The sequence below is a fragment of the Ipomoea nil genome, unplaced genomic scaffold (genome assembly GCF_001879475.1).
Source record: "Ipomoea nil cultivar Tokyo-kokei standard unplaced genomic scaffold, Asagao_1.1 scaffold1298, whole genome shotgun sequence".
Lineage (NCBI taxonomy): Eukaryota > Viridiplantae > Streptophyta > Magnoliopsida > Solanales > Convolvulaceae > Ipomoea > Ipomoea nil.
The window spans coordinates 24,600-96,688 of NW_017617726.1; the positions used below are offsets into that span (position 1 = coordinate 24,600).

The 72,089-nt window shown below is 38.4% G+C and overlaps 1 protein-coding gene and 1 non-coding gene across 2 annotated transcripts; both read left to right on the plus strand.

Moving 5' to 3' along the window:
• The first annotated feature begins 13,732 nt into the window (after positions 1-13,732).
• On the plus strand, positions 13,733-19,172 carry LOC109184953 (ARF guanine-nucleotide exchange factor GNL2-like). Its single transcript, XM_019334948.1, has 2 exons — positions 13,733-16,023; positions 19,118-19,172. The coding sequence occupies exons 1-2, from the start codon at positions 13,733-13,735 to the stop codon at positions 19,170-19,172; spliced, it is 2,346 nt and encodes a 781-aa protein (XP_019190493.1).
• A 4,790-nt stretch (positions 19,173-23,962) lies between these two features.
• On the plus strand, positions 23,963-24,036 carry TRNAP-UGG. Its single transcript has one exon. It is a non-coding gene; the product is annotated as a tRNA-Pro (tRNA).
• Positions 24,037-72,089: the final 48,053 nt, after the last annotated feature.

The window sequence follows — 72,089 nt, forward strand, 5'->3', positions numbered from 1 at the left end:
TATTATTATTATACACATGTCATCGCAATCAACGCAAACATGTTGTTAACCTGCTGAAAATATTATTTGTTCTTTTTTTTTTTTTTCCGCATTCATGGATGAATTTGGAGCTCATTCGAGTTTGGTAGCTTAATTGCTATCTTCCAAATAGTTTAATGACCTATTTGTACCTTTTCTCATTTATTTTTCACCAACCAAACAATGTGATTAATCTTCCCGGTAATTTCTTTTCCATGAAATTTCAATTCCATTTCCCCTCAAATATTTTTGGTGAACCAAACGGGGATGTTAAATCAGAAGGAAAAATGTATAGTACCATTACTACTATCTTTTATATATTCATTAGTATCGTATAAATTGATCAACAATGTGTTAATCACATAAAAGTACATCAGTAATTAGATGGTAGTATTAGGATTCTTGTATTTGAATCATAGTATGACTCTTTATTCTTATTTTTTTTGAAAGTAAACTGCTGCATATATTAATTGATCAAAGCCAAAAGAAAGGTAGGGGGATCATCCTCCCACACCATAGATTTCGCCTGTAACGAGGCTGACTGAGCTAACGAATGAGCTAGAATATTCAAAGTACGAGGAATATAAATAACTGAACAGGAAATTAAAGAGTTCATCAAGTCTCGACATGCTGAAACAGCTAAACCATCATACGTGCGATACTCCGTCGCTGATTTTCCAAGTGCATGACACAGGTTCGAACAATCTGACCGTAACACCACCTCCGTAACTCCGCGATCCCTGAGCCAGGACAGGGCCTCCTTGCAAGCATAAGCCTCCGCCATGAATGGTCCCTGACATAACAGTAATGGGCCATTTTTGGCTGCGATAAAATTCCCATTTGCATCTTGTAGAACAATGCCAAATGTTCCCTCCCTTGTTGACGCCGTATATGCTGCATCAAAGGAGCAAAACTACATTGCCGTAGGCTGCCCAGCAGCAGCGACAGTGGGCTGTCCAGTAGCGGCAGAATGCATGGTGTTCTGCTGCTGCCTTTCCGTGCGTAACGTAGCCGCACGCCACGCGGACAGCGACGCCAACGCCCTCTCATGCACAAGCCGCGGTCTATCCATTTTACGTTACCACACCGCCGTATTCCGTTGTAACCAAATATTGTACATAATGGCCACCATAGAAGCAAATTGGGTTTCATCAATATTTTGTAGTAATAACTCCAACCATACACCAAAGTCATCATCCACCGTACTCTACACAACAAATCCCGAAATATCCCATACACATTTAGAATAATCACATTGAACTCAAGAGTGTAAAATATTTTCAGGACAAAGAGCACACAATGGGCATGCTAGTGGGATTTCTACCCTCCTATTATATAAATTCATGGTTGTGGGTAGCACACCTCTCACCGCTCTCCACAAAAAAACCTTCCACTTAGGAGGTGCCTTAAGGTTTCAAATTCTATTCCAAGATGAGAAACCATTCGGGGGTACAATAACGGTTCCAATTAAATTACGGTAAGCGACTTTTACTGTATAAACTCCCTTTGGGTCCCCATGCCAATACCACATATCATCATAGGCAGGACTAATAGGAATTTTTGAAATACGATCCACATCCTCGGCCGTAAAAAATTCATTGAGCAAAGGGATGTCCCAGGTAGAAGATGCCGGGTCTATCAACCCCGAAACTTTCACCTCGCCAAGGTATGGTGGCTTTTCTGTTATAATTCTTGGATCAGTGTCACTTAGTAACCATGGATCCCCCCAAACCAAAGTGGAGTCACCATTTCCAATTCTCCGCCTAATATTCCGAATAATTAGTCCCTGAGCCGCCATTATACTCCTCCAGGAGAAACTCGGGTTATTTCCAATTGTGGCACTCAAAAAATCTGTATTTGGATAATACCTGGCCTTATACACCCTTGCCACCAAAGATTGGGGATCTGTCAGGAACCTCCACCCCTGCTTGCCTAACATAACTATATTGAAGGCTCTCAAATCCTTAAAACCTAGTCCACCAAATTTCTTTGGTAAACTCATTTTATCCCAGGCAAGCCAATGTATTCCCCCTCCATCTCTCCCATTACGCCACCAGAATCTATTCATCATACTCTCCAGATTCTTGCATAGCGAGTCAGGTAACAGAAACACACTCATTGTAAAAGTAGGCATTGCCTGCGCTACCGATTTCAATAATATTTCCTTACCTGCTCGGGACAAAAGTTTCTTGTTCCAGGAGCCAATTCTCTGCCTCACCTTATCTTCCACATAAGCAAACACCGCACGCTTATTTCTCCCCACAAACGCCGGTAGGCCCAGATACTTTCCAAAGTTTTCTGCCTGGTGGACCCCAAATTCCGCCGCCACCAAATCTCTTTCTGCTTGCAGAGTGTTTCTACTAAAACAAATATTTGACTTATGATAGTTAATGGTCTGGCCAGACAGCTCCTCATAAAGTGTAAGACACCGTTTTACCGCCCGTGCCTCACTCACATTTGCCTTTAGAAACAAAAGACTGTCATCCGCAAAAAAGAGGTGTGAGAGAGCAGGTGCCCCTCTCGCCACCCTTAATCCATGCACATCTCCCTTGTCCTGAGCCTGCTGCAATAACAAAAATAACCCCTCCGCATAGATAATAAACAAATATGGAGATAAAGGATCCCCTTGACGGAGCCCATGAGACGGGGTTATTTGGCCTCCAGACACCCCATTAATCATAACATTATATGAAACTGTAGTGACACATTCCATAATTAAATTCACCCACCCTGCCTGGAAGCCTAAAGCCAACAACATTTTCCTCAGAAACGACCACTCCATCTTATCATAGGCCTTTGCCATATCCAGCTTCAAAGCCCCCCATCCCACCTTACCCAACTGCTTCCTATTCAGAAAATGTCCTACCTCAGCAGCAACCAAAATATTATCAGTAATCAACCTGCCAGGAATAAACGCACTCTGCGAAACAGAAATAACATCTCCCAACAAAGGCTTCATACGATTAGCAATAACCTTTGCAATAATCTTATAGACAACATTACTCAGGGCAATCGGGCGTAGATCAGTTACCGCATCAGGGGACTGCGTTTTCGGAATAAGCACAATATTTGACTCATTCAGGCCAGCAGGCAAAAACCCCGTATTTAAACATTCAAGCACACAACTGGTCACATCTGTGCCAGCAACATCCCAAAACTTCTGATAAAATCCCGGATTCATTCCATCCGGTCCCGGAGCCTTGTCTGGAAACATAGCAAATAAAGCATCTTTCACCTCTCCCGGGTCATACGGCCGATTCAACCAATCATTATGGGACTGGGTAACACGAACAGGGATAGAGGCAAAAAAGTCCGACCCATCATTCACAACCGGACTAGCAGTAAAGATATCATTGAAATAATTCATTACAACTACTTTCATAGCATCACCATCTACCCATCCCCCCAACTCATCTTTAAGGCGTAGAATAGTATTCTTACGTTTTCGAGCAGAAGCATACCTGTGATAGAAACGAGTATTCGCATCCGCCCCACGAAGCCAATGCTGCTTCGCTCTTTGCCTCCAAAATACATCCTCCTGCTTCTCCAACCTTACTAATTCAGTTTCCAGACGGCGAAACTCCGCTAACGCCTGGGGGTTGGAACGACCACGGCAGCTCAACTGTTGCTTCTTGAGATTAGCAATCCGTTCCCCAAACTTGTGGAAACGGTCACCTCCCCACTTCTGAAGCTTCAAACCACATCTCTCCAACTGGCCTGTAAATCCTCCACCCCACTACCCCATGCCTCCTCCACCACCTCCCTACAACCCTCATCTAGCAACCAGGCCATCTCGAAACGAAAATGACGCGGCCCAACCCGGTACCCCCCACCTGGTCGTATATCCAGGAAGAGGGCGGAATGGTCCGATCTCCTTGTCAATATATTATAGACCCGAGCTCCCTCCACCAGTTCACGCCACCCATCAGTCGCCACAACTCTATCCAACTTCTCCTCCACCCAATTCTCCGTGCCTTCCCCTTTTTCCCAGGTAAACTGATACCCAATCATTGGGATCTGCGCCAATCCACAGTCCTCCAGTGTTTCCCCAAAACCCCGCAACAACGACTCAGGGTGCCTGCACCGTCCCCTCTTCTCATACTGGAAAAGCAAGTCATTGAAATCCCCCAAAACCACCCAAGGCAGCGTAGAGCGAGACCTTAAGTGTCTCAAAAGATTCCATGAATCCTGTCTACTACCACGATCCGAGAAACCATAAAAACCAGTCATCCTCCAGGGCTCAAAACCATCAATCCGTACCACTACATCAACATGGTTCCTCGAGTAACTCAGCAAACTCACCGTATCATTCGTTTACCACAATGGAGCCAAACCTCCACTACGTCTCACATTATCTACATAAAACAACCCCTGGTACCCCAATTTCACACGTAAACGCTCAGCATGATCTCTAGGAACTTTTGTTTCCATTAAAAAAATAAAGTCGGGCTTCTTCTTGGACGCCATGTCCACCACCTCCCGAACTGTTCGTGGATCACCCAAGCCACGACAGTTCCAACTCAAAGTACTAATAAGGATGGGCGGGTCTGAGCTCCAGAACCCGCCATGAACAAGTTTTTTGAAATATCTGTCATTGCCACATCCTCACCAACCCTCTCCACGACTTCCTCACCATCCCTCCCCATGAGTCCCTCACTAGCCCCCTCCTCCCTACGCCTTTTTGGACCACACACCACCCCCTCCCCAACCGCCGGCTGCCCTTCCACCAAAACCCCCACCGTAGCCCCCCCATCCGGCACACATGGCCTACCCCCCTTCTCGGCCACCTCCTCCCTCTTCCCCCCAACAGGTACCAGCCACGAGCTGCCCACTGGCCTAGGGCCACGCGCTAACCCCGCCTTCATCTCTACCCCATACGGATACTGATCCAATGTGAGAGTCGAATTTCGTGCCTGTAAACGGAACTTGTATGAATGGCCAAGTAAGCCACAAAAGAAGCAAAAAGTGTGCAATCTTTCATACTTGAAAGTCAACCAACACCAAGACTTATCCCGTTTTGCAAATTTCATTCTCCGACGCAAAGGTTTAGCCACCGGAATACTAACACGGATCCGGTAAAATGCCTTCCACGGACGATCATCAAACCTCTCATCCCCCTTCAGAAAACCGCCCAAAAAATTACCAACCTGCTCCTGTATGACCATAGATGTATAGCCCATCGGGAGACCATAGACCTGGACCCACATATCAACTGTATCAAGCACCACATCGCTCGGCAGCATCCCATCCTCCACCGCCCGACACACCAAAGTATGGTTATCAAAAGACCACGGCCCCTCATCCATCACACGTTGCAAATCCGTCTGATGATAGAAAACAAACATGAAAAGATTCGATTGCAATTCTGAGACCTGCACACCACACACGGGCTGCCACACGGAAGCCAACACCTCTCGCATGAACTCAAGCTTCACCATCTTACGCGTCAGAAACCTACCAACAAGAACCCATGTACGGCCCTCCCCCCCCCCCCCCCCCCCAACGCCGGCGCAGCAACCTCACCCACCGGAACCAACACATCCTCCTCGTCGAGCAAAGAGATGCCCGCATATCCTTCCACCAACTCCTCCTCAACTGCCGCATGCGACTGCCCCTCCATGTATGACTCTTTATTCTAGTCTCTCTATAATTCCTAGTCTCCCTATGATTCCTCTTGTATATATTCCCAAGTCTATACAATTGTGATCCAAATTTATTCAATACAATCCATTCAGTTCTCATCTGGTATCAGTTAGCTAGGGTTCACAATAAATTGTATGAATTCGTGAAAGGTGATGATTCTGGACATTATGCCAATTCTTGCAATTCTATGAATAATATTATTGTCTAAAGTTTCTGCTGCCCACCACCAAGATTGCTTGCAAGATCGAGACGCACCTGTTTCCCCCACGATTCGTGTGACAACCCAAAATTTAATTTTATAAATTCGGTTTTAAGAAAATTCAAAATAGGCAATTTTCACTCCATAAAAACTTTTGCGATGAAATCGGTGTTGAATAAATTATTTTGAGCCGCTTTTAAATAAATTCGACACCAAAACTTGATTTGAAACCAATATCCTAAATTTCCGGGTACATTGCGTACCAAGTTTTGAACTGAGAAATCTATCTGAGTGAAACCGGCAGAATTATGAGAAGCCTTAATAAAGTGTTTATCTAAAAATCATTTTGGAAAATTCCTTTTTCAACCCCAAACTATTTTAATTAACAATTCTAGCATTTAATTCATAGAGCATGGTAGACCACAAGAATCCATCCATGTCTGATACTCTTTGCCTCAACCCATTTAGCAACGCCTCGGGGCTTAAGGTAAATCTCTTAAAGTCCCAAATTACCATATTGCCACCAACCAATCATTTTTGTTTCTCCTAGGGTTTTGAACCCATATAAAAGGAATAGTAGTATCATATTTTCTCCTAATTCCCATCTTTGGCTGCCAAACCATAGCACTGCTAGACCAGGGAGAAGTTCACAGTAAGTTATTCCATCTTCCTCCATTTCAACCTTAGCCTTCCATTTCTTATGAGTTTTTCTCCTTCTTTCTTTGAGAACTTAGTAGTAAGATTGTTGTGGTTTGTTGGAGATGTTTAGGAGGTGAATGAGGTTGTAGCTAGCTAAGGAAGAAGGTGGAATCCAATCTAGAAGAAGAAGAAAGTTTCAAAGGTATAACCCATGGACTCTCAAAGCTATTTTCAAGACTCTGTGAAGTCTTTTGTTGATGTAGAAATGAGTAGAAATGCTAGATATTTGAAGTGTTTGAACTATTAAGTGATTTATTGTTGGTTTATGATGTGTTTTTGATAGTTTGGATGAGTTAGAAATTGCCTGAGATGTTTTGCATATGAGAAGAAGACCTCTGGTGCACAGATAGTGTGCACCAGCAAGTCTAACGGCCCTAGCCAACGGCTCACCAGGGAGACTGTTGGCTAGCACCGTGGTTGACCGGCCCTAGGGGACGGCCCTAGGAGAGGGCCGTTGCCTAGAGCCGCGTTTTAGGCGGTTTGAGGCGGCGGGCCTAGTTGAGCCCCGCCCTAGCCCTGTTGAGTTTTCTTTGTGCAGTGGCCGGGCCCTTGTGGCTCAGCTGCATGTTGTTTCGGACGAGGTATCGCGGGCCCTTGTGGCTCGGTACCTCGGGGCCGTCTTGACGCACATTTTGGCTTTGATTTCGTTGAATTTGGAGAAGATTTGAGCCTTTTATGCTAGATTTTGTAGAGATAAATGTTGCGGAGGTTTTGTTGGAGTAGTTCACAGTGTATGAGATTAAGTGTTTCAGACTTTGAGTACTTATTTGCTGAGCATGTTATTATTCGATTGATAAATAGAGAAGCATGATCTTTAATAGTTGAGCTTAGTTAGCAAAACATGCCTAAAGTGTATACTATGAATTACTAAGTTTATTGCCATGAAGTGTGCAAGTTGCCTATCTTGAAAGTTAATTTGAAGTAAATGATTTCCCTTGAGTATTTTTGAGTTCCATTAGCATGTCACCTAATTGCTAAGTGTTTATAGAGAAGATTAGTCAAATTGTGAATTTCAAGCATGATTTATGAAATTGTTGAGTTTCACAGTGAATGGAAGTTAGAAGCCTGTTTTACAGTAAATGGCATCTTTGAGCATTCCATGTTTTAAAAGTGCATAAGTGGCCAACGCGAGCCTAAGTATTATTTCTAAAATCTCATATCCACTTTGGAGAGTCTTTATCTTGCAATTTGAGATCGAGTTGAGAAGTTATGTGCCTTTTTGCATAAGAAAATTGTTGCATGTTTTGAGTTGCATGAGTGATATCTATCTATATATATATCTATTGTGAGGAAAACAGTATTTTTGGAGGACCCGTTTGGACTATGTCCTTTCGGAGTAAAAGAGAAACCAACGGATATTGCGATCCGATATCATGTAACGCGACGTATTCCCATGTTACGAGGTTGGAAACTGCCCGCCAGGCTTGGAGTCCTGGTCAGGGGGTGTGCACACTAATAGTTCGATACCTGATTCCACAGAGTATGAGTATTGGAACCAAGAGATTGGTTCTCTGAGCGGGATGAGAGATTGGCCGGCTAGACGCCGTGCCCAATGGGTTCATTCATATTATATATGGTGAAGTCCTGCCTCGCCCACGAGTAAAGAGAAAGCGAGTCAAGAGACTCAAGAGAAAGAAAGCGAGTCATTGAGACTCAAAGAAAAGAAGAGCAAAGAAAGTCATTTATGACAACAAGAAACCTCCAAAGAAAAGTATTCTTTTTGAAAGAGTGTTATATATATATATATATATATATATATATATATATATATATATATATATATATATATATATATATATATATATATATATATATATATATATATATATATGTATGTATCTTGCACGAGATTGCATGAGTAGTAGCACGAGATTGCTTATATATATGTACCTTGCACGAGATTGCACGAGTAGTAGCACGAGATTGCTTATATATATGTATCTTGCACGAGATTGCATGAGTAGTAGCACGAGATTTCTTATATATATGTATCTTGCACAAGATTGCATGAGTAGTAGCACGAGATTGCTTATGTATATGTATCTTACACGAGGTTGCATGAGTAGTAGCACGGGTTTGCTTATTATATATGTCTTGCACTAGATTGCATGAGTAGTAGCATGAGTTTGCTTATGATATATGTATCTTGCACGAGGTTGCATGAGTAGTAGCATGAGTAGTAGCATGAGTTTGCTTATGATATATGTCTTGCTCTAGATTGCATGAGTAGTAGCATGAGTTTGCTTATGATATATGTCTTGCACGAGATTGCATGATTAGTAGCACGAGTTATTCATGAGTTATATGACTTGCACGAGATTGCATGATTAGTATATGATAGATTGAGCTTGCTTTATGAGTTGTATGAGAAAGCATGAGATTGTTGAGTACTTGAGGTGGCTTAGTTTTGTTGTAGGCATGCCTATTTATTATTTAGGCTGCAAGCATCTAGAAGCTAACGCCAAAGTATGAATGTGTTTTAAGTGGTTGAATCAAGAATGTGAAACTTCTGTTTTCCAAAGTATATACTGTATTACTTTACAGGGTTGAGTGTCGTTATACTTAGCTTCGTGCTAACGAGTTTTGTTTGCTACATGTTGTTTGTTAACCCCTTTCAGGTGGGCCCTATTCGTAGAAAGAGAGTACGAGTTAGACTAGTTTAGCTTAGATAGCTTGTAGTCTAAACTCTTATGTTAATTTGGGTTTGTAGTGGTTTCCCTTTTGTTTGGTGCTGGACACCGGGGTTTCATCCCCTAGTTATTCGGTTGTAGTTCTTTTGAGGTTGACTCTTTAGATCCCTTTTGTAGCATGTGCAGTCACCGTGGGCGGTGATTGTGGCGGTGACACCTCTCTTGGTTATCTAGTTGTTTTTATTCCGTTGCTTAAGTTTATCTTAATTTGGTTTTAGTTGTTAAGTAAGTTTAAGAAAAATGGGGTGTTACAATCCGATCCAAGATTAGAGGCAGCATCAACATGTTCGCAACATCACAAATGTTTTTGACAATATTGATTCAGACTCAATCACACAAATGCCGCAACGTGGTAGACATAGCTTTGATGATCCGTGTCAAATTTGTAAAGGTTTCGGTCACACCGGAACCAATTGTTTTTGGCGCTATGATGATCCATGTCAAATTTGTAAATGTTTTGTTCACACGGGAGCCAATTGTTATTGACGCTATGATGATCCGTGTCAAATTTGCAAATGTTTTGGTCACACGGGAGCCAATTGTTTTTGGCGCTATGATGATCTGTGTCAAATTTGTAAACGTTTCGGTCACACGGGAGCCAATTGTTTTCAGCGTTATTCAGGGGTTCCGGGTTCTCAGGTTAATTTGGTATTTCAGGATAGTTTGGGAACTAAAACCTCATCAAATTCTCATATTTGGGATCCTCATCTACAAGCAAATTTCGTATATCAGAATACCGAGTCACATCCTAATAATTCACAGACATGGATTCTTGATACAGGGGCTACCAATCATGTGACTCCGGATATTGCAACCCTATCTACATCGGAGGAATACACGGGCAATGACACATTGCATGTGGGTGATGGTAATACACTCTCTATTAGTCGTGTAGGTCATGCTTCTTTTAATACCCTGTCTCGTTCCTTCCAATTGTCTAATATTCTTCATGTTCCCAGTGTCTCTACTTCTTTATTATCTGTTAAGAAATTTGCAATAGATAATAGAGTGTTTTTTGAGTTTCACACCATCCTTTTTTCTTGTGAAAGATATCAACACCAAGGAAATTCTACTTAAAGGCAATAGTCATGGGGGTCTCTACAAGCTCCCAATTGCAACTCCATCCCCTTCAGTTTTCCTTACAGCTCGTACTTCTCCGTCAGTGTGGCATGATCGCTTAGGACATCCACATCATCGTGTTTTACTTCGTATTCTCCAGTCGTGTCCGGTTAGTGGGTCAAATAATTCCATTCGATGAAATTCTAGTTTGTGTAATGCGTGTCAAATGGGTAAATCCTCTCGATTCCCATTGGCACGTATTGAGTCCTCCAGTTCTAGTGTCCTTGATTTAATATACACAGATTTTTGGGGGCCAGTTCCCCTTTTATCAACTGATGGCTATCGTTATTTCATTATTTTTGTGGATGATTATACTCGCTACACTTGGTATTTTCCCATGAAATTAAAATCTGATCTGTATGCTATCTTTGATAAGTTTCGTACTATGGTTGAATGATTTTTTAACACAAAAATTAAATCCGTTTAGTCTGATCTAGGAGCTGAATACAAAAAATTGCATCATTCCTTTACTTAGTTAGGTATATTTCATAGAAAATCCTGTGCCTACACTCATGAACAAAATGGTCGTGTCGAACGGAAACATAGACACATAGTTGAAACAGGTCTGAAACTTCTTTTCTTAGGGTCTTTGGGTGTTTGTGTTATCCATATATCAGGCCATATAATCGTCATAAATTCTCGTTCTGGTCCTCTCCCTGTGATTTGCTAGGTTATCCTTAGTCATTTCGGGGGTATAGATGCATGGACTTACAGACTAACACGATTTATGTGTGCAGGCATGTAAGGTTTGATGACACAGTTTATCCTTTTGCTATTAAAAATACTATGCAACCATCTCTAGCTCTGCAGACTTACCCATGGGCAGAGTCGGTTTTTCATCCCACTGCGAGTTCACCGCCACTTGGTCCTGCCGCCGCCCCACCCAGTCCCGCTGATAGTGATTCAGACTCCTCTCTACCACCACCTACTGCCGCCGCCGGTCCATCTGCCTCGCCGAACCGAGAGCTGCCTGCCGAGGCGGTCCAGCCCGTCAAACGCCCACGTGGGCGTCCTCGCGGTAAAACGATCAGATCCACAGTTCGGACCCATGAGATGCACACTCGGAGTCGGTCTCAAGCTCCACTTTTTATCTTGACGGCTCAGGTTTGTCCTTCGGATCCCACTTGTTACACATAGGCTGTTAAAATCTCAGAATGGCGAGAGGCTATGGATCAAGAATTTAATGCCCTACTACAAAATCAGCCTTGGCAACTCATGCCATATCAGCCAGGCATGAACATTATTGGGTGTAAATGGGGTTTTCATACGAAACGAAAAGCTGATGGTTCCATTGAGAGGCATAAGCCGAGACTTGTAGCAAAAGAGTTTAATCAAGTGCCAGGTCAGAACTTCTTCGATACTCTTAGTCCAGTGGTTAAACCAACCACAGTCAGGTCACTACTTTCTCTTGCTTTATCATCTGGGTGGACCATTAAGCAATTGGATGTTCATAATGCTTTCTTGAACGGTAATCTCTCTGAAACTGTGTATATGAAGCAATCGCCTGGATATATTGATGCTTCCTGTCCAAATCATGCATGTCTGCTAAAAAGGTCTCTTTATGGATTAAAACAAGCTCCCCGAGCTTGGTTTAATCGTTTGCACACCTTTTTACTATCTATTGGTTTTCAGGCATCCAAAACGGATGTGTCCCTTTTTTACTATTCGCAGGGATCTGAGTGTGTATATCTACTTGTTTATGTGGATGATATTCTTATGATGGGAAGTGACACGAATCTAGTTCTTCAACTAGTTTCGAAACTCTCTGCTACATTTAAAAACAGGGATCTTGGTGAACCAGGTTTTTTTCTTGGAATTGAGGCAGTTAAATACAATGATGGGTTTTTACTTTCCCAAAAGAGATACATGCATGATATTTTAAAACGTGCTGGAATGACAGACTGCAAGTCCTTGTCCAGCCCCATTCCCACGGTCAAATCTATTTCCATTGACGCAACTCCACATGATGATCCTACAAAATACATGAGTTTAGCAGGTGCACTACAGTATCTAACTATCACTCGTCCGGATATGTCCTTTGCAGTCAATCAGTTATGTCAACACATGTATGCACCTACAGTTACTCACTGGGAGCAACTAAAGAGAGTATTACGGTATGTTAAAGGAACTATTAATTTCGGCCTACGAGTCAGGAAGTCGTCTTCAAGAGAAATTCATGCCTTCTCTAATTTTGACTGGGCTGGCTGTCCGGAGTATAGAAAATCCACAAGTGGCTTTGCTATTTTTCTTGGATCTAATCTTGTATCATGGGTCTGCAAGAAACAAAGGGTCGCTGCTAGATCTTCTACTGAGGCTAAATATAAAGCTCTAGTAGATGTTTGTGCTGAAGTAATTTGGATCATGTCTCTTCTGCGTGAAATCCGTATAATAGGGATTTCGATTCCCAAGTTATGGTGTGATAATCTTGGAGCTACATATATGTGTGCCAATCCCATCTTCCACGCTCGCACCAAACATGTAGAGATAAACTATCACTTTGTACGAGATAAAGTTGCTACTAGAGAGATTCAAGTAAATTTCATCTCAACAAAAGATCAACTTGCAGATATATTCACCAAAGCATTGCCTGCTCCTAGGTTTTCTTTTCTCAGAGACAAGTTACAAGTTACAAGTATACCATGTGCTTGAGGGGGAGTATTAGGACTAGTACTAGGATTCTTGTATTTGAGTCATAGTATGACTCCCTATTCTAGTCTCCCTATGATTCCTTGTCTCCCTATGATTCATCTTGTATATATTCCTATGTCTGTACAATTGTAATCCAAGTTTATTCAATACAATCCATTCCGTTCTCATCAGTAGAATATTAGATACAAATAATAATAATAATAATAATAATAATAATAATAATAATAATAATAATAATAATAATAATAATAATAATAATAATAATAATAATATTTTTATGTACTCATAAATCTCATTGTCACGAATTAACAATTGCAAACAATATAATAAATAATGATGTTAAGTAAATGATAAAGACAAAACCTAAGTAATTAATATCCATTAAACAATATAATACTAGTATTTGTCTCGTGCAATATGTTATAAAAATATACCCTATATGAGGTTTATTTATATATAAAAATTTTGTTATTTAATAATTATGTGTGAATTTCTATGATAAAATTATGAACATAAATATATTTACAATTAAAATAAGAATTGATATTCAAGGTGTGTGTTTACTACAAATCTTAAACTCTAGAAATCTCAAAGGTCTAAAAATTTTGATCCGCGGTGACTCTGAAAATTGTAATTCAATTACTATTGTAGTTTACTAAGTTCTTAAAAATTTGTAATATTAAATACTGAAGCCTTACGTACGAGGAATTGAAGCATGACGAGACTAAGGAGAAAAGAGCTGGGAATCTCATGCATGCTAAACACGGAGGTGGGCGTGGTTCTGGCCGTGCTCCGGCGATCCTCCGACGGGAACCACTACTTCGCGACGGAGGAATGCTACGACACCCCGATCTCCCAGTCCCTGAAATCCCTCCGAGCCCTCATCTTCAATCCCCAGCAAGAATGGCGCTACCTCGACCCCTCGCTCTACCTCTTGCCGTTTCTTGATGTCATCCAGCACGGCGAGATCCCCGCCGCCGCCACCGGCCTGGCGCTCTCCTCCATCTTCAAGATCCTCAAGCTCCAAATCTTTGACCACAAAACCCCCGGCGCCAGGGAGGCCATAAACGCCTCCGTCGCCGCCATCACCAGCTGCCGCCTCGAAAAGACCGACCCCACCTCCGAAGACGCTGTTATGATGAAGATATTGCAGGTGTTGACGGCGATCATGGCACACCCGGCGTCGATTTGGCTGACGGACCAGGCGGTGTGCACGGTGGTGAACTCGTGCTTCCAGGTGGTGCAGCAATCGGCGAACCGCGGCGATTTGCTGCAACGCAGCGCGAGATTCACAATGCACGAGCTGGTCCACATAGTGTACTCGCGGCTGCCGGAGGTGGAGGTGACGGACTGGGAGAATTCGGAGTCGGACACGGAGGACAGCGGGCTGGACGATTCCGGCTACGGGATCCGGGCGGCGGTTGACATCTTCCATTTCCTGTGCTCGTTGTTGAACGTGGTGGAAGTGGTGGAATCCGAGGGGGTGACGTACCAAACCGCCGATGAGAGCATTCAGCTTTTCTCCCTGGTTTTGATCAACTCCGCCATCGAGTTGAGCGGCGACAGCATCGGCATGCACCCCAAGCTGTTGAGGATGATCCAGGACGACCTCTTCCACCACCTCATTCACTACGGCTCCTGCTCCAGGCCCCTCGTTTTATCCATGATTTGCAGCACTGTCTTGAACATCTATCACTTCCTTCGCAGGTCGGTTCGGCTTCAACTGGAAGCGTTCTTCTCATTTGTGTTATTCAAAGTGGCGGGTGCAACCAACACACTGGCACAGCAAGAAGTGGCGGTGGAAGGGCTGATAAACTTCTGCCGGCAGCCCACATTCGTGGTGGAAGCCTACGTGAACTACGACTGCGATCCCAGTTTCCGGAGTATTTTTGAGGACGCAGGAAAGCTGCTGTGCAGGCACGCATACCCTTCAGGTGGATCTCTCACCAGTTTGCAGCTCCAATCCTTCGAAGGCCTATCAACCATCATCCACAAGGTCGCAGAGAACATCGACAGGGAAGGCGACACCATCCCTTCCGGCCCCTATCCCGTCGAGATTTCTGAGTACAGACCTTTCTGGGAGGAGAGGGTGAGAGAGGATAATGAAGATTTGGATTCTTGGATTGATTTTGTTAGGGTGAGGAAGGCACAGAAAAGGAAGATCTTGATTGCTGGTGACCATTTCAATCGGGACGAGAAGAAGGGGATGGAGTATTTGAAACACTCAGGTTTGGTCTCAACATCTGATCCCAAAGCTTATGCTATGTTCTTTAGATACACACCAAAGCTGGACAAAACCGCCATTGGAGATTACCTTGGAGATCCTGATGATTTCCACCTTAAAGTCCTCAAAGAGTTCACTGACACGTTTGAGTACACTGGAATGGTACTGGACAATGCTCTCAGAACTTACCTGGAATCTTTCAGGCTGCCCGGAGAATCCCAGAAGATTCAGAGGGTTCTTGAAGCATTTGCTGAGAGATTCTACGAGCAACAATCCTCGGAAATATTTTACAGTAAAGATGCGGTTTTTATCCTGTGTTATTCTGTCATCATGCTCAACACTGATCAGCATAATCCCCAGGTGAAGAAGAAGATGACAGAAGATGAGTTCATTAGAAATAACAGAGCAATCAATGCCGGTCAAGATCTCCCCAGGGAGTACCTCTCTGAGCTTTTCCAGTCCATTTCTGCCAATGCAATCCTCTTCGATTCTGCTGCAGCTCCTCAAGAAATGAACCCGAATCAATGGATCCAGCTAATCAACCGATCCAAGCGTATGAATCCCTACATAATGTGCGATTTCGATCGCCGTCTGGGCAGGGATCTGTTCGCTTCCATTGCAGGCCCCTCAGTTGCTACCTTGGCAGCCATTTTCGAACAGGCGGATGAAGAAGAAGTCCTCCATGAATGCATAGAAGCACTGTTCTCCATTGCCAGAATATGTCAGTATGGCCTAGACGACACCCTCGATGAGCTCGTCTGTACTTTCTGCAAATTCACCACGCTCGGGCCTACGGCTCGGCGACGGGGGAAGTTGGAGAGCGGCCGGAACTTGTTGCCACGGGCTCGCCGGAATTCGATGGTGGCTCGCCGGAAGTTGCCGTCGTGGGGTGGTCGCCGGAATCCGATGGAGGGTGGTGGCTCGCCGGAGCTTTGGGGGAGAGGGGTGTGATGTTGGGATGGTAAAAGTGTAGAATGAGAGGGGAGAAGGGGTTTGTATAGAAGAGGGGGAGATAGGAAGAGGGGGAATTTTGAAATTCAGAATGCAAAAAAGGAGGGGGGGGGGGGGGAAAGATGAAAAGAGGGATGTGATTGGTTGACTTGGAGAAGATGACCAAGACCTAAGAGGACTCTACTGTGTATGTGTCCTAACAGATGAAGGAGTCATATTTCGGAGGGAATTTTTTCATCATTATCGCGAGAAGTACACTGGGACGGCAACTATAACGCGGGGACGCGGGCGTCTCGGGGTCGGCATTTTTGGAGGTCGGCCAGAGCGTTTACTCTCCTTCACTGACGATTACTCGCAGCTCGGAGAGTGGGGGACTGATGACGGATATATTAGGAATCGACCCGCACCGACCCGGGGGCGCGAACAAGAACGGGTCCCGGGGCGGCGCCACGTACCCGCCCCGGGCGGGGCCTCGCCACGTGGCCCCCGCACGGGCCACGTCGGAGGCCGGGCCGGCCTCTCCAGGAGGCCGGGCCGACCTCCAAATGGGCTCGGCCCGAGCCCATGCCGGGCTCGGCCTGGCCCCACAGCACGGCCCGGTCGCGAGACCGGGCGCGGTCAACTCGGATCTAACCACCCCCGCTTTAGGGGGTGGCGGTTAGGGGCGGGGGTTGTATAAAAACCCCCCACCTTGTCCAGTTAGGACACGATCTACTTTACAGACACACTTTGTACTGAAGAATCATTGTAATAGCTAATTCCACAGCATTTAATACAAGCTACGGTCTCACGGCCTTCGTTATATCGCTCGTATCATTTATTTATTATTTATATTCTCATTCGGGTTAGTTAAGTCGGATCCCCGGGTTAATTAATTCCATCACTATGTACTAAATTTTTAAGATTAACCTAATTAGTATAATCTCAATTGAAGTTTATTTGTGAGTTTTTAGATGGATTGGATGGGGCAAGAGATGAAAATGAATTATGGTTAATTTGAATTTTTATACACCATGTAATAAATAAATAAATAAATTTTATCTCATCTGATCTTATCTTATCTTATCTTATCTTATAACTATATATAACCATATGGTTTGGTGAGTAATTATTGTTACAATAATTGCTCACCAAATTATATGACTATATTATAGTTAAGAAGATATAACCATATAGTTTGGTGAGCAATTATTGTTACAATAATTGCTCACCAAACCATATGGCTATATTATAGTTATGAAGATATGTGGAGTGTTCTTTGTCGGGAAGGATGAATGACGAAAAACTTGAGGAGTTTTTTTTAGGAGCTTCAAAATAGCTATATTAAGATTCATGCACTCAAAATTGAATTGAAAGTCATGTTGTTTTATCTGAAATATTTTGCAAACCTGATGGCCTAAATAATTCCATTTAATAATGTATGTGGGGTGTTCTTTGTCATATTAATAAAATTTAGAGTACATCCAACTAAAAGTAGTATTTACTACTTAATGCCATGTCAACTATAATAAGTATTTTAGATAATTTTTTTTTTAAAAAAGTATAAATTAAATATTAATTTTAATAGCAACTATAATGAACTTCTCATATAATTTTGTATCGATACATTTTGAATTACTTATTTAAATATAAATATTATTGGACATTAAATTCAGGGCCGGTTTTGAGCATGTCTAACATGTACGACCGCATAGGGTCCCTAATTTTTAGAGGCCCCATATTTAATATAAGGGAATCGATGAATTAATATATATATATATATATATATATATATATATATATATATATATATATATATATATATATATATTAATTCCTTGATTCCCTTCCCTACTTTTGGCATTCCTAATTCCTAAATCTCAATTGACAAGTACCATTGGTAATTAAGAATGACAATTCTCAATTCAAAATCTCAAATAACAATTATGCATCTTTGACTGAGACCCCCTGCTAATTAAAAATTAACATTATTTTTATTTTTTAATTCAATTCCTAAATCTCAATTAGCAGCTCTTAAGAGCAGTGTGGTGATATTGATGGAAATGAATTGTATATTGAGCTAAAATTGCTTAGAGAGATTTTATCGAAAGGAAAGATAGCGGAAATGAGTATATTGAAGTCATTGAGACAGATGAGTTGTTTTCCAAATGCTACTATTGCATATTGAATATTATTGACTATCTAATTTACTGTTGCCTCTGCAGAAAAGAGTTTTTGAAAGTTAAAATTGTTGAAATGTTAAGGAATAAGGGTCAAATAGGCCATTGAACTGCACACAATAATGCAATTAGGCCACTGAACAAAAAAAAAAACAACAATTAGGCCACTAAACTAAGCAATTTCATTCAATTATTCTAATTTACAGGTTTTGTAGGTTACTAACAGGTCACCCAAACAATTTAAAATATTTTTTAAAAAATTATTATTTAAAAATAATTAAAAAAAAAACTCGTCTCTACCGGAGACGAAGAACCCATGGCCGGAGACGAAGAGTTTCTTCGTCTCCGGCCATGGAGACGAAGAGTTTCTTCGTCTCCGGCCATGGAGACGAAGAAACTTTCTTCGTCCATGGCCGGAGACAAGAAACTCGTCTCTGGCGGAGATGGTTAATGTTTTTTTTTTTAATTTTAATTTATTATTTTTAAATAATAATTTTTTAAAAAATATTTTAAATTATTTGGGTGACCTGTTAGTAACCTACAAAATCTGTAAATTAGAATAATTGAATGAAATTGCTTAGTTTAGTGGCCTAATTGTTGTTTTTTTTAGTTCAGTGGCCTAATTGCATTATTGTGTGCAGTTCGATGGCCTATTTGACCCTTATTCCAAATGTTAATTACAATCAGGTGTGTTGTAAGAGAAACTCAATGGAATAGCTTTGATCTCCATTGGAAATGGGTTTTTGGAAGAAGTTGATATCAAAAGTTTGATAAATGATTTTGCGTCTAAATATGCACGACGCATGTCACTTTTTAAATGAAATTTTATATGTATTTTTTATACAATATTTATATTTTGATACAATTTTTTAAACAACTATTATTTATATATACAAATTACTTTAAAAAAGGGTCTCAAATTAAGATATTGTCCAGAGTCTAATTTTTATTGGAACGACCTAATTTAAATGAATTGCACAATGATTGTGTAGAACTAGTAATAATATATGCGGGGTGTTCTTTGTCGGAAAGGATGAATGACGAAAAGCTTGATGTTGTTTTATGTGCAATAATTTATTTGCAAACACATGATCCTTCAATTTTTATTATATTTTTTAAAAATTAAATGACTTAAAATAATATATCCAGTTTTATTGTAGCCCTCCAAATGCCAACTGGCTCATGTTTTTTTGTTTTTTGTTTTTTTAATAAATCCAAATTAACAATGAATATTTTACATTCTTAAATAGAGTTCATACTCTACTAACTTAAATTATATATTGTTCTTGTCTCACTTTGAGTGACTAGGCACTCTTTGTTTATCTCCTTCATTGTTTACACCTTTGATTATGATTCATGTTAAACCTATGATTTATGTTGTGATCATAGGATAATAAATATCAAAATATTAATTATTTTTTATTTGGAAAAAATAAAATTACAATTATTGAATTGTTTAATTACCAGAGTCAAAGCTTTAGGTAAGAAAAAAATGCAAATTATATTATTGCTTTCATATAAATCCCAAAACGCATAGGGAAATAATTATTTATGAAGCGAATCTTGACGCTTGTTACTAAGTTGTCTAAGTGTTCAACGTTCCAACATTATTTTATTCGACATGATTTTTCTTGGGCCATTTCTCTTTGTTTAGTTTAGTTTAGTTTTGTTTTTTTTTTTTTTTGTTTTCTTTTTTTATTTTAAAATAAATTGATGACGGGATTTGAATTAGACTCCTGCCGAGTAAATTTTTATGTGGACCATGGTTCATGTAATTGTGTGTGAATCATTGTTATAATAATAATATTATTATAATTAATTAAATCAAGTCAAATAATGCACTAAATAAACATGGGTGTGTGGTGTCTCATGTATGATTAGTTAATGTGAGGAGTGGCCTAGATTATAGCAGTACATGTAGCATTAGTTCCCTAATTATTAGCTTTCCTTTAGTATAAATATGTGAATTTTGTTCATTTGTTAATCATCCAAGTAATAAACATTATCTGTTTATTCATCTCTCTCTCTCTCTCTTCTCAAATATTATATATATATATATATATTATATTTAATATATATTATATTAAATATATTATATTTAATATATCTAACATTTGGTATCAGAGCCAGTCAACTCTTCAACCCCGAGATATTTCCCGTAGTGAAATATGGCTGCAAATTTCAATATTGTATGGTCGGGTCCCAATTACAATTATTGGCAAATTATGATGTCCACACATTTGAAAGCTCAAAATCTTTGGAGCTTTGTTGATCCCGGTCTACCCGAAGGAGCTGATGCAGCCGCTACAAGGTGAGATCAATTGGCCTTGGGACAGATTCACCAAGGTGTTCATTACTCCATTTTTGGGCAATTAGCTCGTGCTCAAACAGCAAGGCAAGCTTGGGACATCTTAAAGGTGTCAAACAAAGGAGTCGATCGGGCACAGATGTCTAAGTTGCAGTCGTTGAGAATGTTGTACGATAATTATGAGACGACTTCTACAGAAACAGTAGATAGGTATTTCACTCGTCTTATTGATATGGTGAATAAGATGAGGTTATACGGAGATACGATTGAAGATGGTGCAGTGGTTGAAAAATTTCTTCGAACTATGCCGACGAAGTATGACCATGTATGTGGTGGCTTCGATCATAGAGTCACACAAAACTGAGCTCTTATCAATTGCAGAGCTTAAAGGTATGGTAGAAAGTCATATTGACAGAATTGCGTCAAAATCGGAACCACTAGCTGAAGGAGCTTTGAAGAGTCAAGTCACTCTTAATGTGACTGGCACTAATCAAAGAGGTGGAGGATCTGGTAGAGGTCGTGGAAGAGGAAGAGGAGGTTCTAGTGGAAGAGGTCGTGGTAACTTCAACCAAGGAGGAGGACGTGGTAACTCCAACCAAGGAGGAGGACGTGGTAACTCCAACCAAGGAAGAGGTGGAGGTAATACCAAACAAGTTAAATTTCCATTTCATTGCTACAATTATGGCAAGTATGAACACAAGATTGCAGACTGCTGGTATAATGAGGACAATTGTGGAAATCAAGCAAACATTGCTAAAAACACTACTGAAAATTCTGGTGAGAGTTCTAAAACCTTACTTTTGGCCATCGATAGTTTTTCTACAGATAAGAACATATGGTTTTTAGATACAGGGTGTAGTAACCATATGTGTGGGAAGAAAGAATTGTTTTCTGATCTGGATGAATCAGTTCAGTCTGAAGTGACATTTGGAAATAAGTCAAAGGTGCCAATTTTGAGAAAAGGTAAAATCTCTATTCAGTTGAAGGATGGTACTCACAATTTTATATCCGATGTGTTCTATGTTCCTGAACTACATCAAAACTTGTTGAGTATGGGACAATTGTCAGAAAAAGGATATAAGATAAATATTACTCAGGGGTGTTGTACCATTGCAGATGCTAATGGAGTCTTGATTGCAAAGGTAAATATGTCCCAAAATCGACTATTTCCTTTGAAAATTAAGCATACTCTCCTCGCTTGATTTAATTATGAAGTTTGTGATGATAATTGGTTATGGCATATGCGGTTTGGACATTTTCATTTCTCTGGGTTAAAGTATCCTACGAGAAAGGAACTTGTTTCTGATTTACCTGTTGTGAATGTCCCTGATCGTAACTGTGAGATTTGTGTGATTGGGAAGAAGCATAGAGATCCCTTCCCCGTGGGCAAGTCAAGGAGAGCCACAAAACAGTTGGAGATTGTTCACTCAGACCTGTGTTCGTTGGAGGTTCCCTCACATGGAGGTTGTAAGTACTTTATTACTTTCATTGATGATTTCAGTAGGAAAACATGGGTTTACTTTCTGGGGGGTGAATAGACTTTTAAACCATTTTCGCGAATACAACAATTGTTGAGGCGATAGAGATATCAAGACTCTTAACTAGATTGTTAGAGTCTTGTACGCAGCGGAATAAATAAATACGAGTTGTGTGATTGTGTCAAGTATATCCACGTGATAAGAAGTAATTAAATAAAGCAGTAAATGACACAAGGCAATTTATAGTGGTTCAGAGGTGATGTAATCCCCCTACTCCACTTGCTCTTATCGTCCAAGAGCAATTCACTATATCCACCACTTCTTGGTTCCTAGATACAATGAATTTCTGTGATCTAGTGCTTTGATCACTAAGCCCACACTAATCATGCCCAGTGCCTCCAACACTGCTGCTTCGGATTTCACAGCTCCGTGCTACTTTCCAGGATTTCACAGCTCCGTGCTACTTTCCCCCCGTCTTCCACGATCCGGTCGACGTATCCCGTGATCTGGTGCTTTGACACCAAGCCCATAACAATCACGCCCAGTGCCTCCGATACTGCTGCTTCGGATCTCACAGCTCCGTGTGACAATCCAGGATTTCACAACTCCGTGCTACTTTCCCCCTGTCTTCGACGTATCCCGTGATCTAGTGCTTTGATCACAAAGCCCGCACTAATCACGTCCAATGTCTCCGACACTGCTGTTTCACTTGTTTGTAGAAAAACAAGTTTCACTGGCTTCCAACTTTGAGACTTCTTGAATGGATCTTCAATATGCAACAAGTCTCTCAATGATGAAGATTTTAAACACTCTTGAATATTTTCTCTTTGAGCTCTGAGTGTTTTTCTCACTTTTGAGTATAGCATTTGTTCGTATGTACTGCTTGTTGCTTGTGTTGGAAGTGCTTTGATTTGCTTCTTTCTTCATCCTTTTATAGCTGTTTTGAGAAGTTGTCCGTTGGAAAAAGACAATCTCGAATTTGAATTCCAGATCTCAAATTTGAATTCCAAATCTCAGATTTGAATTCTTGTAGCCTTTGCAGAGGATCTGTAGCTTCTTCAGAAGATCTTATTAAAAATAATATCTCTGACATTTTGAGATATTTCAGCCGTTGCTTAGCTCTTTGTCCATGTGAAGAGACTCTTAAAATATTTCTGATGCAGATCGTGTCTTCACGTGAATGTGCTCTTTAAAATAATTCTGATGTAGATCATGCCTTCTGGGACTACTGATGAAGTTGTTGCTCAGTTGATGAAGTTGTTGCTCAGCTCTTACTATATATAGCCTGATGTTGCAAACTGCATCTCTTAGTATCAACTGCATTTCGCTCCTACTTCTCTTTCTCTCAAACTGGCATCTCATAGTATCAACTGAATCTTGTTTCATTTGCACACCGAATTCCTAAATTCCTAATTCAAAATGTACAATGACCAGGTAAACAAGATTTCCCTTTTCATAAAACAGAAAAAAAGACAGTCCCCCTCTTACCGTGCTCATTTTTTTACGACTATGTATTTGTATATTTTGTATCTAATCTATATGAAAACTCTTTTCCTTTGACTATTCTTTTATTTATTTATTAATTTGACTATTCTTTTATTTATTTATTAACTATATATTTATATTTCAATTTCTTATATGTAACATACTATGTTTCTTTATTAACTATTATTTATATTTCAATTTCTTATATGTAACATTATATGGTACATGAGACCAAAAAGACGAAATGATAAGAAAAAGTGTATATGCAAAAATTGTATATATAGAAGGAGAATGGAAAACAAGACAGGAATTCTCTACAATTACACTGTGGAACAATTGAAGGGATGTGGCGCAGCTTGGTAGCGCGTTTGTTTTGGGTACAAAATGTCACGGGTTCGAATCCTGTCATCCCTACCTATTACTGCTCAAAGGAGCAGTAACTGGGGATTAATTGAGATCGCTTCAAATTGGGCATAATCTATCATTTTTATGATAGTATTCTTCTAGTACTAGTTTCAAAATATTAGGATTATTAAAAGAATCTTTTTCTTTAAAGTCTTATCTATTCTATTATGATAAGAAAGCGCTCTTAGTTCAGTTCGGTAGAACATGGGTTGTTGCAAACTACATCTCTTGCATTTCGCTCCTATTTCTCTTTCTCTTACTAGATGTTGCAAACTGCATCTCTTTAGTATTAACCTTCTCTCTTCTCTTGAATTGATTTCGATTCATCCTACTTCATCTCCTTCTTAGTTTCGAATTACTTGATTTAGTTCATCTTCCTTCTCTCTTCTCTTGAATTGATTTCGATTCATCCTACTTCATCTCCTTCTTAGTTTCGAATTACTTGATTTAGTTCATTGATTTCGCTCCTACTTCATCTCCTTCAGACCTTGCGATTTATACATCAAGCTTTCATCCATCTCGACTGTACAGATTATTAGTCATTGTAGCATTCTCCTTGATGTACATCTTTCTTTTCATAGATGCTTGATCTCTAAGATAACTTCATGCAATTTAGTTTGTTTCTCATTTCTTCGTTTGAGATTCATCAGTATGACTTCTTCTTGAGTTGGGGCGTGTGGGCTTATTTTAAGTATACATATCACATGCATACATCTTCTTCTTCGTATTTTTCCATTTCTCTATATTTGTTAATTTTCCTTTCATGGTTTATGACACGCCTAGACTTAACAAATAAAATTGGGGATTCTAAAATATAATTTGGCATATCAAAATCTATTACAATATATTCCTAACAATTTCCCCCCTTTTGATAATGTCAAAATCCTATACTCAGTCATTGGCTTTAAGTCTTTTGAAAAAATGTTTTTGCTCAATTTTATTTGACAAATCCATGATGAGTTTAACAAATATTTTCTAGGAAAAATAAATTGACTCGTGAATTAATTTTAGACAAGTTCCTAATACGCATTTGCATATTTAGTTCTAATCATTTTTCTGTTTTGTTATGCGTTTTACATGCTTGTCTTTTAATTCACATACTAATTACAAGTTAAGATATCAAAAAAGAAAATATAGGCTACTTTAGGAAATTAACTTGTACGATCATAATAAGGGAAAATACTTGATAATTTCGAAATAGTAGTTTTACAAAAGTTTCGAAAATTATAAGATCAAATTACCTCTTTTGCCTCTTATCACTTCTTCCGTTTTTCAAGACATCTTTGATGTGTTCTCTCATCTTGTACACATCATTCTTGATACATTCACAGAAGAATTCCTTGTTGACTTGTCCGGCGAGGTAATTTTCATATACTTCTTTCAGAGTTGTTCCCGGTAGAACTCCAGCTTCAATCCACTCTATGCATTCATTGAAGCTTCTACCGTGGCCTAGAGAATTTTATGTGGTTCCAGTGAGTTTTTGCAATTCAAACCACATATCCATCTTCTTTCTCTTTCTCTGTTCTTCCTTATTCTTTTCATTCACCCAGTGAGCTACTTCAGCTGGGGATTGCTTCTTGATCATGTCAGGTGCGTTTTCTTTGGTCCATACGATAGATGGTATATCAGTTTTGGAGCAATTGAACCAATCATTAGCGTTTCCTTTAGATGAACCTGCACCTAAACCATAGTTAGAAAATTGAGCAAAACCCAAACCACTTGGAGATGTTTGGCGTCCACGGCCTCGGCCTCAGCCTCGGCCACTTGGTGGTGTAACTTGTGGTTGCCCAATAAAATATTCATGTTGTTGAGCTGCCATATGACTGAGATATTCTTCCCCCCTTTTGGCTTTATCAGCAAAGAAATTAAGAACACGGGTATCTCGGTCTTGGTTGGCTTTTACAATCTTAATTCCTTCATTGGCTATGTCAGAAGTACTCCGCAACGTTTCCAACTTCTGAGTCACGGAGGATAGCTCAACTTCAAGTTGATTAATTCTCCGTTCTTGATCTTGTATGGCCTTTAGTTGCCTCATATGTCGTTCATAGTTGATCTTCTCGGCTTCCTCCTTTTCTTTCTTCAAGTTTTTGATCACTTCAACTAAACTGGCAGTGATGTTATTTTTCAAACGTTCTTATGTTCTTTCGATCTTGGACTCCAAAGATATATGTTTTTCAAAGATTTGCGTGAAATTTGACCTTGTGTTGTCAAATTCTTGCATCGCTAAATGTCCTTGATCCTTCAAAGTAGTTCCGATCTTGTGGCAGATTATATCTCCAGATTCGGATACTTTGGCAAACAAAGTTGTCAGAATATCATCTTCATCTTCTTCAGGCCGGTGGTGTGTTGTCCAGTTTAGATTATGTAGGGATCTGAGAAACCTTCTTCTTGAATCTGCTAGAACTGGAGTTTCCACAAGTTGTAAGCTTCTTCCTTCAGATGATTCGGCCATAGTAGTATTTTCTTGACAACTGGCTTCTTTTCCAAGATTTTCTCCTTCTGTATTGACTTCCTCTTCTCCTTGATAATTGTCAATATCTTGAGAGAAACTTGGATTTGAGAGAATAGGCTGCTCAGATAATGGTCTGTCTTCTAGTGGGGGTTGAAAGTTTGCAGTAGTTTTGACAGAGACATTTTGCACTGCAACTTCAATTAATTGTCCCCCCCCCCCCCCCCAATTAGTTCTCTATTCTCATTCAAAACTTCTTCTCTTACTTGTTCTCCAATCTCTTATCTAATTTCATCTCCAGCATCTTCTCTTACTTCTTCTCTGACCACGTCAACATCATCTCTGGCAGAGACATTTACTTCCATTTGTGGACCATCAATATTGCTCAAAATTTGGTCATTATTTGTTTTAATATTTGTCTGTCTTTCGGCTTCAGTGACAGGAATATTGACCAAATTTAAATCACCAATCACAGTAGTAGGTTGATCATCATCAGCAGTATATAACACAGGTGCACACACATGTGAAATATTTTCTCCTTCTTCATTCCTTTCTCTTAATGCATCAAGAAGATCATCAGCAATATTAAGAGAAGGTTCACCTGGATTATGATGAGTGTCCACAATAGATCTTTGCAACGCAATTTATAGCTGAGCTTTATTGATCTTCTCCAATTGAGCCGGTGAAATCTGAGTTACATTCTCTTTGGTCATAGCTGTAACAATTTTTCCTCTTGCATCCTTTTCTTCAAGTTTTGATCTGTAAACTTGATCTAGATTCATTTTGAGTGCCTCAAGTATAGAATCCGTTCTACACCACTCCAAAGCAAATTCTTCACTTTCTATTAATTCCGAAGAGGCTTTATGGATGAGAGAGTAATATTTCTCAATTCGCCAATTTTTCCATTCTTGAACTCTGACCTTCTCGTTCATCAATTCTGGATCATCTTGGATAGTGATGAACACTACCGGTCCGGCACTTGCTTCATGTAACACCCCGTGTTACGCCCCCTAAAACCAATTAAGCATTTAACCAATTATCCAAAGAAAGAATTAAATTACAATAATTAAATTGGAAAAGGCCCACCATAGTCCGTGGGCCCTCTTCTCTAAACCCAACCCCTAGTCCAAAAAGGAATAGAGTTAGCAAGCTTATAGTATTTGGGCCCTAATTAGGAATCTTAGATATATAAATAGGGGACATAGGAGGCACCTAGAACCCCCACCGTAATAATCTCTCAGCACACAAGAAGTTCCAAGAATTCCCTTAGGAGAAATCAAGAAAGAAGAAAGCTTAAAGAAAGACCCTTCATAGCCAAGGAATTAGTTAAGGCTAAGAGGTAACCCATGTCTCAACAAAACCTATTTTCAAAGCTATGATTCCCCTATTAGGATTTCCCCATATTCTTGTGTATTGATGATTCGTTATATTGTTCTTGACGATTGGTGTTATGATTCCATGGGCGATCTTGATAATCTTGTTGATGAAAAGGGATTCTTGATGGAACCTAGTTTCTTGATGACTATGTGCCATTCTTGATTGTTCTTGATGTTTAAAGAGGAATCGTGTTCTTGTTAAATTGGATGTGTCTAGAGCCCTAGGCTGTATCGTGGAATTCGTATGGTGTTGTTCTTGATGTATTGGGTGGGAATTCGCATGTTCGGGTATTAATTATGTTTAGAAAAGCATGATAGGATATGTGCCGTATGTTTCCTGCTTTTGATCCGTTAATTGTCTACGTGTTGTTATTAATTGCGTTTGAAAGTGTCTAAGCATGGTTCCGGGTTCCACTAAGGTTCCCGGGGCGTTTTTGTGATGAAAGAGTCAGTGGGGGGTAGGGGACCCGCCACCTACCCGCGGCCAACTTTGAAGTCGCCGGCAGCGGGCAGCCGGCGGGCAGGCGACTGCCCGCCGGGCACCCGCTGCCCGGAACCACGACGCCGGCGGGCAGCCCGCGGGTGACCCCTCACCCACCGACTACCCGCTGGATTTTACCCCACCTTGGGATTTCGGCTTCCCCGTTTGATGTTCCCCCGACCCCCGTGGTGTCCCAACGGACTCCGTCTATCATGCCTATGTCTAGTTGATGTTCGGGTACCATTCGTAGGTTGAATAAGTCTTATATATCGCATGGTAGTGGAATTGGTATCCCGTTGACCTAGGCGTAAGAAGTATGAACCCCTTAGGACTATTCATAGTATGTGAATGATCACGCATAGGTTTCGTTATACGATTTCTTCCCCTCCCCAATGTGCCTATGTGGGTTGCATGTGTTTGCTATGTGTTATGTGTGCATGATACCCCAATTCGGTTGCGATCGAATTGGTTATTCCTGAGCTGCGGTTCAGAAGCTGGCTGCGGTCATATTTACACTCTCGGGCTGCGGTCCACCGTTTGGTTGCGATCAAACGTTTACATGAGCTGTGGTTCATATTCCTGGCTGCGGTCAGATGACTACTCTTGGGCTGCGGTCCACTGTTTGGTTGCGATCAAACTATGATGAGCTGCGGTTCATCGGTCGGTTGCGATCGACCCCTCCGTGTTGCGATACGGGGCAGGGTGCTGCGGGGCCGTGTCAGAGCTATATGCGCTGACCCTCATGTATGGGCATGAGATTGGTCCTGTGGCGCCAACAAAGTGTGCTATGTGATGAGATATGGGTGATTGGATTGTTATGAAAGCGTGACCATAGGATACATGCTAGTAACTGTATATGCTTGTTTATGACTATTGGCTGTGCTTATCTCTATCTGTCGTATCTGTTCCCTACACCTGTGAATTGTGCATGCTTGGTTATGACTGTTGGTTGTGCTTATCCATATCTGTCGAGTCTATTCCCTGTTTTGAAAGCTAGAGTCTCTTAGGATATATCTTCATGCTTCGAAATGGTTTTCATATATCTATGTATATATCTATATGTATTGTGTTTCAACGCGTTGGAGTGGGTTACCAGCATCTCTCGCTGAACAGATATATTTGGCTTTCAGGCACAGAAGAGTAGACACTGGAGCGCGCTAGAACCGTGGAGCGTAGAAGCAGATAGTTTCCCCTTTCGGCCTGCGTGCCATGCTTATGCTTTTATCTTGCTGAGGATATTAGTTAGTTAGCCTGTGCACCTGAGTTCTCTAGCTTAGGTGTGACATAGCACCCTGTACTATTTATATTATGTTTTGGGATTTAATGAGAACTTACCTTTATTATATAAGTTTCAAAAGTTTAAAAATTTCGGGGTGTTACACTTCACCTGTTTATTGGCTCGAAATTCTTCTTTGCAATTCGTTGGAGACTCGCACTTCAACTCCTGCTAGTTTCATCCGTGTTGTGTCATCAATGGGTTCGGTTGGCAATCCCGGATGACAAACATGCATTCTGAGCTTCATTCTCAATCACTCCTTGAAACGGTATAATCGTCATGGCTGTGCTCGTGGCTTCTTGGTCTCTGATGGTCGGATTACTAGACCCTATAAAATTGCTTGCGGTTGAGGCGGCCCTGTTGCTTCTGATTTGAGATCCTCTTGATTGAGGTGTTTTTGTGCTTGCAGAAGTTCCTCCTTTGGATGTCTTTTTCTTTTGACTTTTCTTCCCATAGTCTGGTGCAAACGTCCTGAATAGATACCTACAGATTCCAACACTTTTGTGTTTTCTCAAAGGTATTTTCTTCTTCCTCAAAATTTCTCCAATGACAAGTCCATAGCCTACACCTTGAAGAAATTGATCTCCTTTGAGTGGGTTTCCAACTGGCTTTGTAGCAAGAATAAAGCCTATAATTTTGGTGAAAATGTAATTCGCCCAATTGAACTTGATTCCACTCATGATTCCATTCATCAAGCAAATATATGGAGCAAAGAATTTATTCAAAGTTCCCAATTTGTTATCTAGGGCTTTGTAAATTATATCAACAGCATCTCATATTCTGGCTTCAAAAGATTTTTCTCATCACATAAATCTGGTATTTCTGGTGCTTTAGGACCTCGGATTTCATCCCAGAAGTTTTGAAGATCATAATGATGAGTATCCATAAGGATTTGAGAATTTGAAACAAGTTTGGATGTCTTCTTCAGAAATTTCAACTTGTGTTCCGCCAACAGTGGATAGAATTTGTCCATTCTTCACGTTTGCATGTAGGTAAAATTCTACCACATCTTCTTCAAAGGCTCCAGAGTACTTGCAGGTGAGAAAATCATAAAGTCCACAGTTCTTCAATGCGTGGATGATCTTCGCTGCTAGTACTTTGTCTTGAGCTCCATTCATGAAATATTCTTCGTTGAGAACCATTCCCACCGTGAGTTGTTTCACAAGCACGGTTAGATCCTTGGGTTGTTCTGTTTGCGCCATTGTGATTGACATGGATAATGATAGGAGAGAGATTTAGGCTTTTTGAGTGATCTGAGATTTTCTTTTGGTAGGGAAGATAAAGAGTTTTGAATGAGAGAGGGTTTTAGAGGATTTTTCTCGGTTGGACGAGAGAGAGAGAGGGTATGGACGATTAAGTCCTTTTGTGTAAGGGTTCCAAATGTGACTCTTTAAGGATAGATGTGTATTTATGAAGGGACACATAAGGTGGAGATTGAGTAGGAGAGGAGGTTTAGGATTTGAGTTGGAGAGAGTTATAAGAGGAGATTTGGTAGGAGGCTAAGTTGGAGAATCGGTTTAGGAGGTGGATTCTCGAACAACAGGTTAGTTCTCTCACAAAATAAATAATATTAGATAAAATATCTCCATCTTTCAGAAATTGAATTTTCTTTAAAAATAATAACAACCACATGATTAAAGAATAAAATTAAACACTTTGGTTGTATTAAAAGTCTTTTGGGATTCAGTTACCAAAAACAATTAGGAAACAATCACATTTATATATATTTATATATATACACGCACACACGGTAATATATATATATATATATATATATATATAGGATTATATTCAAATACAAACATGGCTTAAAATACAAACGTGTGGATTCGTTAGGATCGTTGGATCTTGAGATTGGATGTCCAAGATGTGTTTAATTATTTATGGTGTTTTAAATGATGCGGTCATCTGTTTTATTTTAGGGGGGTATTTTTGGGGTTTTCATTTTGTGTAAACAGATTAATTCCAACACAATTACAATCACTTTTATTATTTCCTATGTTTCCTGGTCTCTCTCTGTCGTTTCCGTCTCTCTGCCAATGCTCTCCTCCAACGCCGTCGATTCATCGTCTTCCTCAGCAGCCGGACGATGGTCGTCGGTGGGGATCGCGGTGGATCCAAGCGACGTGGAGCACCATATTGAGATTTAGGTCATCGAGGTATTTTTTGCCCTCTTTTCTCCTTTGCGATTTTTTTGCTCGTTTTAGCATCAGTGTTTTTGGGGTGTTGCTCGCTTGTGGGGGGGGGGGGGGGGGGGGAGAGAGATGGGATGATTATGCATGTGTGTTTCCAGGCGAGTTCTGTGTTGTTGGTGGAGGGTGGCTTACGGTAGTCGAAGGTGGGTTTGGGGCGGCGGACCTCGCCTTTGGGCGGTGGTCGATGGCGGGTTTTGTGTTTCTTTTTTCTTTTTTTGGATGAGTATTTTAATTCATCTGATTTCATGTTCTAGTGATCTTTAGAATAGGGAAAGGATTTGCATTTTAGGATTGTAGAGAGCCTGTGGTTTTCAACTTAGTTTGAAGTCTGTGCTTCTTCAATATTACATAGATAATCATACTGTATGTTTACGTAGTCCATCTATACAAAAGTAGTGCAATAAAAATCTACAATTTCTACAATCCTCATTTATGTGTTTGCTTTGAATCAGTCCAGCCTTATTATTTTTCCTTAATCTGTTATGTCCCACAATTAGATGAGTGAAAGCTAGATCAGGATCAGTAGGGAATCTATGTACTAACAATGACAAGGTAATTATCATTCTAGTATTTTCATATGGAAAATTAGTATTAAGACTATGTGGTCTAATGGTACCTAGGTTAGACTTTCATTTGGAATGTTGTGAGTTCAAACCTTAATGGAGGTGTTATTGGTTTTTTGTGTTTCAGTAGGTTGAGAAAGTGTATGAATAGATACTACATTGTAATAGAGTCAGTAACATTCAAAAAAATATGGGAAATCAGTACTGAAACTTTTGCTTGCAATTTGATTCATCTACAGATTTCTGAAGTTAAATGCAGTTATTTTACTCAGATGTGTGCACTTCTGGGTGCGAATGTGTGTATATCCTTTAGTTTTGTGTGAATTTTGTTTATCGGTGTGTGCATGCTTGTGAATAGATGGATGCATTTGCTGGGTTGGTAGGGGTGCGTGGTTGGCGGACTTATTGTCACTGGCACTCGAGTCTTTGGTAGAGGTTGTTGTTGTAGATGCGTGGGCATGTCTCTTAAATTGTCGAGAGCGGTTTAAGGAACCGAATGACCCTTCCCAATTTTTTGCCTCCACTCTTTTCACGTTTTATTTGTACATCTTTTCATGTTATGGTAGTTTTACATCTTTATGTTTTTTGATTGTGTTTATTTCACTTCTCTAGAAGCTTCATACTGTCGTGGATACTTCTCTTGATCGGGATAAGCGGATCGCTTTGTTCAAAGATAAACTGCACGAGGAGCTTCAAATGACGTCATACCACTACATTACTGAAGTTGATTTGGTATGTATGCTTTTTTGTGCTTCTCTGATTCCAAGATGCGCATCCCTTAGTAGGACAGTGCACACTGTCTAAGTCTTCTGTGCACACGTGTTCCTTTTTTGCTATGTCTATTACCTAGCAGTCAAGTAGTCAGGTATGTTCAATCAATTTAGTTATTAACAATGGGTGGAATTTGTTTCGCTGGCCATGTGCATAGGTTTACTGCGGGGTGTATGCCATGCGTCACATGGAGTCTTATATGGGGCATGGAGTGGCCAGATGGAGGTGTGACCTTACCAAAGGCAACACTGCTCAGCTCAAGAAGTTGAGGGTACGCTACATGAAGGAGATTGCAACATCAGAATTCAATATACTAAAGTGTGAGATTGCAACATGAGTGATGAATTCACTTTTTAGTTGGCCGTGTTCTATTTGTGCACAATTGATTGTCTATTTGTTAGTAACGAATTTATACTATTAATTACTCCGTGAGTCCGTGTGTATTAAAATGTCGTTGTCTACTTTGTGGTTGGTATCCTGTTTGTTTGTCCGAATGCACTCTATTATAATTGAGTGCACATCCCTAAACTACTAAATAGATTCCTCTCGTGTTAGTAAATGGATATATGTGTGCACTTTGGCCCCAAATTGTGAGCATGTTCACATATGTACATTTTTTAACACTGCCTAGTCCACTATTCCCTAGGACATTGAGTAAAATAAATGCATGTGTGCACGTTGGCGTTAATATATGTGCATTCACAACCAAATAAATTTAAACCACGGCTAATAACTCAATAAATTTTACCCAAGTAACTAGCTCCCATTAGCTTGTGGCGTTAATGAATCGAAGCACATGCGCATACTTGCGTTAAATTGTGTGCTTTGTTAACTAAAGAAATTGCAACCATGGTCATTACCTAAAAAAGGTTCACAGTAGTGGCTGGTTCACTATGAGTGGATAGGCGTAGTAAATGAATTGATGTGCGCACGTTGGGGTTAAACCGTGTGCATGAAAAACAAAATAAATTAAATGCACGGCTAATTACCACATAAATTTCACAAATTTAACTAGGTCGTTGTTGGCGAAAACACTGAGTAAATAACGACAATTGTGTACATTTGCGTTAATCGCTAAAATTTTCTCCCATAGATAATATGTATGTATACTTCGCTCATTTTAGTAAATGGATAGATGTGTGCAATTTGGCCCCAAACTGTGAGCATGATGACATATGTACATTTTTTAACACTACATAGATCATTATTCCCTAGTACGCTGGATAAAATACATACATGTGTCAGGAGTGGGTTGTTCACTTCGGTTCTATGGGATTAGTAACTAAATATATGTGTGCAGAGTATAGAAAGACTGTGTGCATGCATAACAAAATAAATGTCAACTGTTGATAAATGTCATGAGATCAAATAAAGTTATTATTCGTGCTCTTTTAAACCATGAGGAGCTATTCGTCTGATAGGTCTATTTTGTTTGGACAGTTTCGATTGTCATGGCCTGGTCGGTCACAGGTAGCACACGTCCTCACCTTTTTCTTCCCTTTTTCAGCTGCTTTCTCTTTGTTACTCTTTAACCTTTTCCCACTACCTTTATTTTTTAATAGACACTCATATGACTCCACATCTTCTCTCGCAATGAGGCCTGCCCCAAATGTAACGCATCTTTTGTGGTTGTCCACTCCCGTAAATGGTACAAAGACAAGCTTGTATCTGCAGAGTAAATATTGTTTGGAAATTAGCGCACACACATAATAGGAATAAAGGACTCATTTATTTGGCTACCAAACTCATCAGTACTAAGTCAAGGATACTCAGTGATACATGCATGCACACAGTTTAACAAAGGCGTGTACTCACCGTACCGCCGAACATACTATTATGTCATTTGTTCATCAGTACTAAGTCCATGACTGTTACAATTGCATTGCCTAAAGTAATGCATCTGTGAATGAGCCCTTCCTCATCCAAATTTGCATAGTTTGCATCTAGGCTCCAGTGTATGCATGTGAGACTATAAACGTGTGCACTCTTACGAACTGAACGCCACACCCACGTGCCAAACGACATACCTACTCCATAATTGCTAATTTTGCACAATGGTATACAGAATCTTCAAAGAACTTCAGCCATGAGTATGGCACTATTCAAATATGCTCTTTTTTTTACTCGTAAAAAAAATTAAAAACACACGCGTCGCACACTGTGCTTTACCACTGAAACTACATACGATAATACTGATTAGATATACGGTGTAATTACCTGAGTTTGGATCGACGTCCATGGAGTCTGGTATGGTGTCGTAATGAATGGGGTCTGCTCTCACGTCCATGGTTGCACGTTCGAAAGTTTTTTTCCGTTCATACAGAGGTTTCCAATGGCAGGGATGTGATGTCTTTAAATCCTACCCGATTTAAACTTCCTTAATTGTTGCACATTATTCAAATCAATTATATTCCTGTTTAAATCCATATTCTTCCGTTTTTACAGTGTTCATGCATTCCCAATATTGCCCTTCCCTACATTAATTAACAATCCGTGTGAAACTAATAAGCATTCATCTAGTCCATTGACCCAATCACATCTTGTGGCTAGATTATGTCCACACATTTGTATTTTAAGGGGCTTTGCATGTGAATGCAACCCTATATATATATATATATATATATATATATATATATATATATATATATATATATATATATATATATATATATATATATATATATATATCACACAAAAATTTTGGTAAATAAATAAATTTTGTAACTTCTTCCCAAAAACAAATTTTAGAAACCAAAAATAACTTGATACCAATTTTGAAAAGGTTTTCGTATGGCAACAACATAAATAACACAAATAAAACATATATGCCACATGCATTTCACGTAACAAATATTTATTATGCCACAAATAATTTAAATCAGTTTAAGAGCAATTAGGCATGTAAATAAATCATTCATGAAGATTAATACACATATACGAAAATTTACTTGCATTCCAAGTAACACATTATACTATCATGCGATTAATCTCAAAAATTTTTGAAAATTGCATATTTATCAAATTAATTTTGCATGGCACATAAATACACGTAAAATAACACATGCAAATATATAAATAAATAGATAACACATATTGCAAAATTATTCACGTAACATTCAAACAAAAACATGAACAAATAATGCTAAATAAATTAAATTGAGCACATGTATCAATTAAAATACGGAAATTAAGTCCAGTGATACTTAGCTCAGTTCGATCATTCCCAATTCATGCCTTAAGGTAGCATATCTCGTTTCGCATAAAGGCTTTGTGAGAATGTCTGCAACTTGATTCTCCGTAGGGATATACTCGATTTTTAGATCTTTCTTTTCAACATGATCCCTTATGAAGTGATGTCGAATGTCGATATGTTTAGTTCTTGAGTGAAGCACCAGATTGTGAGTAATCGCAATTGCACTAGTATTATCACAATAAATACTAACGTCATCACAATTTTACTCTGTAATCTTTCAATTGTTGCTTCATCCACAATATTTGCGCACAATAACTTCTTGCAGCAATGTATTCGGCCTCGGCGGTACTAGTTGCGATGGAATTTTGCTTTTTGCTAAACCAAGAAACAAGCCTTACCCCCAAGAACTGGCATGTCCCGGAAGTGTTTTTTCTGTCTATTTTACAACCTGCAAAATCCGCATCTGAAAAACCCGTTAGAGTAAAATCTGTACCTTTAGGATACCATAATCCTACATTGATCGTCCCCTTTAGGTATCTTATGATCTTCTTGGTTGCGGTGAGGTGGCTTTCATTTGGATTTGCTTGGAATCTCTCACACACTCCCACAGCATAAGATATGTTTGGCCGACTTGCAGTGAGATATAGAAGTGAACCAATCATTCCTCTATATTTCGTTTGATCAACATCTTTTCCATCTTCGTCTTTGTCTAGCCTTAATGATATACTCATTGGAATCTTGATTGATGATTTTCCATCAAGGCCAAACTTCTTGATCAAGTGGCGGGTGTACTTGGCTTGATTGATGAAAATTCCTTCTTTCATTTGTTTAACTTGTAAGCCCAAGAAGTAATTTAGTTCACCCATCATGCTCATTTCAAATCTTTTCTGCATAAGCTTAGAAAACTTCTGACACAAAGAATTGTTAGTGCTTCCAAATATAATATCATCAACATATATTTGCACTAATAAAATACGATCACCATCTTGAATTCTAAATAAAGTTTTGTCAACTTGGCCTTTAGTGAATCCACATCTTATCAAGAACATTGACAAGGTATCATACCAAGCTCTCGGTGCTTGTTTTAACCCATACAATGTCTTTTTAAGTTTGTAGACTTTGTCACCTTCGCCTTTTACCTCAAAATCTGGGGGTTGTTCGACATATACTTCTTCTTCAAGTAATCCGTTCAAGAATGCGCTCTTGACGTCCATTTGGTAGACGGTGAAGTCCTTGTGTGTGGCATAAGCTAGGAAAATTCTTATTGCTTCAAGTCTTGCTACGGGTGCAAAGGTATCATCAAAATCTATTCCTCCCTCTTGCGAATATCCCTTTGCAATGAGCCTTGCTTTATTCCTAACAATTATGCCGTCTTCGTTTGCTTTGTTCCGGAAGACCCATTTTGTTCCTACAACATTATGATCACTTGGTCTTGGAACGAGTTCCCAAACGTCATTTCTTTTGAATTGATCAAGCTCCTCTTGCATGGCGTCAATCCAACTTGGATCGCTTAAAGCTTCACCCAATTCCTTTGGTTCAATTTGAGATAAATAGCACGTGAACAATGCTTCCATGGTTGAGGATCTTGTCTTCACGCCGTCACGTACATTTCCGATGACTAAATCTGGAGGGTGATTTTTGAGCCATCTCAAATCTGGTTCAAATGGGTGCATGATACTGGATGGGTTCGCTGGTTGAGAGTTGGAGGGATCTGTTCGAATTTCTGCATTAATTCCTTGGTCTCCAACTTGATCTTCAACCTCATCTCTAATTGGTTCTCCAATTGGATCTCCAACCTCATCTCTATTAATATTATAATTAATTGTGCCACATGCAAGTTCTGGATGAGAGATGTGATTTTCTAGAGAATTGGTTTCCAGCTCATCTAACCCCCGCAAAATATTATCTTCACACGTATCATTAGTATCACCAAAATCAATTTGACACCTGTTACCATTTTGCATGTCTTCCACGTCCAGTGCAACATTTTTGACGTGCGATTTTTCATCAAACACCACGTGTATGGACTCTTCAACCACCATTGTTCTTTTGTTTAATATTCTAAATGCTTTGCTGGTAGTCGAATATCCTAGAAAAATTCCACGCTCATCGAAAGCTTTTAGATGAAATTTATCATTAATATGAATAAAACATTTGCATCCAAAAGTATGAAAATAATTAATATTTGGTTTTCTCCCTTTGTATAATTCATATGGCGTCTTCTTGTACTGCTTGTGAATCATGCTTCTATTTTGTGTATAGCAAGTAGTGTTGATAGCTTCCGCCCAATATCTTTTCGGGAGACCGGATGCACTAATCATCACTCGTGCGGCTTCTTTAAGCGTCCGGTTTCTTCTTTCGGCTACGCCATTTTGTTGCGGTGTTCTCGCGGCAGATAATTGATGAGAAATTCCTTGTGCATTGCAAAATGAATGAATCATGCTATTCACGAACTCGGTTCCACGATCGGTTCGGATTTTTGATATTTTCATATCCTTCTCATTTTGTTGTTGCTTCAATAACTTTTGTAGCACTTGCTCAACTTCGCTTTTCTTCTTGATAAACACGGTCCAAGTGTACCTGGAAAAATCATCAACAACAACAAGAGTATATTTCTTACCACTTACACTTATTGGATCAACCGGTCCAAATAAGTCCATGTGTAGTAAGCTTAGCGCTCTTTACGTTGACTCTTGCCTCCAACAAGAGTAATTTGTTTTCCACGTTGGCATGAGTCGCACACTTCGTCCTTCTTGAAGACAATATTTGGTAAACCTTCAACAAGATTTTTCTTTGCAAGTTGATTGATTGTCTTGAAGTTTAGATGGTTGAGCTTCCTATGCCATTCCCAATTTGCTTCATTCGAATTTCTGGCCATTAAGCATACAGACTCTTTGCTTGTGCTCCAATCAACCACTTACATATTTTTCTTCCTTGCTCCAATGAGTACAACTTCATTTGTTGTCTCATTTTTTATTAGGCATTTATCTTTGGAGAATTCCACAAGATAGCCTTTATCACAAAATTGACTAGTACTCAGCAAGTTGAACTTCAAACCTTCCACGTACGATATATCTTCAATTTTTATTCCATTTCTTTCAATCGTACCAACTCCTTTGGTAATTCCATAATTTTGATTTCCTCCAAAAATCACTTTTGGTCCATCGATTTTCTTCAAATTCACTAGATATGATTTATTTCTCGTCATGTGGCGGGAGCAGCCACTATCGATGTACCAAACATCCTACAAAAAAGATTAATTATTTTTAGGTACCCATTCTTGTTTTGTTCCTTTGTTGTTAGTGATTTTTGGTAGCCAAACCCACTTAGATCTTATTGAATTAAGATAAGGTGGTTTGTAACCATTTGAGACTTGATAATCAAAATTAACTCTAGAAAATAGTTTTGGTGCCCGGTTTTGAAAATTATTTTTGTATTTTGGCACCTGGGAAGAGGATTGTTGTTTTGGTCTATAAAAAGCATTAAAACAAGGTTTGTACAACCAATCGTTTTGAGTGGGATAAAATCTCCCAACTTTGTTTCTAGAAAAGCTTCCCTCTTTTCTATGAAATCTCTTTGCACTTAAATCATTGGCATATCTTTTGTACTTAATGAATTTTGAATGCTTAGCCGTGTAATTGACGTGGTTCGACCTAGCAGTATTCATTTTTGCATTTGGTTGATAGCCAAGTCCTCGTTTCATTGTGCTATCCTGACTTTTCACAAATTTGACTACTTGCACTTTATTATTTAAAGTAGCAGTAAGATTAGTCAGTTTTGGAGGGGTTTGAGAACATGTGGAGTCATAACCAAGTCCGGTCTTATCTCTTGATGGCTTTTGCATGTTTACCATTTTATCCATGATCTTGGACGAATTAGTAAACGTAGCAATGGTAGCTCTTAGATTATGTTCTCTAACCTCTCTAGCTTTACACTCTTCTTGAAGGCAAATATTTTTACTCTTCAAGTTACTCACTTCAAGTAAAGCATCTTGCAATTTTTTATTCATCTCTCCTTTTTCAAGAATTAGAATATTATTGCGCTCCTTGAGTTGAGAATGAGTGGCCAAGATCTCTTGTCAATCTCGCATTAGATTGCCAATAATTCACGAGAAAAGGAAGAACTAACTGAAGTGAAAGAATTAGATGTTACCTCTTCTTCCTCTGCTCCAAGAGCCATAAGACAATCTTCACTTGTACTCAACTCATTTAATTTGCATACTAGCACTCTATCATTTTCTGAACTTGAACTTTCATCACTTGATGATGATTCGTTGGACTCATCATCTTCATTTGGCTCATTACTAATTAGCGCCTTTCTTTTGTCACGTTTGAATCTTCGATCTTTGTTGTCGAATTTATGTGGTGTAGATTCAACGTTTTTGCCTTGGTGTTTGCTAACGATCGGATGCGGACAATTTATTTTAAAATGTCTGGGTTTGCGGCAGTTGTAGCATAGATCATTCATTTTTTCAACTTTTTCTTCATTCGGCTTCCATGCGGCATTTTGGTTTCCACGAGAGAAATTTTGATTTCTTCGTGATGAATATTTGTTGTCTCCTTTTCGCATGAATTTCCTGAACGTTTTCACAAAGAGAGCAAACTGTTCATCAATCATAAAATCAATATTATCTACTGACCTGGAGGTTGACGGTTGTTCGGCCAATAGAGTTGGATTTCGAACTTCATAATCTTCATCACTTTTGACCTTCATTTCGAACTCATATGCTTTAAGATCACTAAACAATTTGTCAGTTGACAACGTTCTTAGATATCGGTGATCTCGCATAGCCGTAACCTTCATGTCCCATGCGGATGGCAAGCCTCGTAGGATTTTGAGATTAATTTCTTTTTGGCTAATTTCTTTGCCAAGATCATTAATCTCTCCAAGAATTTTGACCATTCTTGCTTCCATATCAACAATGCTTTCATTTGATAACATTTTGAAATCTTCGAACTTCTTCATGGCTATAGTGAGCTTGTTATCCTTTTCTTGTTCATCGCCTTCACTGATCTTGACCATTCCGGTTTTGGCTTTGGTACATATTGTTGAGCATCGGATGATAGAAGAAATGTCGTGTTGACATTCAATATTTCTATCGGTCCATTAGAAATGACTTCCCACATTTCATCGTGTAAGGTCGATAAATGAACCCGCATACGAACTTTCCAATCATCAAATTTATCAAGTGAGAATAATAAATTTTGTGCTAAATCCTTAATCATTTTCACGTGGGAAAAGAATAATACAATCCAATCACACATTGGTAAAATGGATCTGCCTAGCAGTCAGAAACAAGGTTGACCCAAATAGACAGCTTGCTCTGATACCAATTGTTGGTATCAGTCAAAAACAATCTGACTCAAATAGACTACAGGCTCTGATGCCAATTGTTGGTCCCAAAGGGGGTGTGGTAAAAGTCTAGAGGGGGGGGGGGGGGGGGTGAATAGACTTTTAAACCGTTTTCGCGAATACAACAATTGTTGAGGCGATAGAGATATCAAGACTCTTAACTAGATTGTTAGTCTTGTACGCAGCGAAATAAATAAATACGAGTTGTGTGATTGTGTCAAGTATATCCACGTGATAAGAAGTAATTAAATAAAGCAGTAAATGACACAAGGCAATTTATAGTGGTTCAGAGGTGATGTAATCCCCCTACTCCACTTGCTCTTATCGTCCAAGAGCAATTCACTATATCCACCACTTCTTGGTTCCTAGATACAATGAATTTCCATGATCTAGTGCTTTGATCACTAAGCCCACACTAATCACGCCCAGTGCCTCCAACACTGCTGCTTCGGATTTCACAGCTCCGTGCTACTTTCCAGGATTTCACAGCTCCGTGCTACTTTCCCCCCGTCTTCCACGATCCGGTCGACGTAACCCGTGATCTAGTGCTTTGATCACCAAGCCCACACCAATCACGCCCAGTGCCTCCGACACTGCTGCTTCGGATCTCACAGATCCGTGTGACAATCCAGGATTTCACAACTCCGTGCTACTTTCCCCCTGTCTTCGACGTATCCCGTGATCTAGTGCTTTGATCACAAAGCCCGCACTAATCACGTCCAGTGTCCGGCACTGCTGTTTCACTTGTTTGTAAAAAAACAAGTTTCACTGGCTTCCAACTTTGAGACTTCTTGAATGGATCTTCAATATGCAGCAAGTCTCTCAATGATGAAGAATTTAAACACTCTTGAATATTTTCTCTTTGAGCTCTGAGTGTTTTTATCACTTGAATATTTTCTCACTTTTGAGTATAGCACTTGTTCGTATGTACTGCTTGTTGCTTGTGTTGGAAGTGCTTTGATCTGCTTCTTTTTTCATCCTTTTATAACTGGTTTTGAGAAGTTGTCCGTTGGAAAAAGACAATCTCAAATTTGAATTCCAGATCTCAAATTTGAATTCTTGTAGCCTTTGCAGAGGATCTGTGGCTTCTTCAGAAGATCTTATTAAAAATAATATCTCTGACATTTTGAGATATTTCAGTCGTTGCTTAGCTCTTTGTCCATGTGAAGAGACTCTTAAAATATTTCTGTCTGATGCAAATCGTGTCTTCAGGTGAAGGTGCTCTTTAAAATAATTCATGCAGATCGTGTCTTCACTTGAAGGTGCTCTTTAAAATAATTCATGCAGATCGTGTCTTCACGTGAAGGTGCTCTTTAAAATAATTTTGTTGTAGATCATACCTCTATATGGCATTTTGAAACTTCAGCTTAGAGAGTGAGTTTTGAACCTGAGACCTTGCGGTTTATACATCAAGCTTTCATCCATCTTGTTGTACGAATTATTAGTCATTATAGCATTCTCCTTGATGTACTTCTTTCTTTCCATAGATGCTTGATATCCAAGATAACTTCATGCAATTTAGTTTGCTTCTCGTTTCTTCGTATGAGATTCATCAGTATAACTTATTCATGAGTTGGGGCGTGTGGGCTTATTTTAAGTATACATATCACATGCATACATCTTCTTCTTCGTATTTTTTCCTTTCTCTATATTTGTTAATTTTCCTTTCATGGTTTATGACACGCCTAGACTTAACAAATAAAATTGGGGATTCTAAAATATAATTTGGCATATCAAAATCTATTACAATATATTCCTAACATATTGCTTGTGATGATTTTTTGAAGAAGAAGGGTATTCAACACCAAATGACAGCCAGATACACTCCACAACAAAACGGAGTGGCTGAGAGAAAGAACAGATCTATCATGGATATGGTGAGGTGGATGTTGAAATCCAAGAATCTGCCTAAGCCTTTTTGGGCAGAAGCTATTGCTTGTGCTGTCTATGTGTTGAATAGGTGTCCAACTAAAAGTATCCGTGATAAGACTCCTGAGGAAGCTTGGAGTGAAAAGAAACCCTCTATAAGAAATCTCAAGGTTTTTGGATGTTTAGCATATGCACATGTGCCAAATCCATTGAGAAAGAAGTTGGATGATAAATGTGAGAAGTGCATATTCATTGGTTATATTGACGCTTCAAAGACTTATAAACTATACAATCCTGAAACTAAAAAGGTTGTTATAAGTCGTGATGTCACTTTTGATGAATATGGTGCCTGGGATTGGTTAGCTAAAGATGAAAGTTCAGTTGTTATTCCTTTTGTTGAAAATATTGGTTATGAGCACCCGATTCCAGATAATGTCCAGTCTCCTTCACAGCCGAAGTCGTCAGTTCGACGATCTCAGCGCAAGCGCCACTTACCAGCTCGCTTGCAGGATTATGTTTTGGGTCATGATAATGACCTATCTGATGAAGAGATTGTTCAGTTTGCTATTTTTGCAGATTGTGATCCTTTATCTTTTGAGGAGGCTGCTACAGAAACTCATTGGCTTAAGGCGATGGATGAGGAGATACATGCCATTGAAAAGAATGGTACCTGGATGTTAACAGATTTACCTCCTGGAAAGAAGCCAATTGGAGTAAAGTGGGTTTACAGAATGAAATACAAGTCAAATGGAGAAATTGATTGTTTTAAGGCACGGTTGGTAGCAAAAGGTTACAAGCAGAAACTAGGTATTTATTATTTTGAGGTTTTTGCTCCTGTAATTAGACTTGATACAGTTCGAATGGTTATTTCTCTTGCTGCTCAAAATGATTGGAAATTGCATCAAATGGTTTTCTTGAAGCTGAAATATATGTTGAGCAACCTGCAGGATTTCTGAAGAAAGGGGGGGGGGGGGGGGGGGATAAAGTGTACAGGTTGAGAAAAGCCTTATATGGCTTAAAGCAAGCGCCTAGGGCGTGGTATGGTTGCATTGACTCATATTTTGTTGAAAGTGGTTTTATGAGATGTCCTCATGAGCACACTTTGTATGTCAAATGCACGGATTCTTGTGATATTGTTATAATCTATCTCTATGTTGATGATCTGGTTTTTACTGGAAATAACTTGAAGCTAATCTCAGAGTTCAGGGAGGCACACATTAAGAGTTTGAAATGACTGATATGGGCCTTATGGCTTACTTTCTTGACCTTGAGGTTGTTCAGATGGATGGTGGAATCTTTATTTCACAGAAGAAGTATGCTGCTGATATTTTGAAAAAGTTCAAAATGGAAAACTCCAAACCAGTTTCAACTCCGTTAGCTGAAAAGTTAAAGGTGTCCAAAGATGAGTATGGTAAGAATGTGAATGTTACAGCTTATAAAAGCTTAATTGGAAGTTTGAGGTATCTGGTAGCAACAAGGCCAGATATTTCTTTTGGAGTTGAAATACTTAGCAAATTCATGGAAGAACCAAAAGAATCACATTGGGCTGCAGCAAAGAGAATTCTGAGATATGTCAAAGGTACGAGTAATGATGGAATTTTTTACTCTACTAATGAAGCTGTGGAACTTGTTGGGTACACAGACAGTGATTGGGCTGGAGATGTTAAGACCAGAAAAAGCACATCAGGGTATGCCTTTTATCTTGGTTCGGCCATATTTTCTTGGTCTTCATAGAAGCAGCAGATTGTAGCACTTTCAACCGCAGAAGCAGAATATATTGCAGCAGCAAACTGTACTACTCAAGCAGTTTGGCTGAGGAGAATTTTGGAGTTCTTACAACACAAGCAGGAAGCACCAACAACTATTTTTTGTGACAACAAGTCAGCAATTTCGTTGTCCAAGAATCTTGTCTTTCATGGTCGCAGCAAACATATTGATATCAAGTATCACAAAATCAGAGAGTTGGTTGCTGAAAAGCAAATCAACATTGAGTATTGTTCGAGTGAATGTCAAGTTGCAAATATCTTTACGAAGCCGTTGAAGACAGAGACATTTCTTAAATTGAAGAAACAAATTGGGATGACCAATATATCCAACTTGGTTTAAAGGAGGCAATGTTATAATAATATTATTATTATAATCATCCCAGTAATAAGCATTATCTGTTTATTCATCTCTCTCTCTTCTCAAATTTATTATATATATATATATATATATATATATATATATATATATATATATATATATATTAAATATATTATATTAAATATATTATATTTAATATATCTAACAATTATGAACACAAAGTACATTATTTATGTACTAAATATATATTATTTGACAATATACAAAATAATATATTCAGTATTCAAATTATATACTTTTCATAAATACAAGGTGTATGTTTAATATACTAAAAGTACATTATATGTGTACTGAATGTAGATGATTTGATAGTATACAAAATAATGTTTTTGCAGCACTTAAATAATATATTTTTCATGAATACAAGACACATTTTTAATTTAATATACTAAAAGTACATTATTTGTGTACTGAATATAACCGATTAATATTAAAATAACGACCTGTAAGTTTAATCTAAATAATAAATAACCGATTCTTTCTGTTGGTCCCAAAAGAGGTAAGGTGAAAGTCTAGAGGGGGGGGGGGAGTGAATAGACTTTCAAACTTTTTCGCACAGCACAATAATTGCTAGGCCAGAGATAAACCAAAACTCTTAACTAGATTGTTAGAGTATGGTGCATAGCGGAAATAAATAAAGATAAAGTGTGTGTGAGATTGTGTGTGTGACACCCCAAAAATCCACATTTCAATCCATGGATTAATTGAGTAATTAATCCTATTTCATTTGAGGAATTAATTCCTAAAATCCTGATTTTTAATACTCAAGGACTAGTATTTGACTAGTCAACCTTTAACTTGTGTTGTACCTTGTGCTTTGAGGGGATTTCCCTTGTTCCTTACACTTTCTAAAGATTAGTAAGGGTATTCTTGTCCTTTCACCAAGAGTTAGTATTGTAACCTAACCTAGAAGACTTCTTCATTTTATTCCTTACAATTCCTAGAAATTAGCTCTACCTTTTCTCTAGAAAAGAAGTGTAGCTTATTCTCCAAGCCAAGTTGAGACCCTTGTCAAGATTTCAAGTTTTGCTTCCAAGATTCAACCTTTCACCTATTTGGGCATCTAGGAGGGTAAGATCTAAGTTTATCTTGTCTTTTTGGTTCCATCTTAGTTGTCTTTTTCTTAAAGGTAGGATCTTTATGATATTTTGGTTTGATCTTGAAGTGGGTTTGGATAGTAAGCCTTGTGGGGAGCTTGTTGTGGTGTAAAGTGAAGTCTTTTGGTCTACAAGAGGTAACTCATGCTCTACAAAACCTATTTTGCTTACCTATATGTGATTTCTTGGATTCTACTTATGTTTTGCTATGAAATGTGAGGGTTTATGCATTTGTCTTGTGATATTCCATATCTAGAGCTTGTGTTTAGGGTTCCTTTGTGCCATTGCTTGGCATTTTCCATGGTTCAAGTCATTTTGTTGTATTGGGTGAGATTTGGCATGTTTTGGACTTGAATTTGTGTTTGGAGAAGAAAATCCCCGAAGGGATTTTTTGTGGAACAAGAATGTTCCCGCGGGCAGAACGGCGGGCGGGGCACCGCCCGTCGGCCCACCCACGGGTACAAAGCCCTGTGGGAATGTGTTCCTGCGGGCGGAACCACGGGTGGGGCACTACCTGTGGGTCCACCCGCGGGTACACGGTGGTGTTTGGTTCGGGATTTGTTCCCCGTGATCCGTTTGTCTCGGTATTTGATCTTTTGACTTCCCGTTGTTCTTTTGTGGAACTATTTGAGCGTCTTCTTGATGTTTTGTATGTGTAGAACTATATGGTAGGTATCCATGTAGGACTTTGGTGTCTTGAATCGTGCTAAGTGTTCAACATTGTGTTTCATTGGACCAAGAAGTGTCTTGTGTGTTCCTCGGAACTATCTTGAGTTTCTCCGTTGTTAAGCATGCTAGTTTATTGTCTTAATGCTAGCATGTGTGTGGTTTGTACCTTCCGTTTGGTTGATGATAACTTGCGTTATTCATCGTTGTTGTCGTTGGGTTGTGACCCGTTCCTTGATTGAGTGGTTTCATACCTTCGTTGTAATCCGTTGATTGACTCGTGTGAGTGGTGGTGCGTGTGTGGCTTTACCTGGATTGCACGATTAGTGGTATGGGACGCTAGTCACCAAGGTATTGCAGCGGTCCTCGTGGTGGCCGTGACGTGATTATGGAGATGTGTTCCTTCGAGTAAGGTTCACGTGATTGGGGGATAACATGTGTTATCCGGGCATGTCTTTCGCCGTGTACGGTACCTTGTGTACTATGAATTGGTGGTTTTGTTGGTGGATTGTTGGTGGGGGACGACGGTCCCAGGAGGGAAAAGGTTGGACTAAGAAGTACAGGGGTCCTGGAGGTAATGGTTGGCATGAAGGTACAAGGTCGGGGGTAGCCATAAGGTTGGAACAGGGCATAAGGAAGGCATATCAACTCGTGATGGGTGATGTCACGAGGGTTTATGTAGCCGTTGTTGTGAGTTCTCTTTCTTGTGACGTGTGTAGTAACAAGGGCATGTGTTGCCATGGGTGAGTCTTATTCTTTTGTGTTGTGGTTAATCTTTGTGGTTTGGGATGTGTTCCCGTGTTATCTTTGAGAGTGATGAGTCTTGTGTTGACTGTTGATCTTTGCTTTTGACTTATATACTTATGTATTCCGTTTCGAAAATAGTTTTATAGCTTATATCTATCTATATATGATACTTAACGGTATTGGTGGGTTACCAGCATTATCGCTGACCGGGCGTCGTCCCAATGTTTATCTTTGTATCTTTCAGGTGATGTTTAGACGAGCGCGATGTCTAGTGCCTTGTAGCTTAGCACCTTTATCCTTGTTTTTGTGGCCTGTGCGCCAATGTAGTTAGACTGATGTTTTGGGATAGATGTATACACTTGCAGATTGTTTGCCGTAGTGTTTACCGTGTTTGGTAGACGTGGCGTGACACCCCGTTGGATTTCTTTTATCCAGTTTTCGTTTTATCTTCCGCTGTGCTAGTTTTGTTGTTTAATCTGCATGTGTTAGGGCTTTTATTTGGGCCTTGTTTTGGGGGGGGGGTGTTACAGTGTGAGGATATATCTCGTGTAAAGCAAGTAAAGAGCAGTAAGTAAAGAAAGCAGTAAAGAACACAAGACAATTATTGTGGTTCGCGAGGTGGTGTAATCCTCCTACTCCACTTGCTCTTATCTCCAAGAGCAATTCACTATATCCACCACTTCTTGGTTCCAAGATACAATGAATTTCCGTGATATAGTGCTTTGATCACAAAGCCCGCACAAATCACGCCCAATGACACCACACTGCTGCTTCGGGTTTCACGTCGCCGCGCTACTATCCCAGGATTTCACGACTTCGCGTTACTTTCCCCCCGTCTTCCACACTCCGGTAGAAACGTATCCCGTGATCTAGTGCTTTGATCACAAAGCCCGCACTAATCACGCCCAGTGCCTCCGACACTGCTGCTTCGGATCTCACAGCTCCGTGTGACAATCCAGGATTTCACAGCTCCGTGCTACTTTCCTCCCTTCTCTTGTTTTGCTCCAAAACAAGTGTTGTCTTGCTTCCAACTTCTGAGACTCTGTAGTTGATCTTCAATGATGCGTAGGTCTCTTTGATGAAGATTAAACACTCTGGAATGATTTCTATTGATAGCTCTGAGTGTTTTCTCTCTTTGAGTGTATCAAGTAAAGCACTTGATTTTTATGCTCTGTTTAGCTCTGTTTAAGAACTCTCAGAATATTTCTCTTTGAAGCTCTGTGAGTTCTTTTTCTTTTCTCACTTCTCACTTGAAGATTTTTGGTATGCTCTGTACCAAATGAGATTTTTGCTCTTTGCTTTCTTATGAGTTCGTGTGCTCTGCTCTCTGCTCTATTCGTTTTGAGCTCGTTGTCTTCAAGTCTTCATATCTTCATCATTTTATAGCTGGTAATGAGAATCTGTCCGTTGGAAAGAAACGATCTCATTTTTGAATTCTTGTATCTTTTTGTCAGAGATCTTATCTTATCTTCTGCAAAGTGTCAGAAGAGATAAACTAGCCGTTGGTAGAGCTTCAACTTCATGCAAATGAGTACCCAAACTTCATCTGATATTCCTCTGGTTTTCTCACGTTTCTTGGAAATATCTGGGTCTCAGTTTTGTGTAGAATGGCTTCTCTGATCAGCTCTGAAGTGGTTCTTTGGGATTTAAATACTTCAAAAATATTCTTCAATTTAATCCAATACTAGTTAGACTAGTATTTTTCCTTGTGAGAATATTTTCACTGTAAGTTTTTCTTCATCTTTTTCATTCTCACGTCTGGGTGTTCTCAGACTTCAAACTAGCTTTGAACTTCCTCCCAATTTTAATTTCTCCTTTGTAATTGACACCCAATGGCTCCCAATCTACACCTGATGCTTCAATTGCTTCCCAATTGCTTCCCAATTTGAGTGAAATTGAATCATTTGACTTGCTTCCCAATTTGAGTCAAATTGAATCATTTGACTTTACTTCGAAATTGGTTCCCAGACTTCTCCTGGTATTGAATTTCATCTTCTTTTAATTGGTCCCCAATTTGAAATTGCATCCCATACTAGAACTTAATTGGCTCCCAATTTCAATTTTACATTGGCGAATTAGCTCCCAAGTGAAATATCTTCCCCAATTTGAAATTGCATCCCATACTAGAACTTAATTGGCTCCCAATTTCAATTTTACATTGGCGAATTAGCTCCCAAGTGAAATATCTTCCCAATTTCCACTTGTCGGCTCCCAAGTGCAATTGCGCCCAATTTGAAATTGCATCCCATACTAGAACTTACTTGGCTCCCAATTTCAATTTTACATTGGCGAATTAGCTCCCAAGTGAAATATCTTCCCAATTTCCACTTGTCGGCTCCCAAGTGCAATTGCTTCTCAATTGCCACCCAAGTGAAATATCTTCCCAATTTCCACTTGTCGGCTCCCAAGTGCAAATATCTTCCCAATTTCCACTTGTCCCCACTTGTCGGCTCCCAAGTGCAAATATCTTCCCAATTTCCACTTGTCGGCTCCCAAGTGAAATTGCTTCTCAATTGCCACCCAAGTGAAATTGCTTCCCAATTTCCACTTGTAATTGGCGCCCAAAGCCAATTTCTACTTGTCGGCTCCCAAGTGCAATTGCTTCTCAATTCAAATTTTACCTTGTAAAATTGTTGATGGTGAGATTCAAACTTAAGCCATTTCGCATAACATATCAAGCATCTTCCACTTCGTCCGTACAGCTTATTGATTATATCTCCAATCATATTTGATGTACTCCTTTCTTTCCATAGATGCTTGATCTCCAAGTCAAATTCATGTCATCTTCCAATCTTAATTTTCTTCAACGAAAATTCTCCTGAGATTTTCTTTTTGTAGCATTGACGTGATTTTCATATCATTCAACTTCTTCTTCTATTTTTCATTTTCTCCAGACAAATTCTTGATTTTAGGCTTTATATCTTCTTCTTCTATTTTCATGCATCTTCCTCTGTTTTTCTCTTTTGCAACTTAAATAATTTCTCGATCATGGTCTAAGACTCTACTAGACCTATAAAATAAAATTGGGGGATCTACAAATACATATTTGGCATATCAAAACCATTACACTTTATTCCTAACAATTTCCCCCCTTTTGATAATGCCAAAACATATACTCAGTCATTGGCTCTAAGTCTTTGAAAAATAATCTTTTTTGCTCAATTTTATTTGACAAAGACAAGATGAGTTTAACAAATAGTTTTCTAGACACAATCAAAAGAAAACTTGTGAATTAATTTTTAGACAAGCTCCTAAATGCATCTTGAATTATTTTATTTTTGATTATTTTTTTTTTTTAATTTTTATGTGCGTTTTAACATTCCTTGTCTTTTTAATTCACGAAGGTATAATTACAAAAGACAAATAAAATACTAAACTCAAAATAGACCATGGGAAATTATTATTAAGATCTTTCGAATATTTAGAGAAAAACGCAACAGAGGTTGGAAAATAGCGAAAACATCAGCTTAAAAGATTTTTCAGATTACCTTCTGGGTTTCTTCACTCCAATGTCTTTCTTCAAAATTTCCTTGACATGTTCTCTGAGCTTGAAGAAATCATCTTTGAACTTCGCATTCTGAAATCTCTTTGTAACTTGCCCGGCCATGTAATATCCAAAAGCTTCTTTGATATTATTGCCTTAAAGAACTCCAGCTTCCCACCATAAGACACATTCTTCGAAGCTTCTTTCTTCTCCAAGATTCATGCCCATATTTCCAGTGAAATTTCTTAGTTCATACCACATCTCGGTTCTTTTCCGTTTGCCTTCTTCTTCTTTATTCTTGTCCGAGATCCATTGGGCTTGATTGGCTGCAGGCAATTTTTTGATCATTTTTGGTAGATTTTCCTTAGTCCATGTTATTGTCTGAGTGGCGGTACCTTTAGAGCATTCAAACCAGCCACGAGTTTCAGCAACTTTCGATGTACTCGTACCAAGACTAGGATTCGCGAACTGAGCAAAACCAATCTGAGATGGTCCTTGTGAGGATTGTCCGCGGCTTCGGCCTCTACCTTGGGTCGATATTACTGGTTGTTGTTGGCTTCCAAGAATAAATTCTTGTTGTTGCAAAGCCAAGTGACTGAGAATTTCTTCCCCCCTTTTGGCGTTATCAACCAAAAGTGCAAGGGTCTTACAATCTCGATCTTGATTTTCTTTCACATGTTCAACTCTGTTGTGTGTTTCAATGGAAACAGCTTGAACATTTTCCAGCTTGTTTGTTGCAACTGTGAGCTCAACTTCAAGTTTGTTGATTCGGCTTTCTTGATCTTGAATCGCCTTGATTTGTCGCAAGTGGCGTTCATTGTAAATCTTTTCAGCTGCTTCACGTTCTTTCTTCATGAGTTGAATCACTTCAAGTAAGCCTTTTGTTAATTCTCCTTTCAAGATCCCTTCAGCTTTGTCAATCTGGGTCTTCAAAATATTTTGATACTCCATTAATTCCTTCAGATTGACTCGTGTATCCGTGTGTTGTTGATCCATCTTTTGATTTTGTTCAATCAACTTCTCTCCAATGGTCTGACAAACAACATCACCAGATTCGGCAACTTTGGCAAATAAGGATGTAAAAATGCCATCTTCTTGATCACTTGTCTGTATAAAATTTTGAGGAGATCCGAATGGACTCCTTCTCGAATCTGTGAGAACGGGTGTATCAACGAGTTGCATCATTTCTTCTTCTTCAGGTGATTCGACCTCTTGATTAAGATCACCAATCTCTTCTTCTAAGACTTCTGTTCTCGTGTAGTTGTCTGCAAATATATCTTCATTTTCTAGAACATGGTCCATGATAGGCATGGTAGACTCGGTATTGTGTACTGGCAATACACTGGATAAATCCTCTATGATTTGTTGTCTATTCTCAGTAGCAACTTCTACTGCAACTTCCACTGGTATATCTCTTCTTATTTCTTCTGACACTTCTCCTCTTAATTCTTTTCTTCTTTTATCCCTTCTTGTAGCCTCAATATATATTTTTTTAATTATTTCTTTTATTCTCCTTTTTGCTTTCGTTCATATATTTTTTTGTGTATCTTTTTTGCTACGAAACTTTTGTTCTTTTATAAAGCTTAGGGATTTTTCATTTTGTAGGAGAGATAGAGAGATAGAGAGAACCAGTAGCAAAAACAACCATAATTTTTATTTATCTCCTTCTTAGGGGAAGGAGTGAGAGAGAGATAACAGAACACTTTCAACAGCCAGAGAAACCAGTACTCATGCAATCATCTGAGTCATAACCTCCAGGTGGTGAAGGAGCGTATCCTGGTCCAGAGTCATCACTGGACTCACTTTCCTCGAAGATTGACCCATTTGAGCTTGAAGATGAGTAGGTTTGATTAAAAAAACCTAGTAAAGTCCACAGGAAGTCGGATGAACGGGTTGAGTGGCATCTGTTGAGGAGGTGGTGGAGGAGCAGGAACTTCTTGTGGCAGAGGTGCAAGAACTGGTAGACTTGGTGGAAACTTCGGAAGAGGTTCTGGTGGATGGAGGATGGTAGAACCCTTCGAAACCAGGAGGGGGTAGAACCGGTCCAAACGTCAGTTGTTTCAAATACTGGAGATATTCTGAATTGCTCATATTCAGAATTTCAGCATACATATCAGGTTGAACAACTGGTGAGAACTTCATAAATGGAGGCTCAGACCCTTCCACCTTGTCTTGTTCCGTTGATGGTTTCTTGTCACCATCGCCTTCTTCATATATAAAACCAGGCTCACGTGGTGGTGATTCTGGTACTGATTGAATTTGTGGCGACTTCGGTTCATGCTCCTTTTCTTCTGATATCAAAATCAGAGGGTTGCTTGGGGTTTCTCCTTTTTTTCTCCGTATGTCCGTTCGTGTTGCCCTTCGGGGTTGTTTGAGAACCTTCTCCCAAGTTCTCTGAGTTGGCTTCCTCATCTCGTTCTCTTGTGATTCGTTGGACACCATCTTGCACATGCAAAAGAAAATTCAAACAAACAAAATCTTCCACAAGATATGTTGCTCGACTGTCTCCCAATATATAGGGCGGTCAGGAAGACTATCGGTTCACTTGCCGATGGGGAGTTAATATTTCAGGCCGTCGTTTGAGATTTACGGGATGTGACGGATAGTGGCAAGGCTTCTCATTGGTCGAGATGGCGGTGGATGGGAAGAGATTTGATAGGCAACGGTTTGGAGGGGAGAGTTTAATGAGGGGTTAGGTTTTAATTGCTATGTGGGAGTCGATTGATATTATTTAGCTGAGAGGAGGTATGGGGGTGCCGATTTGAGAGAGAGAGTAAATCTGTTTGGAAAGATTTGATCTAGGAGAGGATTATGGGGGGAGGTTTAAGATGGGTGGAGGTTTAGAAAGGGTAGGAGTTTATGGGTGGAGGTTTGATACCCAATTAAACTCTGATTTTCCTCCTTTATCTCCTGATTTCCTTCTCAAAATTGTGTACCACAAATACAATCATACTCAAACATCACGTTAGTAGCATAAATTACTCCACAAATAATTAATCACACATACCAATATATATTAATCATCCACACGACAATTTCCAATTAAAACAAACAAATTTTGGAAACTAACAAAATTAACACACATATTCCAAATTTATAATTAGAAACATCTTTATATAAAAAGCATACTAATCAGATTCCAAAATATTTTAGAAACTAACAAATTTAACTTTCAGCTCATATTTCTAAAACATTTTTATAGCTAATTATATCACATAAACCATATATGCACGTAACACATATATAATGCAATAAACACTTTGAATTAGATTTTAGAGCAAATTTTTCATGCAAACAAATTAATTAACTTACAAAAACATGAACACATACTCATAAACTAATTAACGCATTAAAACATGCAATTTTAAACAAATTATCAAATAAATCACGAATTGCACGTTTCATCAAATTAATTTGCATGGCATATGATCTTACGTTAAATAACACATGCAAATACATAAATAAATTCCTATCACGTATTGCAATTTTATTACACAAAAATTTCGAATAAACATATGCATATAATCACATAAAATAATTTATTCACGTAAAACAATTTATTTTGAGTACAAGTATCAATTTAAATTGAGAGATTAAGTCCAGTGATACTTAGCTCATTTCGATCATTCCCAACTCGTGCCTTAAGGTAGAAAATCTCATTTCGCATAAAGGCTTCGTGAGAATATCAGCAACTTGGTTTTCCGTAGGGATATATTCGATCTTTAGATTTTTCTTTTCAACGTGATCCCTTATGAAGTGATGTCGAATGTCGATATGTTTGGTTCTTGAGTGAAGAACCGGATTGTGAGTGATAGCGATTGCACTAGTATTATCACAATAAATACTAACGTTATCACAATTTATTCCGTAATCCTTCAATTGTTGCTTCATCCACAAAATTTGCGCACAACAACTTCCTGCAGCAATGTATTCGGCCTCGGCAGTACTAGTTGCGATGGAATTTTGCTTTTTGCTGAACCAAGAAACAAGCCTTCCCCCAAGAACTGGCATGTCCCGGAAGTGTTTTTTCTGTCTATTTTGCAACCTGCAAAATCCGCATCTGAAAAACCCGTTAGAGTAAAATCTGTACCTTTTGGATACCACAATCCAACATTGATTGTGCCTTTCAGATATCGTATGATCTTCCTTGTTGCGGTGAGGTGGCTTTCTTTTGGATTTGCTTAGAATCTTGCACACACTCCCACAGCATAAGAAATGTCCGGCCTGCTTGCAGTAAGATATAGAAGAGAACCAATCATTCCCCTATATTTTGTTTGATCGACATCCTTTCCATCTTCATCTTTGTCTAGCCTTAATGATGTACTCATTGGAATTTTGATCGATGATTTTCCATCAAGGCCAAACTTCTTTATCAAGTCGCGGGTGTACTTTGCTTGATTGATGAATATTTCTTCTTTCAGTTGTTTGACTTGTAAGCCCAATAAGTAATTCAATTCACCCATCATGCTCATTTCGAATTTATTCTGCATAAGCTTCAAAAATTTCTCACACAAAGAATTGTTAGTGCTTCCAAAAATAATATCATCAACATATATTTGCACTAATAAAATATGATCACCATCTTGAATTCTAAATATACTTTTGTCAACAAGGCCTTTGGTGAATCCACAGCTTATCAAGAACATTGACAAAGTATCATACCAAGCTCTAGGTGTTTCAACCCATACAATGCCTTTTTAAGTTTGTAGACTTTATCACCTTCACCTTTTACCTCAAAACCTGGGGGTTGTTCGACATAAACTTCTTCTTCGAGTAGACCATTCAAGAATGCGGTTTTCACGTCCATTTGATAAACGGTGAAATCTTTGTGTGCGGCGTAGGCTAGGAAAATTCTGATTGCTTCAATTCGGGCTACCGGTGCAAAAGTTTCATCAAAATCTATTCCTTCTTCTTGAGAGTATCCTTTTGCAACGAGCCTTGCTTTATTCCTAACAATCACGCCTTCTTCGTTTGCTTTGTTCCGGAAGACCCATTTGGTTCCTACAACATTGTGGTTCGCCGGTCTTGGAACAAGTTCCCAAACATCATTTCTTTTGAATTGATCGAGCTCTTCTTGCATAGCATTTATCCAATCCGGATCATTAAGAGCTTCGTCCACTTCTTTTGGTTCAATTTGAGATAGATAACATGTGAACAATGCTTCTATGGTAGATGATCTTGTTTTCACGCCTTCATGAATATTCCCAATAATTAATTCTGGAGGATGATTTTTGAGCCATCTCAAATCTGGTTCAAATGGGTGGATCCATTTGTTGTGTACTGGCAGAGTTGGTTCGAATTTCCTCATTTAATTCTTCTTGAAATTGATTACCAACTTCACCAGTAACTTATTACTAATTGGATCACCAACCTCAACCCGTACTGCATCTCCATTTCCACGTGTGGCTTCACCTCCAAAATTATTATTAAAGGAATTTCCAACTTCTTCTGGATGAGGGATGGGATTTTCTAGAGAATTAATTTCCAACCCATCCATTCCCTGCAAAACATCATCTATACACGTATCATTAGTATCACAAAAATCAATATGACACTTGTTACCATTTTGTTCGAATTCTTCGCCCAGAGCATCATTTTTGATCTGTGATTTTTCATCAAATACCACGTGTATGGATTCTTCAACCACCATTGTTCTTTTATTCAAAACTCTTAACGCCTTGCTGGTAGCTGAATATCCTAGAAAAATTCCTTCATCTGCACGCTCATCAAAAGCTTTTAGATGTAATTTATCATTAATATGAATAAAATATTTGCATCCAAAAATATGAAAATAACCAATATTTGGTTCTTTCCCTTTATATAGCTCACATGGCGTCTTCTTGTATTGCTTATGGATCATGCTTCGATTTTGCGTGTAGCAAGCAGTGTTGATAGCTTCCGCCCAATAGCGTTTCGGTAGACCGGCTGCACTGATCATCACTCGTGCGGCTTCTTTGAGCGTCCGGTTTCTTCTTTCGGCAACACCGTTTTGTTGCGGTGTTCTTGCGGCAGATAATTGATGAGAAATTCCATGTGAATTACAAAAAACTTGTATAAATCCATTCACGAACTCGGTTCCACAATCCGTTCGTATTTTTTATATTTGCATTTCTTTCTCATTTTGGAGTTGCTTTAACAGCTTCAGTAGAACTTGCTCAACTTCATTTTTTCTTCTTGAGAAACACGGTCCAAGTGTACCTAGAAAAATCATCAACAACAACGAGAGAGAATATTTCTTACCACTTACAGTTATTGGATCAACTGGTCCAAATAAGTCCATGTGTAGTAAGCTTAGCGGTCTTGACGTTGACTCGTGTGTCTTTGATTTGAATGATGATTTGATTTGCTTTCCGCGTTGGCATGCATCACACACTTGGTCCTTCTTGAAGATAATATCTAGCAAGCCTTCAAATAGATTCTTCTTTACAAGCTGATTGATAGTCTTGAAGTTTAAATGGTTGAGCTTTCTGTGACATTCCCAATTAGCTTCATTCGAATTTCTCGCCATTAAGCACACTGAATCTTTGCTTGTACTCCAATCAACAACATACATGTTCTTTCGTCTTTTTCCAGAGAGTACCACATCATTTGTGAGCTCATTTTTTATTAGGCAATTATCTTTAGAAAATTCTACAAGATAGCCTTTATCACAAAATTGACTAGTGCTCAACAAATTAAATTTCAATCCTTCAAGGAAAAAAACATCTTCAATCTTTAATCCATTTTTTCTTGATCGTGCCAACTCCTTTTGTAATTCCATAATTTTGATTTCCACCAAATATAACTTTTGGTCCATCGATTTCTTTGAAATTTACTAGATATGATTTATTTCTAGTCATGTGGCGTGAGCAACCACTATCGATGTACCAAACATCCTGCAAAAAAGATTAATTAACTTTAGGTACCCATACTTGCTTGGGTCCTTTGCTGTTAGTGATTTTAGGTAACCAAACCCACCTTGATCTTATTGAATTAAGATGAGGCGATTTGTAACCATTTGAGACACGATAATCATAACTCACATTGGAAAAGATTTTTGGCGCCGGGTTTTGAAAAATATTTTTATATTTTGGCACCTAGGAAGAGGATTGTTGCTTTGGTCTATAAAAAGCATTACATCTATTACACAACCAATCCTTTTGTGTGGGATAAAATTTCCCAACTCTATTTCTAGAAAAGCTTCCCACTTTTCTATGAAATCTTTTTGCACTTGACTCTTTGGCATATCTTTGCTTGAAGAATTTTTGTTGCTTTGCCGTAGTATAGAATTGTTTCGGCCTTTCAACATTCAACTTTGCTTTTGTTTGATAGCCAAGTCTTTGTCTCATCGTGCTATTCTGACTTTTAACAAATTTTACCACTTGAACTTTATTATTTAAAGTAGTAGTAGAATTAGTCAGATTTTGAGGGGTTTGAGAACATGTGGAGTCATAACCGATTCCAGTTCTATCTCCTGATGGCTTTTGCATACTCACCATTTTATCTATTATTTTAGACGAATTAGTGAACGTAGCAATAGTTGCCCGAAGGTTATGTTCTCTAACCTCTCTTGCTTTACACTCTTCTTGAAGATGAATATTTTCATTCTTCAATTTACTCACTTCAAGTAAAGCATCTTGCAATTTTTTATTCATTTCTTCTTTTTCAAGAATTAGAATATTATTGCGCTCCTTGAGTTGAGGATGAGTGAGCATAATCTCTTGACATTCTCGCATTAGACTGTCAATCGATTCACGAGAAAAAGAAGAATTAACAGAATTAAAAGAATTAGATGTTACCTCTTCTTCCTCTGCTTCAAGAGCCATAAAACAATCTTCACTTGTACTCAACTCAATTGACTTGCATACTAGCGCCGTATCATCATCCGAACATGAACTTTCATCGCTTGATGATGAATCCTCCGAATCATCATTTTCGTTTGGTTCGTTGCTAACGAGAGCTTTTCTTTTGTCGCGCTTGAACCTTTTGCTTTCGGATTTGTTCGGCGTAGATTCAACATTTTTGCCTTGATACTTGCTAACGATCGGATATGGACAATTTATTTTAAAATGTCCGGGTTTGCGGCAATTGTAGCATAAATCCTTGTTTTCTTCGACTTTCTCTTCTTGTGATATGCGAGAGACGAATTTTCCACGAGCAAAATTTTTGTTGTCTCCTTTTCGCATAAACCTTCTAAATTTTTTAACAAAAAGAGCAAACTGTTCGTCAGTCATAAAATCAACATTATTTGCTAGAGGGGGGGGGTGAATAAACTTTCAAACTTTTTCGCACAGCACAACAATTGCTAAGCCAGAGATAAACCAAAACTCTTAACTAGATTGTTAGAGTATGGTGCACAGCGGAAATAAATAAAGATAAAGTGCGTGTGAGATTGTGTGAGTATATATCTCGTGTAGAGCAAGTAAAGAGCAGTAAGTAAAGAAAGCAGTAAAGAACACAAGACAATTATAGTGGTTCGCGATGTGGTGTAATCCTCCTACTCCACTTGCTCTTATCTCCAAGAGCAATTCACTATATCCACCACTTCTTGGTTCCAAGATACAATGAATTTCCGTGATCTAGTGCTTTGATCACAAAGCCCGCACTAATCACGCCCAGTGACACCACACTGCTGCTTCGAGTTTCACGTCGCCGCGCTACTATCCCAGGATTTCACGACTCCGCGTTACTTTCCCCCCGTCTTCCACACTCCGGTAGAAACGTATCCCGTGATCTAGTGCTTTGATCACAAAGCCCGCACTAATCACGCCCAGTGCCTCCGACACTGCTGCTTCGGATCTCACAGCTCCGTGTGACAATCCAGGATTTCACAGCACCGTGCTACTTTCCTCCCTTCTCTTGTTTTGCTCCAAAACAAGTGTTGTCTTGCTTCCAACTTCTGAGATTCTGTAGTTGATCTTCAATGATGCGCAAGTCTCTTTGATGAAGATTAAACACTCTGGAATGATTTCTCTTGATAGCTCTGAGTGTTTTCTCTCTTTGAGTGTATCAAGTAAAGCACTTGATTTTTATGCTCTGTTTAGCTCTGTTTAAGAACTCTCAGAATATTTCTCTTTGAAGCTCTGTGAGTTCTTTTTCTTTTCTCACTTCTCACTTGAAGATTTTTGGTATGCTCTGTACCAAATGAGATTTTTGCTCTTTGCTTTCTTATGAGTTCGTGTGCTCTGCTCTCTGCTCTATTCGTTTTGAGCTCGTTGTCTTCAAGTCTTCATATCTTCATCATTTTATAGCTGGTAATGAGAATCTGTCCGTTGGAAAGAAACGATCTCATTTTTGAATTCTTGTATCTTTTTGTCAGAGATCTTATCTTATCTTCTGCAAAGTGTCAGAAGAGATAAACTAGCCGTTGGTAGAGCTTCAACTTCATGCAAATGAGTACCCAAACTTCATCTGATATTCCTCTGGTTTTCTCACGTTTCTTGGAAATATCTGGGTCTCAGTTTTGTGTAGAATGGCTTCTCTGATCAGCTCTGAAGTGGTTCTTTGGGATTTAAATACTTCAAAAATATTCTTCAATTTAATCTCACGTCTGGGTGTTCTCAGACTTCAAACTAGCTTTGAACTTCCTCCCAATTTTAATTTCTCCTTTGTAATTGACAAGTTTTTCTTCATCTTCTTCATTCTCACGTCTGGGTGTTCTCAGACTTCAAACTAGCTTTGAACTTCCTCCCAATTTGAATTTCTCCTTTGTAATTGACACCCAATTGCAATCTCAATTCAATTGCTTCTCAATGTCTTCTTTTAATTGGTCCCCAATTTGAAATTGCATCTCAATGTCTTCTTTTAATTGGTCCCCATTTTGAAATTGCATCCCATACTACAATTCTTTTAATTGGTCCCCAATTTGAAATTGCATCCCATACTACAACTTGCTTGAATTGGCTCCCAATTTCAACAATTCTTTTAATTGGTCCCCAATTTGAAATTGCATCACATATTACGACTTGCTTGAATTAGCTCCCAATTGGCTCCCAACTTGAATTGATTCCATGTGAAACTTGCTCCCAATTTCAATTTCTCTGAAATCGAGCTCCCAATTAAATCGGTTTTTAATTAAATTTGGCTAGCTCCCAATTTCAATTCCTATGAAATAGGCTTTTAATTAAATTTGGCTAGCTCCTAATTTCAATTCCTATGAAATTGAATTGATTCCATGTGAAACTTGCTCCCAATTTCAATTTCTCTGAAATCGAGTTCCCAATTAAATCCGCTTTTAATTAAATTTGGCTAGCTCCCAATTTCAATTCCTATGAAATAGGCTTTTAATTAAATTTGGCTAGCTCCTAATTTCAATTCCTATGAAATCGGCTTTTAATTAAATTTGGCTTCTCAAATTTTACCTTGTAAAATTGTTGATGGTGAGATTCAAACTTGAGCCATTTCACATAACATATCAAGCATCTTCCACTTCATCTGTACAGCTTATTAATTATATCTCTAATCATATTTGATGTACTCCTTTCTTTCCATAGATGCTTGATCTCCAAGTCAAATTCATGCCATCTTCCAATCTTAATTTTCTTCAACGAAAATTCTCCTGAGATTTTCTTTTTGTAGCATTGACGTGATTTTCATATCATTCAACTTCTTCTTCTATTTTTCATTTTCTCCAGACAAATTCTTGATTTTAGGCTTTATATCTTCTTCTTCTATTTTCATGCATCTTCCTCTGTTTTTCTCTTTTGCAACTTAAATAATTTCTCGATCATGGTCTAAGACTCTACTAGACCTATAAAATAAAATTGGGGGATCTACAAATACATATTTGGCATATCAAAACCATTACACTTTATTCCTAACACTTTCTTCTTTCTTTTTTTTATTTTTTTATTTTATTTTTATTATTATTTTTTTTTTTTTTGCAAAATATTCATTATATTCATATTCATTACATTAATAGTAAAATAATGTGGCCAAAGGCCTTGTGGTCGAGCGACATAGCTGTGACTTCTCACCTGAGAGGTCTCAGGTTCTAACCCTGATGTGGGGGCACAGACTCTACATTGAAATAGAGTTAGTAGCATTAAAAAAAATAATAATAATAATTCTAGAACATTATGCAGAATACTATTTTAGTAATAGTATTGATTGGAGTAGTGACCGAATAATATTATTGAATAGGAATAGAAATTTTAATATTGTTGTATTGTATTATGAATATGAATTTTAATGTAGAATTGTAGTACGAATAGAAAAGTAGAAAACAATATATTCTATTAGGAATTGTATTACACTATTTTACAATATTACGCATACTTAATAGTATACCACTGTTTTGGGAAGTTAAAATGGGTAATTTTGTTTTGATTAACCATATCCAAGTGGTCTAAGACTCTACTAGACCTATAAAATAAAATTGGGGATCTACAAATACATATTTGGCATATCAAAACCATTACACTTTATTCCTAACACTTTCTTCTTTCTTTTATTTATTTATTTTATTTTTTTTTTTGCAAAATATTCATTATATTCATATTCATTACATTAATAGTAAAATAATGTGGCCAAAGGCCTTGTGATCGAGCGACATAGTTGTGACTTCTCACCTGAGAGGTCTCAGGTTCTAACCCCGATGTGAGGGCACAGACTCTAAAAAAAAAAATAATAATTCTAGAACATTATGCAGAATACTATTTTAGTAATAGTATTGAACGCATACTTAATAGTATACCACTGTTTTGGGAAGTTAAAATGGGTAATTTTGTTTTTATTAACCATATCCAAGTATAGATAGATGTGTGTGTTGACCACGTATCTGAAATAAACATTTGTTGTACTCCACAAATGCAAAGAGCGATCCATGTTATGCAATATTAAGGGGATTTTCGAATTGATTGAAACCTTTTATAATTTGATTAAATTGTCCATTATTGATTTTTGAGTAAATTATCAAAACGATCCATCGACTATAACGAAAGTATCAAATTGGTCATCGAAATTTTTTTTGACCCATCAAGTCATCAACTATTTAATTTATGACCGATATGGTCCTCCGTCTGTTTGGGAGTTAACTCTCCGTCCACTACGAGGGTATAATAGTCTCATCAGTTCTATTCTTTTTATTCCTCCTTTATTTAGATTTTGAAAAGAATTCACTATCAAGAACATTACCCTCCCCTGCCTACCTCCTATTCTCAGATTTAGAAAAAGGGTTCTATTAGAGCTATGATGAAGGGTATTATGAACATCACTGTCGACGGCGGCGCGTGGTCTATATGGTGACTTGCTAGGCCTTCTCCGAGGAGGGCTAGTCAGGGAAGCTGCTTTAATGGCGGAAGCTGCCGTTTCGTGGTGGAGAATCACGCGTGGCGGTGGCTGAGATTGAAAGCTTCAGAACTGCTGGTATCCTCCTCGCCATTTTTGATCGTCGTATCTCGTTCGGAGTTTCTGGCCAATCTATTTCCGGGTCGGATAGCTCGTACTCGCTTCTCCTCTGCTTCATCACAGACGAAATATGGGCTTGCGTTTGCTTACTGTAACGGAGAAGCGATTACCTCACTCTTCCACCGCCTCCGGCGTTGCTACTGTGTTGGAGTTGGTGGTGGACGTGGGCCGTGGTATCCTCATTTTTAAGCGAAAATTGAATTCAAAATCCGAAATAAAAAATAGATTTGAATGAGAGGGATTTGAAAGGAGACCTGGGGAGTCAATCGCAAGTAGGGATTTAAATGGGAGGGATTTGAATGGAGACCTGGGGATCCTTGTCCGTGAAAAAAATCAAATAGAAGAAGACCCCCCACCAGTTGAGGTGCGAACGGTGACGGAGAACCCAGGTCAACCTTGACGACCACTTCGTCATCCGTCGTGAGCCGCTCAACGACCACGACACCGTGTCGGACGAAAATGCCGTCAACGAATACCTGGCCGACCTCGCCGCTCCCCAGTGACAACCCCTTGTGGGAAATTCATCTCCTTTTGGCTCACAACTGCACTACCTCCGAATTCACCACTCTTTGGCTGAGAATTTGAGTGTGGTGGTTGCGATTAGTTTAGGCAGAGGGCGGAGAAGGCGATGATGGGGAGGACGAGAGAGTTGATTAGGAAGAAGAGTGAAAGTTCTATTTGGCCTTCAAAAGAGATGGTTAGTTAACACCTAAACTGATAGAGTACTAAATCTAAATTCAATACTTGATGACTTAATTGGTCAAAAAAAGTCAAGGATCAATTTGATACTTTCGCTATAGTCGAGGGACCATTTTGATAATTTACTCTTGATTTTCGTTTTTTGTTATTTACTAACTTAATAAAAAGGGAAAAGGAAATTTAGTTAAATAGCTCTCTTTAGTGTTTTTTTTTATAAAAAAAAAAAAAATCATTTTCCCCCATATTTGTCGTACGTGTATCTAAGAAAAATTATTTTGAGTGAAATAATAATTTTTTCCCTCAAGGCGGTTCCTATCCTCAAAGAAGGCATGAGAAAATGTGTTAGGAATGGTAGAGACACACAGTTTTTGTTGGATACTTGGCTAGGAGATAAACCACTGAAAGAACTAGCAGTTGAAGATCCTCCGGCAAGAGAGTTACAGAGAACAGTAGCCAGGGTCTTCTGAAAGAGGTTGATATTGGGAGCAGTTTAGTCATTGTCTGCCGACCCAGTCCATCTCCAAACTTGCGGCCTTCATTGCTATAGATGAGGATGAAGTAAATGATGGTATAAGTTGGGGTAAAGAAGCCTCAGGAAGGTTTACAGTCAGTTCTACATACGATATTGCGGTTGGGGATGTATCTGCTCTGGAAACTACGAAATGGAACAGTGTTTGGAAACTTAAAGTTCCCAACCGCACTCGTCAGTTCATGTGGCTTTCTCTCCATGACAAGGTTATGAGTAACCAAAACAGAGTTAAGCGGGGCCTAACTGAGTGTGATAGGTGTTGGCAATGTCCCGAAGGTGTGGAAGATCTGGATCACGTTATTCGTAGCTGTCCAGCAGCTTCAGAAGTCTGGGGGTGCTATCTCGCCTTCTTCTTCTGAGCAGGTCAGGTCACTTCCTTTCTCTGCTTAGCTTGAGGATGGGTTATCAAACAAAGGGAATGGCAGAAACCCGTCAAATAGCAGTATCCAGTTTGCTTTAACTGCGTGGTGGATTTGGAAATGGAGGAACGACGCCATCTTCAACTCCACGGTTAAGCCTTTTCAGTTTAAGATCGCTTGGATAAAGTCCCATGTTAAGGAGTTCAGTGTCGCCTTTGCTAGAGCGAAAGGTCCAAGGAAAACACCCGAACTATACACATGGAAGAAACTGTGTTGGACTAAGCCCTAGGAAGGCTTCGCCAAATTCAATGTTGATGGTGCAGTCAATCAGACTGCAACGAAAGCAGGTGGTGGCGGTGTAATTCGTGACGAGTCTGGCATGTGGTTCATGGTTTTGTTTATAGCATTGGGAGTTGTTTGCCATCTGTAACTGAAGCTTGGGCATTACTGAAGGGAATTCAACTAGTAGCTCATCTGGGATTCAAGAAGGTGATACTTGAAAGTGATGGTACCGAGTTAGTTGATTATATGAATAGTAGCCTTGCTCCGACCTCTGTAACGCACAATATCCTGGAGGCTTGCAAAAGAGAGCTACATTTTTTCGAAGTCTGGCATTTGTTAACTATTGCCCGGGAACAAAATCAAATTGCCGATTTCCTTGCTAAATCTTCCAGTCTCTTCTCAAGAGGTATTCATATCCACAGCAGCCCGCCTAAGGAACTCCTTGGCTTATTGGATGACGATCTACTTGGTTTTCCAATCTGGCGCAGTGTTTGTAATATGTGAACATTTTGTTTGTGCATCTTTGGGTTTCCCCCTTCTTATATAAATTAAAATAATAATTTTTTTTTTGTGAAATAATAATTATAATGTTGCTAATTAATTTTTATTAATCTTTTTCTTATCTTCTATTTAACAAAGGAAAATTTTATTTTTCTTTAATTTTCTTTTTGACAGATTTAGTCAGCGTTAACCCTAAGAGCATCCACATTGGTTGGGAAGAATGGGGAGATAATGTAAGAGTGATTAGGAAAGAGAGTGTGGGAGAGGAGAGAAAAAAAAAAAAGAAAAAACAAAACAAAAAAAAAAATTAAAAAAATAAAGAAAGTAGTCAGACGCGTCAGGCGCGCCTGACGCGCCTCCGGGCGCGTGCAGTGCACGCGCCCGGCTTTTGCCCAAGGCTGTGCGCGAACGCGCACAGCCTTGCTTCTTCTTCTTTCTCTTTTTTTTTTTTTTTTTTTTTTTTTTTTTTTTTTTTTTCTGACAATCTCCCTACATTTGCATGGAGATTATTTTTCAATTATCTCATGTCCACACTAGCTATTATCTCATGAAGGGAAGATTTAATTCTGAATTCTCCCCACAATATCCACAAGTGTGGATGCTCTAAGCTGAGGTAGTAGGAAATGATATTTAAATGTTACAAAAATACTATAATATTAAGAAATAGAATCAATATGTGGTCATGAATGTCTTGTAATATTATTAATTTAAGGGAAATTACACTTTTCGTCTTTAAGTTATAGGATAATTGTAAAATGCGTCCCTAAGTGTTAGTTCTACTCACTTTTCGTCCCTAAGTTATCATTGGCGTTGCACTTTTCGTCCGATCCCTTTACTAATAAAACATTAAGAACGAAATTTGCAATTCTAATATAACTCGGGATAAAAAGTGAGCACAAAAGGACGAAAAGTGTAACGGCAATAATAATTTTGGGACGAAAAGTGAGCATGACCAGCACTCAGGGACGAATTCTACGATTATCCTATAACTTAGGGACGAAAAGTACAATTTTTCTTTAATTTAATTTGAGTGATGGTTCGACTAGACGGTAATACTATTATTTGTCTAAGATGTGACATAATAATAATATTGTTGACGAAATTAAGTTGGATTCTTATTCTATGCAATGAATTTCTATTTATATTATAATTCTTGTAAAACATAAAACACATAAAACACTGACAAATAAGTAATTATAGGCAAATAGAAAAATCATAATCTATAAGACTCAATTTGTGCCTTGAGGGTAGATAGGTTGTGTCCGCTATGACGACAATGTTTAATCGGTATTTAATGCTCTAGAATGTTATCTAATTCTTACTTGATAATTGTTTACAAAAATAACTTTAAAATTAACAGATTTAACCTTTAAAGAATTAGAAAAAAAGAAAAAAAAAAAAAAAAAAAAGGTTACCATTGATATTGTCATAAAACACTGGTTCAGGACCACCTAGCCAGATGGTTTTGGGAGGGGGGGGGGGGGGTGGAGCAGGCGGGGGAGGGGGGGTTCAAGGTTAAAATTTAGCACACAATAACTTCTGGGCTGAGCTTTGGGGGATGCGAGAGGGCTTGAAGTTCATCATAGACAATGGATGAGTTTCTGTCACAGTTGAGCTCGATTCAACTATAGTGCTACAGGCCGTTTTGAAGGAACCTGATTTGGATCAGGGTTGCATTACTTTAGTGGCAGATTGCAGGAGACTAATAGCTCAGTGTACGATCATCACGATCTCCTACATCTTAAGGGAGGGTAACACTTGTGCTGACATGCATTCAAATCTTAGGTAGGATGAGCTTGGGGTACGGTGTTGTTCTTGGATCTCCCAGTTCTAGGATGATGCTGTGGGGGTAGCTAGGCAAAGGGTGACATAGTTCTCTGCTTGTGTTTGTTTATTTCAGAAGCAACAAAATATTACAATTAAATCATTTTTAAATTTAAAAATATCATGATAGTTTACGATTTTCCATAACTTTTGTTGTGAAGTCAAACTTGACCACCTTAAAAGGCAAAAGCTGCTAAAGTGACAGCATGTACATGTGGCAAATTATGGAGCTTGGTAGCAACATATCAACATTTTCTTGATGTAAAATTATTTGGAATTTTGGCACCCCATCTTTTTCATCATATGATCCTTTGATTATTCAACGTCACTTTTTCTTCCCCCTTCTAAATTGCAAACTATTTTTTTTTTTTTTTTGGAAAATACTTTGTCCAAGCAAATTAATTGATTAGACTAGTGAAACTGACAAATTTTCAGTCTAGAGGTGGCTATAGTTCGATATTAATTGAAGGTTACCGTTACAATTTGAATTAGACGAACTTTTTATTTTGGTGAACCATGAACCATTGGTTATGGTTTCCCTATAATGGTTCGATTATTATTATTATTTTTTTTTTAAAGGTGTTAACAAGTTAGGTTTATGAGTTGCAATTAGTACTTCAAAACTTCACTTACAAGGATGTATTCAATGATAATTTTTGTAGACTTTAAAAAATTTTAAAAAGGAGAAAATTAACATTTCGGTCCCTCAATTATTTTTAAACTGTCAATTTGATTCAATTTCATTCAATTTGATCCTCGAATTGTTTAAAATTTCATCAATTAAATCTTTTCTGGGATCAAATTGACAAAATTTTAAAAATAAGGAAATCATCATTTTGATCCTTGAAATGGTTTAATTCACGAAATTTTAAACAATTCGAGAATCAAATTGGTTGAAATTGAAAATTAGGAACTACATTAACAGTTGGAAAACAATTGAAGGACCAAAATGGTAATTAACTCTTTTTTAAAATGATAATAGATATTAGTAAACTTGTAGTGACTTTCATAAAATTGTTCTAAACTTTTATAAATTTTGTAAGAGTGTATATATCTAAAAAATAGTCATAGACTTTTATTAGCTTTTATTAACTTTTTTTTATTTAAAAAAAAATCTCCAAAAATCATTAAAATTCTAAATTGAATACACCATTACAAATTTTCAATTATAGCAATTCTTATTATTTATAATTTTCTTACAAAAATACTATTAATATATCATAATCTTCTTCTAGTTCTTCCTACATATTAACATCCTCAACTTCATTATTTTATATCCATAGTACAAAGATGGTATATGTCAATCAATTATAGTATTAATAAGCACATACAAACAAAACTATTTCATATAAAAATTCATAATAATATTGAATATAAAGATTTATTGTAACAAAATTATTCAAATAAAATATTTAAAAATATATTTACTAGTTGCAAAAGATAAAAAAATTAAAATTTTAAAAATATAAAACTAATAATATATATTAAAAAATTTATAGAGTATATACTATTGCGTCATCATGCAAATGAACTATTAATAATTTGCAGGCAAATTATGCCCTGGACCCGTGTCCACATTGAATTGTGGACACGGGCCCAAAACGACGTCGTTTTTAAAAAAAAACGCGTCATTTAGTTAAAAAAAAAAAAAAATCGCGCGCGTTTTGCCGTTAACGGCGTTATTTTTTTTGGATTATGAATGTACAGTTATGCCGTTATGAATGTACAGTTATAGAGTTATGAATATACAGTTATGCAATTATGAAATTATGAACACAGAGCTCTAACATTATGAACTTACAATTATGAACATATATAGTGATAAAATTATGACCATGGAGCTTTAAAATTGTGAATATAGAGCTTCGAAGATTATGAATGTACAGTTATGGAGTTATGAATGTACAGTTATAGAGTTATGAATCTACAGTTATGGAGTTATGAATCTACAGTTATGAGATTATGAATCTACAGTATGGAATTATGAATGTACAGTTATTGATCGAATTATGAACAAAGAGCTCTAATATTATGAACTTACAATTATGAACATATAGTGATAAAATTATGAAGATAGAGCTCTAAAATTGTGAACATAGAGCTTCGAAAATTATGAATGTACAGTTATGGAGTTATGAATGTACAGTTATGGAGTTATGAATATACAGTTATAGAGTTATGAACGTACAATTATGGAGTTATGAATGTACAGTTATTAACATATAGTAATAAAATTATGAACATACTTACAATGAAGCGGTCTGAAAAAAAAAAAAAAAAAAAAAAAAAAAAAAAAGTAGATAACAGTGCCTAACGGCACTGTTACCCGTGTCCAGCAAGCATGCTGGACACGGGTCCAACGCATAACGATTGTAATTTGCAACAGTAATTTGGGTTGCGAACATCAACAAAGTGAAAACATATGCCCGCATGGGTAGCTTAACTGGTCATAGAGATGAAACTTTGGAAGAATGACCAGGGATCGAGTCTCACCAGCGGTAGTGTGGGAGCAACCTCTCAAAGTGAGGGGGGCTCCTTGTGCGCAGTGAGCACCGGTCTAGCCTCTATAGTTCATGTTCAGTTGAGTCACCATGATTTACATCCTCCCAAAATGCTTTGTCGGGCCGGGGTGTGGGGGGCCCTTAGGGTTGGGGTTCAACCTTCTTGGAAGAATATTATAAAACATATAGTAAATTTTGATGGTAATAGATGAAAAATTTGCTGTTTTAGGTATTTAGGGAGAAAAAGTTTGTAGATAAAGTTTAGAAATTATACTAAAAATACTATTAAACACAAAAAAAAAATTAAAAATTAAATTAAGTACAAATACTAATTTTTTTTTTTTTTAAAAAAAAAAAAGCAAGAAAGAGTTGGTTTGACTAATGAATAGTAAGTGGGAAAAATAAAATGAGACAGAGGGAGTATATGGCAAATTATACCGTACCGTGCACCAGGGCGCACAATACATGGTGCGCCCTGTCCCAAAACGACGTCGTTTTAGGCCTTTTTCGCGTGTCTACTGTTAACTCTTTAAAAAAAATCATGTTTCGAATGTAAAGAATTGTATAATAGAAAACACAGAATTTTATACTTGAAAACACAGAATTTTATACCTGAAAACACAGAATTTTTATAACTGAAAATCCCCTTGTTTCGAATGTACAGAATTATATAATAGAAAACACATAATTTTATACCTGAAAACACAGAATTTTATAACTGAAAATTCCCATGTTTCGAATGTACAGAATTATATAATAGAAAACACAAAATTTTATACCTGAAAACACATAATCTCTTTTAAAAGGATAAAAATCTCCTGTTTCGAATGTACAGAATTTTATACCTGAAAATATGAAATTTTATAACAGAATATAAAACGACGCCGTTTTGGGAGGCGCGGGGCGCACATTGCTATGTGCGCCCTGGTGCACGGTATAACAATTGGGAGTATATATTAAGAGTTGAAATCCCCAACTAGGACTGAATATATCTACCGTTTTTCCTTTATGCTGAAAGTATAAGAAATTTATCAGTATAAAAATAAGAATTTTCGAAAACTAGATCTAGTATAGAAATTTCGTAACTCCTGAAATCCAAAGATTTCGTCAAGCCTTCATTATCTTTGCCCTCAGAATAAATTTATAAGTCAATTTTTTCTTTGGATAATAGGTTTGGCTTCACATCGTCAAAAGTAAGGATATCTCTATAACCGCACACCATCATTTCTTCAAAATGCTTGTAGGACTTCGAGAGAGAGACATGCAATTAAACAACATGATCCTCATCATTAGGGGTGACCGCGGTTCCGGTTCCG

What these genes read in the sequence shown, in the direction of transcription:
- LOC109184953 (XM_019334948.1), top strand. Translation starts at nt 13,733, where the DNA reads ATGACGAGACTAAGGAGAAAAGAGCTGGGAATCTCATGCATGCTAAAC. An exon ending in ACTTTCTGCAAATTCACCAC is followed by an intron (nt 16,024 to 19,117) that starts GCTCGGGCCTAC and finishes TGATATCAAAAG; the next exon opens with TTTGATAAATGATTTTGCGT.